At 39.9% G+C, this 60,948-nt stretch overlaps 2 protein-coding genes across 4 annotated transcripts in view; one reads left to right on the top strand and one right to left on the bottom strand.

Annotated features, from left to right (window-relative positions):
* Positions 1-295: 295 nt before the first annotated feature.
* MRPS35 (mitochondrial ribosomal protein S35) lies at positions 296-26,336 on the bottom strand. Its single transcript, XM_063355623.1, has 8 exons — positions 26,104-26,336; positions 24,055-24,089; positions 22,670-22,837; positions 22,205-22,265; positions 17,651-17,790; positions 13,946-14,055; positions 12,120-12,189; positions 296-787 (listed from the first exon to the last, which is right to left on the bottom strand). Exons 1-8 carry the CDS (start codon positions 26,246-26,248, stop codon positions 509-511), a joined length of 1,008 nt encoding a protein of 335 aa, XP_063211693.1. The 5' UTR covers positions 26,249-26,336; the 3' UTR covers positions 296-508.
* A 12,344-nt stretch (positions 26,337-38,680) lies between these two features.
* LOC134525097 (potassium voltage-gated channel subfamily KQT member 1-like) overlaps positions 38,681-60,948 on the top strand; it is a 516,763-nt gene continuing 494,495 nt past the window's right edge. For all 3 annotated transcript variants that reach the window (XM_063355594.1, XM_063355583.1, XM_063355574.1), the window contains exons 1-2: positions 38,681-38,790; positions 40,381-40,949. In XM_063355594.1, the coding sequence (XP_063211664.1) occupies positions 40,567-40,949 (383 nt within the window). In that variant the 5' untranslated portion in view covers positions 38,681-38,790; positions 40,381-40,566. The remainder of the gene's footprint in view (positions 38,791-40,380; positions 40,950-60,948) is intronic.

Below are 60,948 nucleotides of genomic sequence, written 5' to 3'. Positions count from 1 at the left end.
ACACCTCTCCAAAAGTTAAGCTACTCAGGCAACATTATCTTTATTTTACAGATAGGGAATACAGATAGAGAAAAATCTGAGTGATATTGGAAAAGCATTTAGAAAGTTTAGAGCTCTTAACTTTCAGACTCTTCATTAATACAACTCAGAGCATAAGTCATTTCATTATTTTTGACATTGCTGCTCTAAGTTATATGCCAAAAGAAGTTGTGTGAGGAGCCAGAATGGGATTAAGAGAACTGAACCAGGATCTCCCAGGCTAAGAAAGCAGAGAATAGAATGTTCAGGTCACCAATATGACTCAAAATACACTTTATTCAAAGAACAAGATTCATGGACAGGAAAATTACATTTACAAGAAAATCCAGCAGTAAAGAAAAATCTGATTACTATTTAAATTAATTCATCAAGTTTCATATTTTTGGTTAAGGTTGTGAATAATTATACATCCATATCAGAGAAATATTAACATAGTAGTTTAATATTTCTGTACCTGCAGAGTCTGCTCTCATGGTAATGCTTGTATATTCAGTAGTTTCTTCACGGATTCCTTATACTGAGACATGTTATATTCTGTTTCACCTTCATTTTTAAGTGCAATTACAGAGTTTCTGTAATTCTTAACTACTTCAGATGCAAGAAGTTCTTCCTTAGTTACATTACTAACATTCTCTGAGGCTTTTATTCGAAGTAGTGTATCCAGCATATTTTTCTGAGAGCGGCTATTTTCCCAGATATACTCTTCCATGTCTTCCTCACTCTTCTCACTCTCCCACATCTCAGTTTTCTGCAAGAAGATATATATAATCTTAAAAAACTACTCGAGACTGAAACAAAGCTACAATAATTTGAAGAAACTTCTATCTCATACCAATTACCTTTAAAAATTACTTTCCTCATGGAAGATATTTCCCCTCCTCTAAAACCCATGGCTTGTAACTTAAGCCTCAAACAGAGTTTAAAAGGTACCAGTATGCCGTACATTTTCTGTGTAGAATGCATTTCTTTCCTCCCACTTACCAAGTTCTTTATGTATCTGGCAGATATAACTAGATGAGTCAAAATGGGAAGAAAAGCTTATGTACTATACATAATGAATAACAAAAAACCTTGTCAAAATAGTAATTTTAAATAAACCTAAATGCTCAAGCTTTGGAAGTAGTCACCTAGCTATTATGTCCCTAGCATATGATTTTAGTGTGCTTACATTGGCTATAGGATGCAAAGTGAGACAGCTCACACCAAGTGACCTATGATGAGAGACAGCAATCCTCCACCATTTGGGAAATGTTTTAATTATGACTCATAAGGAAAAGGACAACCAATTAATCCGTTTCATTTTCCTGCAAAACAAATTGTTCCTCAAAAGATTCTCTATCCACAAGGTGTTAGTTTTTACCTAATTGCTGTTGCAAGATTAGACAGGATCAAAACTTGAACACAGACAGAAGACATCATCCCTGTGCATGTAAATACTTGGCTTGTGCAGTTTTCTTTATAAATTTTGTATTTGAATATTTCTCCAATTCAGCACACCTTCCTCTAGCTTCACAGACTGTTTAAGGGATATTTTGAATCTTACAACCTGCTATTTTTGTGTATTTAATTTTTATTGTACTTTTGTAAATCTATATGCTTTGTAGATATATTTGTATTTTTAGATAGAATTTATATTTATTTATATATTTATAATTATTTAGTACTTTACTGATGTAAACAATACATTGCATCCTTATATTATTTCAACTATATAAGAACACAATTTGAAGTATTTTTGGCTGTGATACTTTTCTCACAAGTGTTGTAGAAGTCTTGTCTAAATAAAACTTGTATTTCTCTGGGAGTAAGTTCAAAAAGACATTATAGTAAAGCATTTACATCATACGATTTTTATTTTTTTTTTTCCTAAATCCCTTGCCAGAAAGGGCTCTTCAGTAAACTTTTAGCTATGCTATGCAGAATCCAAATAAACCTGGCATTTATGAGAGGGTTAGGGGTTTTCTGGGGGTTGTTATTTTTGTGGGGGGCAGGGGGTAGTAATGGTGGTGGTGTGGTGTTGGTGTTTTCTGTTCGTTTATTTTACTGTATTCTGTCCACTAGGCAACAAGGTTGCTGCAGTCAAACTATAATATTTAATAACCTTTATTTAAGTCCCAAGATTCTCCCCCCAACTCTGTATGCTTAAGTTTCTCTATCTGAATTTAAAAATACTTTGACAAATGCTGCATCCTGCACCTGGTAAATGGAATCGCTTGTCTTTTAAATCTCTGAGTCCAAATGTTTAGTCAGAAACAGTGATTAACATTGCTAAAAGGCTCATATGACTGACATTAAAACCTGGGTACAATACAAACACAGAAGTAAAAGAACCTCATTCAATTTCTAGGGAGGGTGGAAAAAAAAAGGACATTCTGTAGCCCATATTGCTAAAACAGTAGCGGAACAGGTGGGTATAGTAAAGTATTCCTTGAATGTTTGAAAAATACTGCAATTCAATGTGGAGACTTACATAGTTTTAAATGAACAACACCATCCTGTTTTACAAATCCCTTGTTTATCTGCATAATGGCTATCCAAGACATTTTTTTTCCTAAACTCCAAAAGAATTTTAAAGCAAAAGCTTCTCTCACAGGTATAAAGTTTCTCAAGAGTAAGGGAATATGGGTATCATTCCTGGTCACTCCCTGGACCAAACTCACGTTTGAAGTTCAAACAAAAGATCTCTGTGAGACTTTTAAACACCTTTAAGTTATAGCAGAAACAATAAGAACTAATTACAGTTATTACATTTATTTCTTCAGGAAAATCCTTCTCTGCGTTTAACAGGATTTCAGAGATGCACACTAATAAACAGATTAAGATTTCCCTATCTCTTTTGAGCTATACAGAGCAATAAGATTTTACAGGAGGCCAAAAAACTGTTAAGTATTTCTTTCTTGGAATCCTTCCCAGCAGAATAGTGTGTCAAAATGGATTTTAAAATAAAATCTGACTTCTGGGGGGGAGGGAGGCAGGAAGGGAGATCTGACAGTAGGGGGAGATTTCAAAATCCATTCCTCAGTCCTACTACAAGAAGCCAGTATACGTTGCTGCAATGTTGGTGGCCATGCCTCAAAATGAAAAGTTATCCTACTGTACACAGGTCCAGACATACATCACAAACAGGAAACTGAACAGAAACCAGATTTTTGCAAACTGACTATACCGAGTGAAACTTAAATACCTTTCCAGACAGATTTATTGCAAGAGAAAAAGTGAATCTGGAATTTTATTTTCATTTGAAAAAGCACCCTGGGTAGACAAGCACCCATGAACTCCGAATACTGGAAATGATACAAGTATCATAGCCTCAGTTTAAAGTGTTATAAAGAACACTAATGAGACAATGAATGAAACTTCAAAAATTAGGTCTTCATCACTCATAGGTTTTGTTAGCTGATTATTTTTGTCCCCTGCAAATTTAAAATGTTAGTAAACACTGCAGTAAGAGTCTTACAAACAAGAATAAAACTGTGAGAACTGGAATATGTGTGGCATTGTGTAACATTTTTTTAGAATCCCCACTTAGTGAACGAGGTTAAAAATCAAGAATGTTTGTTTCCTCAGTGAATTCACTGGAAATGACTGCTTCATTCTATCACACCTGAAACACAATCTCAGTAAGTACTAAGCAGCCTGGCTGAAGATGCACTCAGATGATAATTTCAACTGTTGCTCTTACCAAAACTTCCAAGAACCAAAAAGGAAAAGAATAAAAAAAAAAAAAAAAAAGAAAAAATCACCAGAAAGCAACTTTTCATAAAAAGTCAAAGCACATAAGCCAATTACTAAAGAGGCACAAAAGTGTGAGTGTTTTGTTACACCTCCCAATGCAAATATTTAGAATTATCTTTTTATTGCTATAAGCAGAATAAGGATTTGTTTCTAAACAAATCTTTTATGTGACTGTTTAAGCCAGTATTTTGGGAGGTTTATAAGCCTTTACAATGCTTGATCTGAAGTGCTGACACAGTATAAATACTAAAATAGTACTTTGGCCAGTGAAATTGCTTTTTACATACAAGTCATTAACAAAAAGCTTCAATTTATATTGTACCCTTAAAAAAGGTATATATTCAATATATATTGTACCCAGAAAAAAAGAAAGCATTTCACCAGCATGTTTCTTTGATTTTTTTTCCAGTTTAACCTTCATAATTTTGCTGTCACAGCCAGAATTAGAATTGTCATTTGTCTGGTGTTTCTTTTAGGGAAGACATTTTAACTAAAATTTGTAAGTGGCACACAAAAGTCTTCAAGGTAACTAAAAACATGAATCATGTTAGTCAATTTTCTTGTCAATGGTTTGAACAGTCAAAAAATTTATTGCTGTTTAGCAAAGACCAAGTATTTTAGTGGGAGTTTTTTGGAGGGGAAGGAAAGTTTCCTAAATTGTGAGTCAAATTTCAAACTCTGCATAGCTTAGAATAAGTACATTTATATCATAGTATTGCACTGAAATAAAAAATACCCTGTGTGGTACAACAATCACAGATTTTCAGGTAATAAATGACAGCTATGCTAGCATGTTCCAAATTATCGCGTACCTTCAAGACAAAGAGGAGCTGCCAAAACAATTACTTACTCATCTCTTTGGATATATTACACCTTTGAACTGTACTATTTAATTAGCAACTTAAAAAGAAATATCAATATCAATTGAGAAATAGAAAAACATATTTGTATCTGATGAGATTGGATATAAAAAATTTTAATTGCTTAGTGATGCAGAATAGGTTAAAATACATTCTTCTGAATAAGCAGAACATTATTTTCTAGGACACAGCAATGGCACAGGGCAGATAAGACCACTAGAGCACAAAGGAAAGTCAAGAGAAAGACTGTGAGGACTACACATTACACTAAGGTACAGATGTAAGACAGTAAAGAACAAGCAGAGAAGAAAGAACAGAACTTTGTCTCAAAAAATAATATAGATGTAAGAGATACTCTCATAATTGATACTCACAGGCTTAATCTCTGGTTCTGTCACTAACTTAAGAGTCCTCAGCAGTCACCATCATCTAGATCACCTCTTTAAAAATGAGGACACCACCTAATTTCTGTGGGCTGATGTGGCTGCATTTATTTTCTGGAAAATCCAGGCTTCTGAAAGGGTCATTTGAAAAGTATTTATCTAACTCTGTTTTCTGAATGCCGATCAGGTAAGATTCTGACTTCATCAAAGATCATTGATATTGAGGGTCCTAATCTTTTATGAATTTCTGTTCATTGTGTTAATATCTATGCCCCATAAGATTTCAGTTCACTCCAACATTTAGACCGAAAAAATAAACAGCTGTAATAATTATATTTATGCATTAAAAAGGAGCCTTGCTTCTCCAGCAACTAGAAATGTAGGGCTTAAACACATAGGGCTAAAACACAAGGTATTGCAAAAAGCCTACTACAGTCTGAAATAGCACAAAACCAATTTTTAATTCAACCTTTTGCCTGAGCGTTCATCCTTTGTGGTTCCAAGCACAAGGTACAAAAAAGCTTAACTTCAGAGAAAGTTTATTAGATTTAATATCTACCATGCCACTTAGCTTTATCTTTTCTGAATCACCTTAATAACGATAGGTCTTTCAGGTTGTTAGATTTTGAGCACAGCTGAGTGCACAATGAAATGTAATACATACTTCAAAACAAAGTATATATTACAACATTTAGAGACCACCCTTACTTCAGCCTCAGTTTGCGTTACTTAAACCATATATAATGACATACTGAGAAAGAACACTATTGTAGGAAGGGCACAATTACATCACACTTAGTTATTCTAAGATCTCAAAGTCAGGAGATTTTCACTAAGCAGTCTTCAGTTATACTAAATGGTGCCCGGAGCTCTAAGTCTGTATCTCCCAGGTACATGTTCTAATCACAAGTCTATGGCCATCCTTTTCAGGTCATTCACTCTTGAATTTTCTTCTGCCCAGGGAGAGAGCTTCAGCAAGACTTAGGAGTGTCTCCCTCCACCTCCCATTTTAATCCTACAGCCCATGGGTCATAACATCCTGAGTGTTCAGAACATGAAGTTAAAGCATACTTTTGAGAACATGAAGTTAAACCATACTTTTGAAATCCAAGTTGCCAGACACCTCCTCAAGTTTCAAAAGTGGACTCATATCTTTTCACGTATTTTAGGCTAAATTACAAGGTAAATTCCTACTATGAAAACTGCAAAATTCCACTAAGTTCTACTGGCATGACCTGAAGTGATAAAAATTACACCTACTTGCAATTACTTAAAGTGACTGTAGATGAGAAAAAGTCAATATAATTGAAGTGCTAACTGAAGTTTAGAGAAAAGCTATACAATGTATTTTAGGATTATCACCAATGGTTATGTAAAAATATTTATTCAGCTGCATGCATACACAGAATCTCCACCCCACCAGTGCCTTGCAGTTGGATGCTCTACTGAAAAATTCATATAAAAGCAATGAGAGACACTTTCCTCACATTCAAACTACACAGCTTTGGTGTTCATAGATAAATTTTAGCTAAGCCTCTAGTTTCACAGTGTCTATTCTGCAGGTTTTTTCCTTCACTCGCCTTTCTGCTTCAACTTCCCTGTACTTTCATTTCAAGTATCATTAACTTCTACAATCCAAGCACATTGCAAACAGATGCACCCAGAAGACCCTTTGGCTATTGCTGTATATATTCAGTAGTCACTTTTCATTTATCTCTAATTCTATATTCCTCCTTCCTTACTGCTCTTTTTAAGCCTCGATCTATTTTATCAGACTCCTGCAACCACACTACATGAAAAAGCAAAACAGTTTTCAAAAGTGCATACAGCATTACTTTATTGTTATTCTTAGTATATCAGACTAGACCGTATACTGCAAGAAATACACTGCAGAATAGAAAATGCAAGGGCAACTTTTCACTAATCATATTTCAAGATCTCAGCTGTGTAATGCAGAATGATATCCACCGCTGTCCATCATCTTGCATTTGTGTATGTTGAAAATCACAGAGAATTGGACCAAGCAAAATTGCTGCACATTTTGTAGTCCTGACTACTTTAAAATAACTGGGAGTTATTTCCTCCTCATTCTATCTTTTTCAGATTCCCCTCCTTCACAATGACTATGAAAGTCTTGCCTTACTGGAAAATTAACTTCCTGCTCCACTTGTTTCTCCTTCCTGCTTTCAACTCATAACAGAACTTTACTTTTTAGTGATAAACGATTAATTCAAACCGAGTGTGAAGAAAGTAGTTTATGATCTTTTTAACCACGTGAGGGCAGCAAACACTCTTTAAAAACCACTTAATACCATAAAAATACATTCAGTTTTTAGAGCTGCTGTTACATGATAGTGCTTCTTGAACGCTGTAAAGGTAGCAGAAATACAACTGACTAAGCTGCTGTTTAACAAATACCTAATTTTTCTCACCCTTTCATTGATTAATTCAATCCTGGTGCAATCCTAGGGGGTAATTTGAAAGGAATCACAGAAAAAGGCCAAAGAAGGTAAGTTCAGTTCTCGCCAAAGGTGGTGCAAGTCAGATATCTACTGAATGCATTCTGAAAGCTAATAAAACACAGATATTTTATTAATAAAACCTGAAAAATACTAGAAATGAAGCAAAAGATCTCCAAGTGTTTCAAAATAATAAAATAAATTAACATCCTTAAGTTTTAAAATCTTAATGTTTTAAAGATAACTGAATTCACGTGCCTGACATCTATCTGCATTTATCAAAACTAAGCTGCCAAATGCATCAGTCTGGGATCTCAAGGTACACTTCTTGCTTCTTATGCATCTCTAAGTAGCAGACTACAACTAAATAGAGCTCTTATTACGTTTAGGCACACCCTAATTAATACCACTCCCACCATTCAGACCCATCTCAAGAAACAGCACAGTCTTCCTGAGCAACTACTATCAATCCACCAATATGCTGCCAATATTCTGAACAGCTTCCCATTGTTGTTGTGCTTTACCATGTATTTCATTTGAACTTGTGATAACAGGGTGGATCAAGAATCAAAAGATGAATTCACATTTTTCCTCTCTCTTCCTTCACTTCCTCTATTCAAACAAACAAGCAAGATTTTTTTTTTTTGCCAGAAAATAACAAGCACTATATATTCCCTTTGTCAAAATGAAGGGTAGCATTATCCACATGGGAATGCATTCTAGAAGAGGAAAGAAAATCATCACATTTGTTTCTTCAAAATTAAGGAGGTTTCTTTAAATACAGATCAAATATCAACTGGTAATACTACAGTGTGTTTTGGTAAATTCTAACACAATCCTGAAAATGGCCTGAGCGCCCTCAGCTTTTGGAGGATTTTGCATGGTCAAGTCCATTGATGGCATTTCTGTGTGAACATGAGAAGACAGGAAAGAGAGGACAATTTCAGATGCAATACTATTGTTAACTACCAATCAATGTACCCCAGGTTATGTAGCCCAAAAGGCTTCTCAGTAGTATCCAAGTAGTAGTATCCCACTTCTACAAGTAATCAAATAGCTTTAGCTACTCTCTCCATTCCAAAGCCACCTTCGTCAGCTTCTTCATCTTTACTCTTTATTCTGACCATCTGTCAACAATCTGGTGATTCTTTTCCTCTGTCCTTCCCCCAGCATGGAAACTCTGTTTCTTCTGCTAACACTCACAAAACTAAAACAAAACAGATACTCATTTAGTCCTTACACACACACACACACAAAAAAAATCAGGTAAAATTGCTTCTTCCTTTCAATTCCTTCGCTTTTTCTTATTTCCCCATGCTTTCAAAAAAGGGAGCTCTCTCACACATGTGATTACAAAAACCACTTCTCGGAAAGCTTTTCTACACCAGGTTCAATCCTCCAACATATCTTCAAAGCCTCCCACAATTTGGCTAGCCTGTCTTCTTGCATCATCTATTGAGTGCTAGCAGGTCAGAGAAGACAAAAGTGCTAGTTTCAGTGCACTAACCCATCAGTATGCTTCCCTCACTTTGGCTGCGGTACCTCTCAGAAACCAGTTTGCCAGATTTGATTTGGATAACTTTTTATTAATTTATTTAAATGCAAACAAGTTCTCTTCCCCACATCACAATCCAAGAAAAATAAAAAAAATCTATTCTTAAAAATATACTTGAGGCAGAGGAATACCTGTATCAGTTGCTGGTAATCTTCCCCTCTATTTTATCTGCCCAATTGTTGCATATTTCAACTGTAACTCCATTGCAACAAGGATTCTTGCAAACTAATTCCACCTGAGCCCTCTAATTGCAAGAGCAATAGAATTACCAAGCTGTGGATGCCCTGAGTTTTTATTGAAGCCAGGACTGGAAGAGCATACAAGAAAATTTGTAACATAGATACTACTGTTGACGTAGTGATAAATTCTGTCTTCTAAGCATGTATACAGAGACAGATGAGCCAGAAGTGAACTCTCTGTGCTCATTACCTTAAGAATAACTTTCTGCTGGAAATGCATCTCTACACAATGGAGCTTCCTAGCACATATTCAATAAAAACACAAAGAACAGTCATTCTTTTAAAAAGCTTTCAGATTCCTAAGCTATTTGGATGCTCCAGTTCACAACTGTAATAAAAGAATTATGCATCACTGGCAATTAAAATATAATTACACTTCAAATTACATTTCCTGATTTATATCTGCATACAGTTTTTCATCTTATATATTCACAGGCTTGCTGGTACACTAAATTCAGTAACACAGTTATTAACATAAGTTATAGAGTTATGCCATGTTTAGAGAGATAGTAGGCAAAAACGCTGAGGGCAAAATTTATATGCAGCCGGCTTTCCCTTCACTTAGAACGAATGGAACGCTGCCCTCATCTTTGTATTGAATTCCATCACACACACACGAAAACACAGTATGGCACTACTCTGCTGGAAAAGTCATCAAATCTTGCAATTAGTTCTGTAAACAGGATTGATGCTACTGTCTATGTGAAAGGCCAGTCCCCATCCATCCCCCTCCAACTTCGTACAAATTGAAGTAATCCATGCGTTGTTTCCTTATGGTTTACAAAACTTATCCAAACTATCTTTCAGCGAGTTATTAAAAGGCATTACCACTGATCATGGAAAAAAAAAAAAAAAAACACAAAACAAAACATGTCACACAAAATAAAAAACCATGTCTCAGGAGACCATTAATTTTTCATGGAAATCAAAGACAATTACAAGTGACTGATGAACTCATCAAATATTAACATGGAAGCTGAAAGGTAATAAAAGGGCAAGGGACTTGTGCATATTCAATACACACTGAAGACTCACGTAGCAATATCGTATAACCCTGCCTTCCATCACTAAGTAATGCTAGAGCAAAGGACAGATGTGGTGTTTGACTGGAATTAATAAAGTGAACAGTGTCTAGCTCTCTTGTCATTGCTTAATACTGGAAACCGATCTGTCATTAATTTAAGATTTGTAATGCAATGTCATGCTGTTGGGAAGAAAAATATCTGTGTGTACAAAGCACTTGAAATCTAAAGAAAATCTAAAGAAATGTAAGGTAAATGTCAGTATAATCTAAATTTAATTTGATGCACTCTACAACTACAAAATTTACCCTTCAAGGTAACTTCCAGTGAAAGGGAAATACAGGTCATCATCGTTGTTATGTCTTTTTATACCATCACTGCAATGATCAAAATCAAGAGCACTGAAATTCATAAAAATGCTAAATATGGAGATTTAATTTAATACTATAGAACAACTGAAAACAGTAAGTGTGAATTTTGGTAGCTAACCAACTACAACTTATTTAAAAGAGGACATCTATGGAAGTATAGTGATGATGATGCTTTCACCATCTGTCTCAATGTGACTAATAACATTGAACAAAGTTATTCAAAACATAACTATGGGTTTTCAACAATAATTTAATTTCAGACTGCTAGCTCATTTTCTGTAAAAAACAGCTATAAAATTGTTGAAGGCAATACTTATAACCAGTATGATTAAACACAAAAATACAGGAGACAAGGCTGAAGAATTCTCTCTAAAAGAAAGATCCGTGGTCTAAAGATACCTTATGATATTTAGAGGACTACTTAAGAACTGTAGTAAATTATCAATAAATTGGAATAGTATCTTTCATACATTTACACTGGATATTTCACATGTATAAGAAACTGGGAAGAATTCCAAATACGCCATATCCTGAACAATTACAAAGAAGTTTACATTATACTTGCTTTGGTAGAAATATTTATCCAAGGAGTTACAATAATTTTATATATTTCTCAGGACACTAACTCTGATGTAATGAAATCCTAAAACTAACAGAAAGTGGGGAGGATGTCCCTTTCCTTAACAAAAGCAGCCTAAGTCCTCACTTCTTCCAGATTGAGGCAAGATGTGCGAGAAAGCATTTAAGAAGCAGGATACTTCCAAATTACAGACATGGTTTACCACAGCCCAGGAAGAGCCCAAGAGAAGACAGATTCTAAGTAACAGATAAGAGTTTGGAATCAGGCAAAATGTAGATACTGTGCTGTATGTTAGTTTTCATAGCTTTATAGCCAGTAACACACCCCTCTGCTGTTTTGGAATAGACTTGCTTTCATCTTTCAACATGGTCACTGTTAAAAATGCATAGATAACAGGTGATAATCACAGTGTACACCATTTCTCTGGATGCACACAATTCATATTTGAATACTGTGCATAGGCAACCCAGCATGCCAGCATGCTGCCAAACTAAAAGTACATTTAGGAATCCCGAGAATTAAGGTGTTTTCTGCTAGGATCAGGGTCAATTTTAGGCTCATCACTGTGCGAAACAAAGTATTGGCAAAGAATCTCTTATGAAGGTCAAAAACTAGAGAACTTCTGAAAAGAGGCAAACTACGTATACAAACAGACTAGCACTTGTGAAGTTAAAAAAATGCACTCAAAGTTGACTGAGGAATAGGATTCAAACATAAGCAACTTACCTTGGCTGAATTTGAAGAAAAGTGAGGTAGAAGAGGGAAAGAATCTAAGATGATTTATTTTAAGCTGCGCACAGTCATGGAACTTTATATAAGTTACGAGACAGCACATTAGCACGTGTGTGTTAGCATAAGTTATTCACAGTTGCTTACCCAAGATTCATGGTACAAAACTGTGAGGAGGTGTATCCCATAATCGTAGTTCTGTCTTCTCAGCGGACACCTGAAAATTCAGAAACAAAGTTAGTCTTTTTGAAATCAAGCCACTGTAATATTCGTTTGAATAAGATGTTAAACTTACCATCAAAATTTCTAATGTAGGGAATCTTATGCAAATGTGCATTTGATTTACACAATCAAGAATAACATCACAAAAGCATGAGTACTAAGAACATGGAAGAATGGGCATCTGCAAGCCAGTAGGAAAGGGTACATAAGGCAAGAATTTACAGATCTTCATGAAACATGAAAAACTTCTTTGCCCTCTGTGCCAAAGTGGAATCCAAGATAATTTAGTCTGAACTCGCTTAAAACCTTATTTTTTTTCCCCAGACTTGAAGAGAGGAGGATGACTGGTAAAAACAGCCATGAAATACAGTGCAGAAAAGATGACGTAGCCAACAATTTAACATGAAAAGTTTACATCAATATAGCTCTAAGTCAAAACATGATCACCAGTAAAATTTGTTGGGATAAGACACAGTCCTGCAGAAACAGAGCATTTCTTAAAACTAGTCATCAAAACCTTCTGCTGAGAATTTAATGACATTAATCTCTTTCTCATGCTATCACCCATAACCTCTTTCTGACACCTCTTTCTCAAGCTTGCCTCTTCCTGCAGGCTCCTTCACCCCCCTTTTTGATGCAGAACGGATTGAATCATGTGAGACTACATCTAAGACACCCTAAAAGCACTCATTTGAATTACTATGGACTATGACTATTCTAGCAAATAAACTTTAAAAACAACTCAAGCTTTTGACTTGTATTTCTTTCACAGTGAAAGAGCCTTAGTTTAAAACTAATCTAAATACCAGCCTGGAAAACCCTGTATTAAGGAAATGGGTATCGCTCAGAGCTTAGGCCTTAGAATTTACTAAAAATAAAGCGAAATATCAACAGACACATTAAGAGTTTCTTCTAGAGCACAGCATGAGACAATTCACAAATGCTCTAGAGGGTAAACTCCTTTCAGCTGTCCTAACGTTTTAGCCACCAAATAAGTCTTGCTAGGAAAATGAAAACTGTTAGTAGCACAAGTGGTCCCAGTAAAGTACTCAGATTTCCAAGCCTAGTTGAAAAAGATACACACAATTTCATCCATTTTTTTATTTATTTTACATAGAAATAAAAAAGTATTTCCTACTGAAGGACAGGAAATTTAAGAGGGGAAAATGAATTCTAATAAAAACATGCAAACAGAAAAGACTATCAATAATGTTTTTCCTACTACTGAAAGCAGCTGTGAATTAAAGCATATTGTGAATTTTTGAATACATACGTATTCTCTTTAACTTTTCAGAATTCAACACGGAAAACATGTTTCTCCCATGCAGCCTTCTGAACATAACTGTAAAAAAACTACAGTGATCTGTATCTACAACATCAAAACATTGAGAAATGTCTGGACACCTATGTCCCCACTTTTCGTGCCTGAAACTCTTGAAGTCATTGTTAAAACTAACAGAACCCATTTGGGAAACGTGACAGCTACTTCAAAATACCAACTGAGACTTCTAAATACAGAGCTTCAATATCTAGCAATATTTAACAAGTATTAGGTTTGACGTTATGCGATTTGTCCATTACAGTTTTAATAGTTAATAACAGGAGTACTTGTATGTTTATCTTAAGTAATATTTTAGCCTTAAAAATACAATAATTTACTTAGACAATAATTGATGCTACTTGAAGACACCCAGCCATTTCTATACTGTTACCATTGATACAGATGGTTTTTTTCCTTCTTGTAACCGTACCTGTCCGTTGTAATGGTGAGCATATCTGTATCCTTACAGTACCGCTCACCTACAAGTTTAATGAGCTTCTTCTTTGCATGGTCATCCAAATTCAGGTTGGAAAGTTTAACCTTCAAGTACAAGAGAAAACACCTTTAATTACTTGGATAAATCCAATCTCTGCACCCTGAAAATATTTTGAGATAGTTAGGCATATCTTTTAATCAAGAATTAAAAGGATAGCTATTAAGTACGCATTTGCAGAATTTCTCCTGACTGTCTCACATGTCAGAAGTCTTAACGCAGGCAAGTATAATCTGAATATTCAAACAATAAATTTCTTTTCATCCAAATACCAGAGGGGCCAGAGGAGACTATTTCTACTCAAATTTTTTTCAGAAGAAAAATGAGTTGTCAGTTTAGATTGAGGCTGTATTTCATATTCACGTGTACTTCATATGCAAAACCGAATACTATTTTAGATTATTTTTTTTAAATACAGATCAGTAAGTTTAATACAGAGATATATCAAAGATATTTATGACAAGCATCCAAAAGAGGAGGAAAGACATCAGTTCAAGAGATACCAAACCAGAATTCTCAGTCATCACTGGGAGACTAATAGAACTGTGCAAAGATGCACACAGATAACAATATAATGGACCAGAACCGTCTGACCTCACATAATTGATCAAACAATAGTGTGAATGGCTTGTCTTCTGTTCCAATACCAGAAAAACCACAAACATAAGATATACAACAAATAACTAGTATTTACTTAAAAAAACAACAGTAAGAAGTTAGTCTAAGGCTAGTTTCTGTACGCAATAACAAGTATGAAAAGTAAAGCAAGCTGATTTTAGCTATCTGTTTACACAATGGCTGTGAACCTTAGCAGTCTAAAGATATATGGTGTTAAAAACATAAGTTCCTATTAAGCGAGAGTTGCTGAGGAATATTAAAAACATGAAGACATAATAGTAGTCTCCAACTAATTTGTCCATCGTTTTTTTCCTCTATATTCTTTCTACTGTGTCATTGCTGTACTAAAGAACCGTTAAAAAAAACAAACCAAGAAACCCCCATCATAAGAACTAACAAAAGTTGAAGGACTAAAAGAAATTAGAAGTTCCAGTAAATACCATGAAAAAAAAATGCTACCTGAAAAGAAACCTTACTACTAAAAATAGAAAACTGAAGTACTAAACCTAGATATGACAAGGGAGGAGACAACAGGGTTTCAATACTGAAACTTTTAATTTTGAAAAAAACCTTTAACATTCACTACTCCAGAGATTATATGAAAAATGTTTCCTGTTTAAGGAATTACATGCTTACTTATACTCATGCGTGTAATACTGGTGAACAGGAGCTCACCTAGCTTTGTTCCCTAGCTCACATGTCGCCAAGTCTAATTCTAACAGACCTACTAGGTGCATCCACTCTTTAAGGTAATGGTCAAGCTGCAAGAAAAGAGCTCTATTTTTAGCGGGGCCTAAACCCACCATGAACAATCACTTTTGAAGGCACTATACGTCCAAGGTCCCTACGCACACAGCAACCCCTTCTAAGGGTCTGTCAGCTTGCGTTCAGGGCTACCTTGCATACAGTGCCCTTCCATACATTGCAGTCACATAGCCCTGAATCAGTGGTGACAAGAAAAGAACCTACGAGAAGGTGGGTGTACCCCAGCTTTACTGAGAGGCTGCATCTAAGCTGAGGCACTCAGCCTCAGTCTCTGCCTCAGCCACAGCGCAGCGATGCCAGAGCCCAGCCATGGCCCACACTGACCCACATCCTTGGCTTCACCCACTGCATCACTATGGCTTGGCTTGACAATCACCAGACCATTGATGATCTTAGTTACTGTCACCAGACCTAACCCTGATCCACTGACTTGTCTTCCCCCTTCGACCTCAACCTTGCCTTATCATTATAAACTTGTCAGGTGATTAACGACTGTTGAATGGGCAAGGTTACTGTTACCACACCTGCCCTGCTCACTTTGCTCAGGTAGTAGCTGCACCCTTTTTGGGGAGGTCACTGCCCCTGCCTGCCTTACTGCCCCTGGATCATCTGCCCTGACAGAACAGCCTACCCTCACCACTGCCTGGCAACGCTCACCCAAATTGATGAGAAACACCTTTTTGCAAAACACACTTTCTTAACATTGTCTTTCTCTAACATTCACAGAAAAAAAGAACACTCCGAACTCTAAAAGATTTCAGACACAACCCACTGGCAAGCATACAGCTGCTACTGCAGGTAAGCACTTTATGACCATGACTATCTAAAACTTAATGGGATACTCCAGGCCAGATGTCCAGCATTAGCTTGCTTTAACTAACAATGCAAACCAACTTCATTGAGTAGTACTTTTTGCTCTGTCTTAAAAGGATGGCATTATCGTAGTTGTATCACGCTGCCTTCATACAGTGTGATCAAATGAAACTTACTGTTAAAAGAGCTATGATTTTACTCCACAACTTGCTTTTCTTATAAAAACTGAAAAGCTATCTAGTCTGCTGCCTATATTACCGGATCACAAAAAAATATGTTGTTCTTATTGATCCAAAGCCACTTTGAAGTGACAAATGGCTACTTGCTTCAAAATGGGACAGCAATCAAACCACTTATAATTCTTAGCTGGAACGCTGCAAACTATTTTAAGTTGAATTTTAGAAAAGTTAGAGCTCCAAAAAGAACAGCAGTCGATTTAAAAAAAAAAGTCTCATTTTACATCCTATAGTACTATGTTGTCTGGCACAGTGTGGACAATTCCACTTGGGAAAAGACTAGGATAAATTTAATGACCAGAAATACTGGCATTAGGCTACAAGGGATTAAAAATTACTATCTCCAGTACAATACCTGGTAGAAAAAAAGGCATATTTTTTTCATTAAGATTTAAAAGGTTTAACTTTTATACAATATTTAAAAATGGAAATCTTATCATGAAGATCCACCAGAGAGTTTTATCACAGCCTGTAACATAGCACACAGCGAGGAGATTCAAGGCTTTTTGTCTGAGCAGCTGAGGTCTTCCCTCTGCCTGTGACACCATGCCCAGCACTGACTTGCAAATGTCAGTATTACTCCATCCAAGACAACTAAATATAGGAGGCAAGAGGGAGCCCAATGCGCGCGTCCTCCACGCACATTCACAACCCAGCATGAAGTCAGGGGCTTCTATTCTCACAGATACACTCCATTTCCTTTCATTTCTAATGCATACAAATTTGTGTAAACCTGCTCTGGACCATGGATCTGGATTAGGAAACAAAAGACTAAACTTTAGTATGCAATGACTACAAGGGGGTGGCGAAGTTACTGCTAACGGTGGTGTGAACTGGCTTCTTAATAGCACTGCAGTCATATGACCTATCTTTCAATACTTGTGCATTTCTAGGGTCTATAAATTAGCAATGAGAGTCTAACCAAGACACTGAGTACAAAGGCACTTACAGCCTTTTCTATAAGTAGATTCTTCAGAAGGTATACTATTTTGTTTGTATCAGAGCTTAGTTTTCATTTATAAATACATACCTGTAACCTTACAACCTCAGTTTTAACATGCTGTGATATACTTAAAGAAATCCACTGCTTTTTATTCAGACATTCAGTAAACCATTTCCTTACAACACATCATACTTGCACACATTTTGTAACGAAAGCCAAGCATTTGGGTTTTTGAAACAAAGACTGTTTACCAAAAATACTACTTACTTTTAAAGTCACCACTCTCGCTTTGGGATTACGAATAGATGTCCCTGAAGAAACATAATCTACTGTTTCAATTTCAATAGGAAAATGCTGTTCACATTTCTCATCACTGTCCAAAGCACTTGGCCATTCAGTGCAGAAATCTGTATAATAAAGAGAAAGCACTCCAAGTAATATCTGGTGGTTTGTGTTTTGGGTTGTTTTTTGTTGTTTTGGTTTTTTTTCCAAATTTATTGCAATGTATCTTTCTATACAACCTAAGTACTATTTATAGAAACCATATTCATTTAGGTAATGGCAGGGTCTCTGCTAGCCTTGCTCCATATTTCAATGTCTTTTTTGTATTGGGTTCCCCAAAACAGGATACAGTACTCCAGATGCAGCCTCACAATTGCCAAACAGAATCACAGAATGGTCTGGGCTGGAAGGGTCCTTCAAACTTAGCCCAACCACCTTGCCACGGGCATAGCCATCTTTCATTAGGTCACACTGCTCAAAGCACCATCTAACCTCATCTTGAATACATTCAATGATGGGGTACCCACAACTTCTCTGGGCAAGCTCTTCCAGTGTTTCACCACCCTCATCATAAAAAATGTCTTCCTTACGTCCAATCTAAATATCTACCCTTTTCCAGTTTAAAATCGCTGCCCCCTGTCCTGTCACTACAGGCCTTGGTAAAAAGTCTCTCCCTGACTTTCTTATAAGCCCCCTTTACATACTGAAAGGTGACAGTAAGGTCCCCCTGGAGCCTTCTCTTCTCCAGGCTGAACAACCCCAACTTTACCAGCCTTTCCTCACAGGAGAGGCGTTCCAGCCCTCTGGTCAGTTGTGTGGTCCTCCTCTAACAGGTCCATGTCTTTCTTAAACTGGGGACCCCAGAACTGGATGCAATACTCAATAGGAGGAAAGTAATTCTTTTCCTGAATGTGGCAACCACACTCTTAATACAACCCGGTATGCAGTTAGCTTTCCTGGCCACAAGGGCACACTGCTGACTCACATTCAACTTTCAAATACCCACCTGGCTCCACACGGCCTTTTCTGCAAAGCTCCTTTCTAGCTGTTTGCCCCTCCGACCCCATGCTTGCAGTACTGCACGGGTTATTCCACCCCAGACAAAGGACTTTGCAGTTGCCTTTGTTTAACTTCATGAGGGTCCTTGCAGTGGATTTTTTTTCCTGCCTGTTGACACCCCTCTGAATGGCAGCTCTGCTCCCCAGTATATCACTTGTTCCCCCACAATTCATTATTACCTGAAGACCTGCTGAGGTTGTGATCTCTACCATTATCCAGGTTGTTATATAGCATGTTTTTGTGTGCTTGGAAATGGCTTCCAGAAAGTTTTGCTTCATAATCTTCCAGGGAATGCGGTGAGGCTAACTGACGTGCAGTTCCCTGCATCTTCTTTCTTACCCTTCTTAAAGATGGTCAGGCAAAAATCTCCTCCTACTCCCAGGCACTCTTTAGCTGCTTCCACTTTCTGCATACTTCCTTTTTGCATCTGAGGACACTCAGGAGTTCCCTGAGCATCCATGCTGTCCTTCTGACACACCTGCTCAACATTCTGCACAATGGAGTGCACCACTCTTGCTCTTTTAAGAAGGCTGAACTTAAACATCCACCAGCTGTCACGGGCCACCTTGCTCCCCAGGATAGTCTCCCATGACTTCTGCCAAGCAGATTCCTCAATAAATCAAAATCACTCTCCTGAAGTCCAGACTGTAGTTCCACTGTCTGTCTTGCTCACTTCTCTCAGGATTTTAAACACCAGTTTCACGATCACTTACCAAGGATGCCCCTAACCTTCACATTCTTGACCGGTTCTTCCTTGTTTCTGAACAATGAATCCAACAGAGCATGTCTCCTAGTCAACTCATTGATCACCTGCGTCAAGAAATTGCCTTTGATACACTACTTTGTCTTCCTCACTTCTCTGAAGATCTCAAACTCCACGATCTTCTTTTCGCAGCCAAGGCTGCCAGCAACCTTGACCTCTCCAAACAGTTCTTCCATACTTGCAAGTAGCACGTGCAACACAGCACCTTCCATAGACAGTCTGTCATAGAATCACAGAATCTTCATGGTTGGAAAGGACCTTTGAGATCATCAAGTCCAACCAAACAACCTACAATCTCTGCCACTAGAGCATGCCCTGAAGTGCCAAATCTAGACGTTTCTTAAATACCTCTAGGGATGGTGACTCAACCAGCTCCCTGGGCAGGCTGTTCCAGTGCCTGACCACTCTTTCAGTAAAGTAATTCTTCCTAACATCTAATCTAAACCTCCCCTGCCACAACTTCAGACCATTTCCTCTGGTCCTGTCATTATTCACCTGGGAGAAAAGGCCAACCCCCACCTCTCTACAACCTCCTTTCAGGTAGTTGTAGAGGGCAATGAGGTCTCCCCTCAGCCTCCTCTTCTCCAAGCTAAACATGCCCAGCTCCCTCAGCTTCTCCTCATATGGCTTGGTCTCCAGACCCCTCACCAGCCTGGTAGCTCTCCTCTGGAACCGCTCCAGCACTTCAACGTCCCTCTTGTACAGAGGGACCCAGAACTAAACACAGCACTCGAGGTGAGGCCTCACCAGTGCCGAGTACAGAGGCACAATCGCCTCCCTACTCCTCCTGGCCACGTTGTTCCTGATACAAGCCAGAAGGCTGTTGGCCACCTTGGCCACCTGGGCACACTGCTGGCTCATGTTAAGGTGGCCGTCCACCAGTACCCCCAGGTCCTTTTCTGCTGGGCAGCTTTTCTAGCCACTCTTCCCCAAGCCTGTAGTATTGCTTGGGGTTGTTGTGACCGCAGTGACCTGGCACTTGGCCTTATTAAACCTCATACAGTTGGCCTTGGCCCATCGATCCAGCCTGTGCAGGTCCCTCTCTAGAGCCTTCCTACCCTCAAGCAGATCAACACTCCCACCTAGCTTGGTGTCATCTGCAAACTTACTGAGGGTGCACTCTATCCCCTCATCCAGATCATTGATAAAGATATTAAACAAAACCGGCCCCAAAACTGAGCCCTGAGGGACACCACTGATGACCGGCCGCCAAGAGGATTTCACCCCATTAATCACAACTCTCTGGGCACGGCCATCCCCAGCCAGTTTTTAACCCAGCGAAGAGTACACTTGTCTATGCCATGATTTGCCAGCTTCTCCAGGAGAGCGCTGTGGGGGACGGTGTCAAAGGCCTTACCACAGTCCAGATAGACAACGTCCATAGCCCTCCCCGCATTCAGAAGGTGGGTCACATGGTCATAGAAAGAGATCAGGCTGGTGAAGCAGGACTTCCCTTTCCTAAACCCAAGCCGGCTGGCCCTGATCCCTTGGCTGCCCTGCACTTGCCGTGAGAGCTCACTCAAGATGATCCTCTCCGTGACCCTTCCTGGTACCGAGGTCAGGCTGACAGGCCTGCAGCTTCCCAGATCCCCCTTCCGACCCTTCTTGTAGATGGGCATCACATTAGCCACCCTCCAGTCATCTGGTACCTCCCCTGTTGACCAAGACTGTCGATAAATGATGGAGAGAGGCTTGGTGAGCTCTCCCGCCAGCTCCCTGAGTACTCTTGGGCGAATCCCATCCGGTCCGATAGACTTATGTATGTCTAGGTGCAGAAGCAGATCACTGACTACTTCCTCCTGGATTATGGGTGGGTTGTTCTGCTCTCCATTCTTATCTTCCAGCTCAGGAGACTGAACACCCTGGGGATAGCTGGTCTGACTATTGAAGACAGAGGCAAAGAAGGCATTAAGTATCTCAGCCTTCTCCTCATCATTAGTTGCAACTTTCCCCCCTGCATCCAGTAAGGGATGGAGATTCTTCCTGGCTCTCTTTTTGTTGATGTATTTATAGAAACTTTTTTTGTTGTCCTTAATGTTAGTGGCCAAGTTGAGCTCCAGCTGGGCTTTTGCCATCCTGATTTTCTCTCTGTATAAGCTAACAAGATCTCTGTACTCCTCCTGAGCTGCCTGTCCCTTCTTCCAAAGGTGGTAAACCCTCCTTTTATTCCTAACTCCCATCAGAAGTTCCTTATTCATCCAGACTGGCCATCTTCCCCGCCCTTTAGACTTGCGACACTTGGTCTTCATTAGACACTGTTTCTCCCCAGCAGACCTTGCTCTCAGATGGTTTAATTAATTAATAGCATTTTTTTGAAAAAAATCATGCAGAAATGGCTACTGATGGAACCCTGGTTTGATCACAGATAATCTTCTGAGAACTGAGTCACATTCATCACTCATCTTTCTTAAGACACTAAACTATGAATTCTCCAGTACAAGCAGGGCCTAATGGAAAGGTAAAATTAGAGTCTTACCAGTGTGCTGAAAACCTCCTAAGGCGTATCTCCCTACCACCCGTATGACTCAATGCAGCAACAAGAAAGCATACAATAATAGCCAAGGCCTGAAAAATAACCAGATTCAGAGGTGGACTGTGTCTCACTTCCTACTTCATCACACATAGTTACATTTTGCATTACCTTAAACTCCAAGAGAGATGGTTTTTAAAAACAACAAAAAAGAAAAAACAAACCCAAAAAACAAAACCCCCCTCACCTTTAAGAGCTGCACAGTGTTTCTTGATTGCAGGAGGAGTAAGATGCAAAAAATTGGGAATCTGAAACAGACATATTAAGAGTTACCAAAATAATAGCTTTTTGTCTGTTCATAAATAAAGTGGCATTACTGAAATCTGATTACACTTTTAACATGTTACGGTAGTACAATATGCTTAATAAAATATTCAGATAAGAAGACTCTTCTCAAGTCTGATTCAGCAAAAGACTTAAGTTAGTCCCATTACAAAAGTCATAGGCAAGATAATCCTAAAAATAGTCTCCTGATTTTGTTTATTTGCTACTAACATAGGTATTTGTTACCACTTGATTTAGAAATTAAATAGAGTATTATCCTATTCAATAACAGAAAACAGTACCCAATATAAATATTCCAATCAAAGCAGTGCACTCTTAGTGAATAATAATTTTAAAAGGTACCACAAACCCACAGCATGTGTCTTACCTTCATAAGTTCTAAGTTGCCTTCTTTTGGTGGAGGTACCCCTCTCTTCACTGGGTAACCCATTCGAATTGGGAGAGGCACAGAGGCAGGTTTAAACACAGCTGCTGTGGGATAAACACTGCTCCAGTCCTGATCAACAGCCATCCTCTCAGTTCTGGGAGGTGCATGCTAATAAATTGAAAATTGTAAAAGTTTAATGGGAGATACGCTGTTTTGCAAGACAAAGCTGGAGCAACACACAAAACAAGTTATTTCAGGAATAAATTTCCACAGCTAGAAATTTCAAGACGCTTTTACATCAAAAGTTAGTGCTCATTTACAAAGGAATTTTTAAAAGATAGCCTTTCAAAGCTTGAGTAGCAGGCCTTTCCTAATCTTCAATTGCATTTGGTTTCAGAAATACTTAGAAAGAAGAACTTACCACCTTCTTGTGTTGTGATAAATCAGCATGGGGAGTAAGGGGAATCAAAGCAGTAATTAATTGCAATCTATTTCCTAAAGTGCCTAAGCATTTGGTGGGGGGCAAGAAAATGAGTTTTAAAATTCTGGAATTCTGAAAGTCTGGACAAGTTCATATTAAAAGAAATAGACATTAATAATTCTGAAATTATTTGCTATATAAATTCCAGTATAAGATGTATTACTATATTGCAGAAATAGCATACATCCTCCAATAACTAACCAAGGTTTCAGTCAAATGCTCTTAAATAAAAGCCCCAAACCAACAACTCACTGTTTCTTTCCCCAAAACCTTAATTTTTAATTTAGAAGGGTAAAAGGCAAATGGATATACGCAGTCAGCTGGTCTGGCTGCTTTGGTGTATCATTAAATCTGCTCTTAGAAGTTAAACAAAAATTTAATACATGCCAGGTTCACTATTACTATTTGCCTTTAAAAATCATAACATACAATACACTACTTTTGAAATTTGCATGTAGAACAAAGAAAAATTTCAGTGATTAAATGGTTAGATACCAGTTTTCATTCTGCTGTGCCAAGAACAATTTCACTTACGCACAACATCAGATTTTTTTAATTACACCAGAAAGCAACCACTACAAATCCTGTAAAGGCATAGTGAAAACATTAAAATGCCTGGTTTTATTTTAAAAGCGACTTTAAGTTACTTTTAAGACCTGCAGTACATAGTGTGAATATCAGCTTGCTGTTAGCTTGCTATTGCTAATGTTTTTGTCTTTATGAGAATACAGACCGAAAACAGCTGGGACATTAAAGAAGCTAGATGCTGGTTTGGGAATAGTCACAGTGGATTGTTTCACCAGGTTTTGTCTGCAGAAGGGGTTCCTCTACAAACTGTTAAGACATATAGCTTAGAAAACTTTTTCAAACACCTGTGAGTTAATCAAATAGTTTCAGTACTTACAAACTGTGGTGTCCTCCCTCTTCTCCTTGTTGAAGCTGAAAGAAAAAGAAATATTTTCAATACAAACTATTAAGTGGTTTTGTGGAAAAAAAACAATGCAGCATAATCCTGTAGGCTTTTTTTCCTTTTACAAAGACAATATTAAACTAGTACTTCCCAGTCTTTATGTGGAAGAAGGGGAAGGTCAGATACTCACACTGCAGACTGCTCATTTATTTTTTGAGACTTAAGACAAAAAAAAGCTTGGAAGCCATTTCACCTATGTCTAACCTAGAAACATGTTAACAATAATTTAGTCGTTACATGCCTAAATGCATTTTTCTAGCATCATTTAGTCCTGATGAGGGGGGGGGAAGAGATGAGCAAAAGTAGACTTTTGCCTTTGTTACTGTGCTCCTTTTCTCTTTCCCACATGGCTATTAAATCACAAATCACTCTCCACCAGCAGTACAAGACAGCTAAAGTTAACAATTCACTATTACCAAAAGAAGAATCCCATGGCTCCATACCTTCCTTCTGACAGCACATCTTCAACACCCTGTTCTGTGCCACTCTCAAGCTCATCCAAACTCTGTATTCAAAGTTAGCACATCAAACTGTTTTCCACCTTGAGCTGGGGAAACAAACTGATGGGTTTGCTATTTTACCATGTTTATCTCGCAGTCCCAGAGAAGATACAACAGAAAGTGAAAGCTTTTACTCCCTTTTAGCATGCCTGAGACAGCATCTGGCTCAATATTTTAGTCCACTGACTTCAGTTGGAAGTGTGGTGAGGAACTCGTAGGCATGCATGAAGATACCAAATACCACTAGATTTTCAATCTAAATGGAGATCTGCACTTTCTTGTCTTTGTTTCCTTGCTCTCCTCAAACTCTAATTTAATCACTTTCACAACCCACCCCCCAAAAAAAAACAACCCAAAAACAATGTGGCCTTTGAATTGTCAGACATAGGAAAGTGAATCTGATGACATCTGTTTTCAAGTGTCTGTTTGAGCTTGGGGGGGGGGGGGGGGGGGCGCGAGTTGTTTGTTTGTTTTTTAATTGTTGCCACACTATGATGAAGTACGCATATAGCAGAAAACACTGAATGGAATTTAGGAGTGGATGTTTGGGTTCTATTTGCCTCATTCATTTGTTTTACAAACCTACCCTCCATAAAACTTGAAAAAACTTTTGAATTTCACAGTTCCTTTGTTTTCCTTATCTTTTATGGATCCAATTCTGTTCTTCCTCCTCTTGCTATGTAAAAATTTAAACCGAAGAATATGTATCAGGCTCTGCAACAGCATTCTTTCATCCCTCGATCTGCCATTTTTGTGGTACTTTCAAAAACGCATCTGTACTTTCAAAAACAAATATCTGTAATTTCAGGTCAGGACACCTTTTACTCCTGCCACGGGAGGAGTAAAATCTGCTGCAATATCAGACATCACTTGAAGTCCCTTTCAGCAACCTAGCCCGTTCCTGAACCCGTAGATGAGAAATGCCCACCCAGCCTTCGGAATAACATTGGTCCAAGCCCGACCAACAGTTTCTGTTTGCACTTGGAACTGCCTGAACAGCTCAGCTTGAGGCCAGGCACAACATAAAATGTTTAATATGAGTGCATGACATCAAATGTTTAACATGAGCGCAGAGCCCTTCGGAAATGACAAAATTTTCATTTGGAATACCTAAAACCAGGCAATGCATGTCAAGTCTGCTGTACCACGGTAAACCTGAGCTGAAAATCTCTCTAGCAAACACCAATTTGCTCGCTTCTTTACTACTCACAGTATTTACAATGCTAAAATCTGTATCCTCCACCGTAAAGACTGACTTTATTATTATTACCAAAAGCTCTGCAGCAAACAGCCACAAAACAAAACGTTTTTCAGAGCCGCTTGCAGCCGGGAAGGGAGAACGTACATGGGCCTGAGCTCCTGTCCGCCCCCAGGGCCCCGCCAGCCGGGAGGCAGGGGCAGCCCGAGCCCTGAGCCCCCCTGCCCCCGGGCGGCTGCACGCCTGCCCCCGCCACCACCGCAGAGCGGGCCAGGCCTCTCTCACCTTCCCTCTGCTGGCCTTCCACCGCAGGCACGGAGGAGTAAGCCGCGGCCCCGAAGAAAGGCGCCACCACCACCCTGCCGCAGCACCGGGAGAGCACGGCCCAGTAACCCGCACCGGCCAGCGCCACCCCGCCGCCAGGCGCCATCTTCCCAGCCCGCCCGCGCGCGCGTAGCCTCCCCCCCTCACACAGCCTCCCGGCGGGACGGCAGCCGGCTCGGGCCAAGCCAGTTGGAAAGGCGAAGGGTCGCGACTCCCCGCCCACAAGCGAGAGGGGAGGTGCGGGGCCGACGGAGGGGCCCAGGGCGGGACAAAACCCCGGCGGTGATCTTACCGCCCCCGGGGAGAGGGGCGGAGCAGAGAGCGGCGAGCGACGCAGGGTCGTGCCTCAGAAAGTGCCTTGCGGCTGCGCCCTGGTGCCGCCATTTTAGCGTCTGTGGCTCTTGTGTGAGCTTTGGGAGCGCAGCCGGGCTCCGGGACTGGCCGGGGCCTGAGGGGCGGGGTGGGGTCGGGATTTCTGCCGGTGGCCTCTTCCCGAAGTCAGTTTCTTCCTCTCACAAGTGAAAAATACAACTTCTTGGTCCCTGCATGCTCTTCGTATCCCCAAAACGGGGACAGCAACCCCTGTAAGCAAAGCTCCGAGGAGTTCTTCAGGAAAACGCAAATGGGTTCAGGCCTGTCATATGGAAACAAAATGGTCATGCTGTCATGTCTGTAAATCTGGACGAGATAGTCTTGCTTTTCTTAATTTTTTTCTGCTTCTCAGAACCTGTTAGGTGCAGGTATTAGGGATTTCATAGCAACATACTTGTATGTCTTGCCACGCTCAAGAGTTCCTGGCTTTTACAGAATCACAGAACAGTAGGCGTTGGAAGGGACCTTCAGAGATCACCCAGTCCAGACCCCTGCTAAAGCAGGTTTACCCAGAGAAGGTTGGACAGGAACACATCCATGAAGGTTTTGAACATCTCCAGAGAAGGAGACGCCACAACCTCTCTGGGCAGCCTGTTCCAGTGCTCTGCCACCCTCAAAGTAAAGAAGCTTTTCCTTATGTTGAGATGGAATTTCCAGTGTTCCAGTTGGTGCCCGTTGCCCCTTGACCTGTTGTTGGACACCACTGAAAAGAGTCTGGCCACATCCTCTTGACACTTGCCCTTTCATTGTTGAGGTGCCCTCTCAGTCTTCTCTTCTCCAGGCTAAGCAGACCCAGGTCTCTCAGCCTTTCTTCATAAGGGAGGTGCTCCAGTCCCTTGATCATCTTCATAGACCTCCGCTGGACTCTCCCCAGTAGTTCCTTGTCTTTCTTGAACTGAGGACCCCAGAACTGGACACAGTACTCCACATATGGCCTCACTAGAAGGACTAGCATAGCCTCCCTCGACCTGCTGGCCACATTCTTTTCATGCACCCCAGGAGACCATTGGCCTTCTTGGCCACAAGAGTACATTGCTGTCTCATGGTCATCCTGTTGTCCACCAGGACTCCCAAGTCCCTCTCTGCAGAGATGCTTTCCAGCAGGTCAGCCCCCAACCTGTATTGGTGTATGGGGTTATTCCTCCCCAGGTGCAGGACCCTATACTTGCCCTTGTCGAAGCTCATTAGGTTCCTCTCCGCCCAACTCTCCAGCCTTTCCAGCTCTCACTGAAAGGCAAGCACAGCCTTCTGGTGTGTCAGCCACCCCTCTCAGTTCTGTGTCATCAGCAAACTTGCTGAGGGTATGCTCTGTCCCCTCGTCCAGGTCATTGATGAATATAGTGAACAAGACCAGACCCAGTACTGACCTCTAGGGAATACTGCTAGCTGTAGGTCTCCAACTGGACCCTGCACCACTGATCACAACCCTCTGAGCTCTGCCATTTAGGCAGTTCTCAATCTATCTCACTGTCTACTCATCTGACTCACACTTCCTAAGCTTACCTATGAAGATGTTATGGGTGATAGTGTCAAAAGCCTTGCTGAAGTCAAGGTAGATGACATCCACTGCTCTCCCCTCATCTACCCAGACAGTCATGCTGTCATAGAAGGCTATCAAATTGGTAAAGCATGATTTCCCTTTGGTGAATCCATGTTGACCATTCCCAATAACCTTCTTTTCCTCCACAAGCTTAGAGATGACACCCAGAATGAGCTGTTCCATCACCTGTACAGGGATGGAGGTGAGGCTGACAGGCCTGTAGTTTCCAGGGTCCTTCTTGCCCTTTCTGAAGACTGAAGTGACACTGGGTTTCCTCCTGTCTTCAGGCACCTCTCCTGTTCTCCATGACCTTTTAAAGTTAATGGAGAGTGGTTTCGCAATAACATCTGCCAGCTCCCTCATCACTCGTGGGTGCAACCCATCAGGGCCCATGGAATTGTGTGTGTTGAGTTTGCTTATAGGATCTCTAACCCAATCCTCCTTGATCAAGGGAGAGTCTTCCTTTCTCCAGACTTTTTCGCTTATGTCTAGGGTCTGTGATTCCTGAGGACCGGCCTCAGCAGTAAAGACTGAAGCAAAGAAGGCATTGGGTAACTTCACTTTCTCTGCATCCTCCATCACCAGGGCACCCACCTCATTCAGCAGCGGGCCCACATTTTCCGTAGTCTTCCTTTTGCTACTGATGTACTTGAAGCCCTTCTTACTGTCCTTAACATCCCTTGCCAGGTTTAATTCCAAGTGGGCCTTAGCCTTCCTTGTTGTATCCCTGCATACTCCACCAATGTTCCTATATTCCTCCCAAGTGGTCAGTCCCTTTTTCTCACGTTCTGTAAACTTCTTGTTTCTATTTGAGTTTTCCAGAAGCTCCTTGCTCTTCCATGCAGGTCTCCTGCCTCTTTTGCTTGATTTCTTACTCATAGAAAGTTATGCACCAATCTTGAGCTTTGAGGAAGTGGTCCTTGAATATCTTGGACTCCCCTACCTTCTAGAGTCCTAACCCATGAGATTTCTCCAAGTAGGTCTTTGAAGAGGCCAAAGTCAGCTCTCCTGATGTCCAGGGTTGTAATCCTACTTTTTGCCCTGCTTCTTCCATGCAGGATCCTGAACTCCACTCCATGGTTACTGCAGCCAAGCTACCCGCAACCTTCAAATCCCCAACTAGTCCTTCTTTTTTTGTTAGTGCAAGGTCCAGCAGCACAGCTATCCTCATTGGCTCCTCCACCACCTGTGTCAAAAAGTTATCATCAATGTGCTGCAGAAACCTCCTGGACTGTGTGTGCCTGGCTGTGTTGCCTTTCCAGCAAATATCAGTGTGACTGAAGTCCCCCGTGAGAACCAGGGTTTGTGGTCATGGGGCTATTTCCAGCTGTCTGTTGAAGGCCTCATTGACTTCCTCATCCTGCTCTGGTGGTCTGTAGTAAACCCCCACAACAGTGTCACCCATATTAGCCTGCCCCTTAATTCTTACCCATAAGCTCTCAACATGTTCTTCATCCAGCCCTAGGCAGAGCTCAAAGACATTTCAACTGCTCTCTCACATAGACAGCAACTCCACCACCTCACCCTGCTGGCCTGTCTTTCCTAAAAAGTACATAGCCATCCATGACAGCATTCCAGTCATGCAAGCTATGCCACCATGTCTCTGTAATTGCAATGAGATCATGGCCCTGGGACTGCGCACAGATCTCTAGTTCTTCTTGGTTATTCCCCATGCTGCGTGCTTTGGTGTACAGGCATTTCAGAGAGGTAATCGAGAATGCGGGTTTCCGTGGAGGGGTGCAAGAGAATCCACCGCAGCCATTCACACCCTTGAGGTATCTGTCCCTCTGGTTCTCATCTTGGGAGTCACCTAAGGAACATTTGTTGCTGCTCTGATTGGCCTGGCTTATTCCCCCAGTGGATATGATGTGATGTGATGGCGTGAGCATTGTCATTTTGGACCCCACCTCCCAAGTCCTTCAGTTTAAAGCCCACCTCACCAAGTTGGCCAGGCTGCTTCCAAAGATTCCCTTGCCTCCTCTGGACAGGCGGAGGCAAGGCTTTTTTCTATTTTTTTTTAAATTACAACATACCTGCAATGTATTTTACCCTTTCATTATTAATACACCATCTCACAATGGCTTCATCCGCTTTAACACAATTATTGGTTGGAATGCGTTCTTACGAATGATGAATAATGCTTAATTACTAGTGCTAATTACAATATAAACATTTCAATTACAGATTTCCACAAGATTTTTGTTAATTTTACAAATTTTGAATTATGGAATATCCATCCCATTGTTAACAGTGGGTGGAAAGAGGACAAAACAAAATGTGCCGAAATTCTTAATAGCAGTATCTGATAATTGCTCCAAACTAAGATTAATTAACTGAATTCTATGTCTATATCATCTATATCTATATTCTCATGTCGGAAACCTTGCAAGTCAGCTTATGCACATGAAGATGAAATGGAGAATGCTGTTAACATGTAAAGTTTGATAAATCTTTGGTTTATATTACTGCTTAATATCTTTAGTGTATTTTACAAATACTAAGCCTTACTGACTTTCTGATGTACACTATCACTACAACATTCTTACTTAGAAGCCACTCTGAATTTTATCTTATTTTTCACATTAGGGTAACATGAGACCTTTTGTTGTTGAAAGCATATAGTGCCAGTACCTGATCAAGATCCAGCTGCAGGTGTTTTGTGTTAGTGAGGAGTTCCTGTTTCATGACTTCAGCATGAGTCATTTGCACATGTTTGGTTGCAGTATCAGAAATTATTAATTTATTTTAAAATCCTCTCCAAATTTTTCATGCTTTTCCTAAAAAAGAATCTAGTTAGTCATAAGTATTCTTTAAATGTCAGCTTTCTGAAGAATGGTCCCAGTTCAACACACTGGTACTTATGTAAGATTTTACTCAAGAAAGTGAACATCAAATGGTCTGTTTCAGAAGGGTTTTTAAAAGAAACATTTATGGGATATTCTAGTTGCTAGAATAAACAGTTTTCAAGTATTCCAGCTTCCTCCAGAATACTTAGTGTCAAGGCAGCCTCTTTTCTACAGCTACTTTTAAACAGATCAAATTGTGTCTTATCACAGATTTCTTTGTTTAGATTTCCTTGACTCAGCCAAGCTAAACACAGTCCCAGATTTCCAAGAGGTGGACAAAACTGGACTGAAGTTTCTCAGATCCGGAGTGTCTTTGCTGAACTCATCATGTTCAGCTAATTCATCACCATCTGTTATCACTTGTTTGTATTAGTGATACTGTAAAAACTGCTGATGTTTCAGTAATTGAGAATTATATGAATAGTCTAGGAAGTGCACTAGAATAAGAAGGATCTCTACAGCCACTGAGGTTTGCTCAAAATCTTCTGTCAGGACTCCTTCCTAGTATCTAATCTAAATCTCCCCTCTTTCAGTTTAAAACCATTACTCCTTGTCCTATCATTACACTCCCTGATAAAGAGTCCCTCCCTGTCTTTCCTGTAGGCCCCTTTTAGGTACTGGAAGGCTGCTATAAGGTCTCCCTGGAGCCCTCTCTTCTCCAGGCTGAACACACCCAACTTTTTCAGCTGGTCTTCACAGGAGAGGTGCTCCAGCCCTCTGATCATCTTCATGGCCCTCCTCTGGACTTGCTTTAACAGGTCCTTGTTCCTTCTTATGTTGGGGGCCCCAGAGATGGATGCAGTAGTCCAGGTGGGGTCTCACAAGAGTGGAGTAGAGGGGCAGAATCACCTCCCTCGGCCTGCTGGCCACGCTGGCTGCCATTGAGCTTCACATTCCACACTAACCGCTCCTTGTTGATGAGAAAAAGGTCCAGCACAGCACCTCTCCTCATTGACTCCTCTGTCACTTGGAGAAGGAAGAACAGACATGTTATTTAGAAACTCAGAGTTGGAGATGTAAGATACGTAGGTGTTTACTGTATATAGTTTAATGATAGATTATGTTACTAGTATTTTCCTTCCTCTTTCCATTTTTGTGATTTCCCATCCACGACTAGCCTGACTGTAGTGAAAAAGCCAACATTTACAAGGGCTCTGTCATCCATTAATTGTGGCTAAGATATTATGGTTCCTCTTTCATTTTCCCAGTCAAATTCAATTTCACATTGATCACTCAGAAAGCAAAAATTTACTGGTGAATGATGGAATTTGCTTCTATGATTGAATCCCACCCCTGGTTAACATTCTGAGTGCACAGAGCAGTGTCACAGTAATTACCGAGTAGCTATATACCCTTCTGCCTGTACTAAATCTAAGTCAACCTGGGTTAATTTGATTGCTTGGAACACAGTGGGAAGGCGCTTGGCCAGTCTGCCTGTGATTGTGCTCTTCAGATCTGTGCAGAATAGATTACGAATACTGAAGCCTGACTTTCTGGTCATGTTGCACATGTGCACTGCATGCTACATACTCTAGAAGCAGTATAGAATTTAGAACTACCAAAGAGAGTAATAGACACTTGTATTAAAAAAATTACAGGAGATGGAAGTAAGAAATAGGAGATTTGTCACTGAGGATATTCTCTGTTTTGGGAATGAGGTGTATAATTTCAGAAGAATTACTGCCTCAGACTCCAGATTAGTACAGAAGGAGAAGGTAACGTGGATCTGTTACATTATGAGCTTCAAGTCTAGTTTACATCTCTTTAATATCAGCTGTAGTGATCACATTACTAATTTACACCGCAGTTTCCTTAAGAAGATTACTGGGGCCTTGATAATCAATTACAGGTTGTATAAAAGAGCCTACAGCCTGCAGAAAAAAAGCTTTATGGAAATCTTTAACTAAAATTAATAAAATGTCTTAATTGGCTTTTTAAACTCATACATGTAAATGTAAAAATGTTCAACTGTACTTATCCTTAAAGGATCACTGTCATCTTTCCAAACTCTCTCTTCAGTTAAAACGCACAGCTTCTGTGCAAAAAGTCTCTCCTGAAGCAATAGTTATATTTTGATCAGTCTGTTCAAATATACTTGTAATAAGCATCCACTTTTAATGGCATTCTGTACCGATAACAGTATCCTTCTCCTCCAATGCATCACTAATGATTTAAACTAACCCAATAAAACAATGCTAGGACACTCAATATAATTGAAGTTAGGAATCAAGTAACAGTTGAGGTTCACTGTACAAGAATTTATATTGTCTCTTATTATTTGAAGGCTCTCCATGACTGATAACTGATACCTCTTCATCAATTAGAACAGGTACAATATTTCAAGCACTAATTTTGTCTTCCTTTGATGCAACATAAGCATATCAACAGTTTGCCCTATGTGGTAGTGGGGTTTTTTTGTTCATACAATTTATTTAGTGTTTTTATTCTTATTTATCCGGGTATTAAAAATACTATGGGTTTCTATGAAGATATAGTATCATTATAATTAGTATTAGAATTCTGCTGACCTAGTAAAGAGCACTAAACTTAAAGACCAAGCACACTTTAAACTGCACACCAAACTGTTCTCTATTGTCCAGGTAGAATAACATGAGATCAGCAGAATTTGGCTTCAGCATTGTATGGAATGCATTATAATTATTGCTTGATTTACAATAGTGCTTAATATGGCAAACAGCATCAGGACCCTATGATGTTGGCTTCCAATAAACAAAATTTTCTTAATCAGCATATAATGACAAGTTAGAAAATGCACTTTCATGAAATAAACTTCTCCTTATTGTCAATATTTCAATTTAACAATTCCACTCTTTCCAAAAGCCTGCTGAAATGACAGTATAATTAGCAAGGTTGCATAATTTGTCCCCTTTGTTTTGTCACAGTGCGTGACTAGTGGTGTGCTCAGTGGGGTCTAGAACAATGATGCCTGAAGCCGTGACATCCCAGAATTATTTCCTTTCTGCTATGGATCTCTTGAACTCTTGAATATCAGATCTCGTTTTACTGGGCCCAGCATTTTCTTTACCATACAACTGTTAACCAAAGAGATCATTGCTCTGTGCAGGTGAGAGTGGCGTATGCTTCCATAGCACGTACAGCCTACAATGGCATTGGCACAGCATCTGATATAAATTTTTGCACTTGAAACTTGACTGAATTATGGTGCAAAAGTCATGGAAATGAATACTTTTGACGGTTCCTTCCTACAGAGGAAAACATACTCCTTTATCAACTCTTTCCCCTGATTCTCCAGCTTTTGTCTCCTCCCTCCTTGTAGTGGGAGACAATATAAAGTACCAACAGGATACCAAATGGAGAGGCAGAGGCACACAATATATGGGGGGCAGGTGGCAAACTGTCTGATACGGAAGGATGATACTCTTCCCATAGTGACAGTCAATATCCCACAGAGGCACTCAACTGTATGAGGACACACTAGCCCATAACTCTTGATTTAAGGGTAAATAGAAATAAGGACAGGAGCTCACAAGTGTTAGTGCAGTTGCTGGCCCAGTTTCCCAAGCAACCTAATTTGAAGGACCATTTTGAAAACAAGAATTCCCTTCTTTTACTGGGACTAACTGAAGAAAACTTTATATGTGGACCTTGCTCGCTTGTGGGGGACATGATCTGGGAGCTCTTCTGCACGTCAAATGCCTTGTACGTTTCTGTGGGAGTTTAACACGATTAAGGTTCCCTCTTAGTTAAGAGGTGGTGGGTGTATGTATGTAGTTTTCGGAGGGTGCTGGGGGTGGGGAGGGGAGGTGGGGGCTCGGCTGGGCGGGATCCCTTGGCTCTCTCCAGGGTGCTGAATCTCCTCCGCGCCATCGAGCGTGCTCTGGAAGGGAATGAATCCAAGCGTGCTTTTAACATAAAAGCCATTGTGCTTTCCTCTTCTTGTCATTCCTGTTGGCCGAGGACAGCCACAGGAACTGCATTTGTGGGCAATACCATTGGGTGTATACAGTGGTCTTACTATTTCCAGACTGAAAACCGAATCCTTCAAATGAAGGCACTCTTTTCGTCAACAGATACATTGCATTGGTATCCTTCTCACCCTTCCCTTTGGGTTGCATCTTCACCACATTGCCCAGTGCTTTAGCATGAAACATTTCATAGCATGATTGTACCTGCCACTGCAACCAGCACTTCTTCCCTTTTCATTGCACGAAACAGAAGAGTTTGCCTGGATACAGTGGATGATTGGAGTAACAGAAAAGGTAAGTGAAACAGAATAAGCAAAAGATGAAATATTATGTAGTTGGTTTCAGTTTGGGATTGCTATATGTCTGTTGCCAGTGTTTTTTATTTTAAAAGAGTTAGCTATTTTTCCTGTCTTTGTGGTCAAAGGTTGCTGAACAGCTTTTTAACCAGTCAAAACCAGAATAAGACAGAAATTCCCAAAAGAAAATTTCAGTCCTTATGCTTGCAATTTTGATTAAATTTCAAAAAATGAAAAGGATGAGTTTGGTGGGGACAGACAAACTGATCTGGATGTTGGTACTAGTTCTCCCTATAATGATCATGTGAATTAATTAATTAATATTTCCACCAGATGGATAGAATTTGTTTCATTAGAGTCAGTGTAACAACCATGTTTTAAAGTATAAGATCTAGCTTAGTTTATAGGAGACCAACATTTTCTTCACATGACAGCTGCTACTAATGTCAGGTATTTTTTGAAGAACTTGCATTTTATGTCCAGTAACTTTTTTTTTTGGGGGGGGGGTTTGAATGGATAAAACAATCTGCATAACTGGAGGAATCAATCTTACTTTCTTACAGCAATTCAGTATGGAATTGAGAGATTTACAGAATTGTTAGATACTACTCTGGGTCAAATAGTCAGGCTTGTAGACTATCTATATTGATAATAATGGAGCAGTGCCTACATGCATAAAAGGCTATTTAGCACTGCAGCTCATCCCCCATGTAATGAAATGCTACAATATATTTTACTTGTCAAGCTTTTGGGAGTGAAACAGTGTCACAATCTGCTATCCAATTTCACAGTACACAAGTGTGAATAGTCTTAATTCATCTTCACCATATCCTTGTGAAAAAGAATAATGGTATTCATGGTACACATTACACGGATTGCAAAATGCTCTACAGACAAGTGAACTATCTAAAATATTTGCAAGAAAGGTATCACATCTTCAATCTGCAGTCCAGCATTGAAAAGTGAGAGAGTACTGTTCTGTGAACTTGGGGCGTTAGCCTATACCCCATTCCAAGATCCCTGGTTACCCACAGTAGGCTTTGGTTTACAGTCCTCTGTAAGACTGTTGGCTCACCAGGCTGGGAAGCTCAAGCAGAAAGCAGGAACTGGCATTTTGCCCCTTATAGGCAGCCTGGCACAACCAGTTCAAGCCACACAACACGGTGAATTTGTGTGTCAGCATGTTCATTGCTAGAAAAATGTTCTATAGTTAAACCAGAATGGTACATGGCACTCAGCAGTGTCTAACTTTTAGGCAAGCAGTACTGGAAGTGGATTCACAAATGTTTAAGAGCATTGTATGCAGAAAATATAGGTCCTGAGAATGGAATTTGAAATGAACAGAGGAGTGTGGGAATGTTTCTCAAATCTCATCTATTGTTTACCATTCAAAATATTTTCTAGCATTTGGGTTCCATATTATTCTTTTATGTTTCTTGCATGACTGATTAACACTTTTCTTCTAAAAGACAACTCCTGGAGGAGACAGTGATGGTGATACCAATGGAAAATGTCTTTGGTCTTGTGTTTAGGATGGTTTCTTGAGAAGTGTCACCTTGTCAAAAAGGGATTCAAATCTGCATCTCAAAAACAGACATTTCTCTGTGCCTCCCCATCCTGGCCTTTTGGTTATAAGTTATCATGCTTGCTGGGCCTAGGGCTAAATACAGTGCTGTCAATGTTGGGTAGATATGCTCTGAGCATGTGGGCTGCATCAGGCACATCAAGATTAAATGTGAGCTATGTGAGGCCAGCCATAAATAAAAGCCACACTTTTGTATACATGCAGTTGCAGGGCATTGTATTGCTTATATAATTTTACTGGTGAAAACTTCAGCAGTTAGGCATTCCTGAAATCGTGCGTTTCCACTTCACATAAGTCATAAATTAGTTAGGTGACTAATTGCCTTTTGAGAGTTTGACCCAAAGATGTGATATACTGTATTTGGGGGGTGGGGTGGGTGAAGGAATGAGTTCATGTCTTCCACAGTTCAGTGTGAAAAAATCTGAACACAAAAAAACTTTAGCACTTTTCCTTGATGAAGAAATAGGAGTCAGATGCTCTGGGTTATATTTCTGCAGTGGTTTCAGACCCGCTGCTATTATATTGCGCTTCCGTGTTTGCAGTGAATCTGGGTACTACTTTTCTCTCAACGTAAACTGATTTTAAAACCTAAAATACCCAAGATAATTATATTTTTTTTGTAAATGCTTTTTTCCTATATGTTTTGGCTAGTTATTTAGAGCTTGAATGGTTATGTTCAGGAGAGGTCATAGGTGAGAACAGACAACAATATTTGCATTTAGGAAATTACTATGTGGAAATTTAATACAGCAAAGAAAGTATTAATTGATGCAGAAGGCCTTTCAAGGAAGAAGCATGAGCAAAAACCTGGAGAATGAGTTCTATGTCTCTAATCAGGTATTAGTCCTCCTCAATGGCTCACCTACAGTACTGTCTGGAATACTGTATTCAGTTCTGTGCACAGTGTCAACTGAGAGGCACACAGCATCCAAGGATAATGTTCTGGAGGGTTTGATTTTTAGAGAAGTAAAAAGGTAAGACTGATCAGACTGTAAGAAAAAGAAAGGAAGAACATTTATATTTTTTTTTAATGTCATGGAAATATTACTGGGAAACTAAGAAAGTAACTTTCTGGGATAATCTTTCCAAGGAATGAGAGGCCTCAGCTCCATGAACAATTATGATAAAAGTTGAAGACCATGTAATGGTCTTCATGTGTGATGCCATGTAATGCCATGTAAATGGCAACATTTCCCCCACTGCCAAAGCAAAAGATGAGATGGTTACCTCTGTTTCATTCTTGGCTGTGTGACTGTGGAAGAGAGGGAAGCAAGTCATATTCAGAATGCTGGCCTTTTGGACAATAGTCTATTTTCTGTAACGAAAGGGAAAAAAGAGACAAATAGTAGTATTCACTTTCTCCTTCCTGATTAGAAAGTTCAACAATAAAATGAGGAATTTGATGCTGGAATGGTTATGTTTGGGATTCTCTTCCTCCCCAAATTAGTTCAAAAAAAAAAAAAATAGAGCTGTAGTTCAGAAAGGCAACAACAATAGAGAACTCTGATTTTCCGTTACTTAATGTAACATAATGAAGTGCTGCTTTTGGTTTTGCCAAAACTTAGATGGAAAAAAACAAACAACTGAAGATGCCTGTTTAGACTTACCCAATATGAAAGCCTGCTGCAGAGCCGCCAGCTAGCTACAAGCAACACCTAATTCAGATTTTTAAAAGATGTGAAGTAAGGAAATGCCACTCTTAACCCATTGCAATTAAGCGTATGCAGATAAGAAAAGGACTGGGAGGGAAAGGAGGACGATCGTCAGCAAAATTAAGCTGTTGCTTGTGATTGCTGGTTTTGACAGCAGGAAGAAGCAGAAGTAACTTGTCTCTGAAATTGTCAAAACTGTTCCCCAGTTCTTTCTCTGCCTTTCCCCAGGGCAGCCATATAAGGCAGATAGAAGGGAGGGACCCTGCCTTACACAGGGTGGGACTTGATAAGCTGGGAGCAGAGTCAGGATACAGCTCCTCTCCCTGCACCTATCCAGGGAGGCTGCTGTGCAGAGCTGGAGGAGCAGCAGCAAAGAGAGGAGTAGAAGGGCACACGACGAGAGAAAGAAGGTACTGTTTGCCAGCTGGTTTCAGGTTTTTCTGTGCTTTATGTCTTACTGGGGGGATCCCCTGTTTTGATTAAACAGGCTAGCAAATGTGGTTTAGGTAGCTTTGTTGGCAACTGCTAGGTAGCCAGCCTTTGCTACAAGCACTTGTCTAGGTAGCCTCAGCACCCTGACGTGAAAGATATGGAGGGATTGTACTTCTTGTAGGTGTTTCTTATCTTCTTGTTGTAGATTGACTGGGATGAAGGGCTTTGTGTTTTAACTTTAATGTTTGGTCCCTCCAGCTTTTCATTGTTAAGAGAACTGATGAGGCAGCGGTCCTGTCTAAGACTAATGTAGAAATGCATCAGCCCACCTTACCATGACCAGCGTTAAGAAACAAGGACATTGCAACAAGTCCACTACTTGTAAATATTTTGTGGAGTAACTTAGAGGGCTCTGTTCAGATGTACTGCAGTGGAAGTTCGTTTACTACACATGAGGATCTCTAAGCAGCAACAAAAAATAAGCTCCATTTAAAAAGAAGGGGTGAAGGCTGTCTCTCTAAATGACTCTATTCTGCTGAGGCTAAAGTAACTCAAAATGTGGGTGTGAGTCTCTTCTGACAGAGGAGCAGTCAGCTGCAACTCCTAGGCATGTGGGATTTATATTGCGATATGTTACAGTGCATTACAATATGACATTACAGACATAATTTTAACATTAACATCAGCAGTGCTTTGAAGTTGAAGCCACCTCTTATGATACTTTTAGTATTCTCGTATTTTCATTTTACCTGATTATTTTAAATAAGGAAGCTTTTCATGGTAGTGTGTAAGAAATGAGGCAGTACAAAAAATGACACTTCAGAAAGCCAGCTGCACTCAGTCTTACAAAATTATTATTATTGCTGCTAAGTATCTGTGTATTAGCAGCGATTTAGGTCTGTACCATGAAATATATATTGATCTATAAGAGCCTTATTTTCAATTCTGTTTTCTCTAGGTACTTGCTTGAGAGTAGAAAAGTTAGCAGCAAACATTAAATGCTTTAGAAAAAGTCAAGAATCAGTCCTGAAGTCTTTGATCTTTTCCCTTTTAACAATATTAACCTCCCAGTGACAGTTATCATTAATGGCATCCTCCATTTTACACTTGAGAAAAATTGTTCCTGAGTACCATGGACTGCAAGATCAGATCCCATGAGCTGACTAAAAAAATTTATTCAAGTCTTAAAATATTTCTGGAACATTGGCACTCTAGATAAGATCTCTTGAGGCGTAGGTGTGGAAGTTCAAAACCTCAACCTAGTGTGTTTCAGGCAACAGCAAGTTTATAAATTGCAGGAGATTTTCACAGTTCCATCTCTAATCCGGAAACTTCAAGAACTGCTCAGCTTAAAATAATATTATAGGATCAGCTCTCAAGATAACTGCTACTGTACTAGTGTCGCACTATGCAAATAGTTTTAAGCTTCCTTCTTAATAAATGTAACTTTGAATCTTAATTTTCTTTATTCCTCCAGAAGTCATAGCCTTTTTCCTTTCCCAGCCTTCTGTTACTTCTGGTGTCTAGCATGTGTTGTTGGCTAATATGTTTTCCTGATTTAATTTCAGAGGCTGTGAGTGACAGCAGGTGACAGGCTGACAGCTCACACTCCTGTCACAGAGAAGCTCCGTGATAGCACCAGAAAGTCATCCTATCAGCTGCTGGAGAACACCATGGGCAGGGAAGATATACAATACCTTCTTTATAATTTTAAATATTGATCAGGTTTACTAATACCTGTGCATTGTTACAGAATGTCCTGCAGTAGTGGAGAAACTGTTGGGCACCCGATGCATAACCTCTGTGGACAGGTTCAAGGCACCACTTCCCAGCTTAGCAGTCTGAATGGAAATAGGAAATCTGCAGCGTTGCTGGAAGTCAGGGGGAATTTAAGCAGTATGCAGTATTCTTCCGTGGCGCTGGATCCCGATACCCCAGTGAACAATGGATCCGGGATTCCCCGCAACTCTGAGGAAGGCACAAAGGCTGCAGCCTTGACAGAAAGTGACATCCACAAGGCCTGTACAACAAAGTGTTTCCATAGCCGTTATTTAACTAAAACTAGCACGCAGGGAGATGTCTACAACTTCCTGGAGAGGCCCAGTGGATGGAAGTGTTTTATCTATCATTTTACTGTGTAAGTACCTATGTTTTCACATGATCTTTGGTGTAAGAAAAATCTGAAACTGTCCACTCAATCAGCCATAAATTATAGTACTTGAGCTCTCAGGCTGAAAACCTGTTGCATGGATAATCCCATTGAAAGCAATGGAAAAGCTGGTTTCTCAAAGGATCAGCTGCTGTATCCATTAACATTTCCAGAGGACGGCTTTTTATTCTTCACTTTATATTTGCCTTCAAAGATGTACCCTGTATATTTGATATTTCTGAGGGGAATTCCTATGCGCTTATGGTTTTTTTTATTGCTGCCTTAGCTGCTTCACATTGTTCTAGCTTCAGACACTGTTGTTTTTAGCATGAGATGCGGAAGTGTTAGCTTTTATCAGACAAGTCACATTTTTATAAGTCCATTTTGCTCATGCTGAAGTGCCAGAACAATTAATTTGTTGGAATAACATTTAATCATGACGTTACTAATTTGAATTAATTTACAGTTGTGAACACATAATGAGTACAAATTTAGCAAGAAGGTTTTCATTATACAGTGCATATAGTACATACAAGGAGGAAATTAAGACTTCCATTTACTCTTCTAAAACAGTGGTTAATATATTAATACAGCTGTTACTCTTTTCTTTTAGCTGCTTATAGTATCTGTCAAGTTCAGCAAGACTTCAGTTGCTATTTTGAATGCTTTTAACAGAATGATAATTTGTCAGCTGTAGAAAGGGTCCAATTGTGCTCTCACTGAGGCAAGAGGAAGTTTTACTGGCTATAGTGAATGCAAACTGAGCCAAAAGTCCTTGCTTTTATTGTAAAATTAGCATATGTCCTAAAGAAACGCAGAGTGTTGAAATTACTCTCTTTGTCTCAGCTGAACTTTTCTATGGCTTGACTGAATTTTGGAAAAACCATTATCAGTTACTGCAGTCAGGGACTGCCCAGAGAAATATATGGTAATTATAAGAACAAATCGTAATGCTTTTATTTGGCATAAAATAGACGGTCTTACTAATACTTGCATCCTTTCACCTCTCAAAATCATATATGGGTTTTTTAAAAGGATTTTTTGATTAATGAAATTTTGTCAAGTGAAAGGATAGGGCCTCTTTCAAAGACTATGCTTATAGTATATAATAATTCCTAAGGCTTAAACAGTTGTAATTTGTGTAGATTTAAATATGTGAATAGTCATGATTTAAGCCTATTTGAGGTTAGGATTTATTAATCTTGCTAAAATGCATTTGTTTCATCATCTGTGTTGCTTTTATCTGAAGGCTGGCCTTTAATATGTACTTATATTCTGCAATGGGTATTAAAATAATAATAAAAAAAATATCTACACACCCCCCACTAGAAAATTGGAGAAAATATTGGTATTATTAACAGAAAACTCTTATTTTTAACAGTACTAGGATTCCTAATGTAAATGAGAGAATATGTAAATTTACCTCTTCTAAAAGTTTTTTCTTTGAAATTTCTTGAAAGGAAACTTTTTAAACGTAGCTTTTAGACAGCATTTGTCTTAAGAATATATGTCCTAATAATTATCCCAATAACTACATGGCGTGTTCATTTATATAACAAGTTTATGTTTTGGAAAGAACATGCTATAGAACATTAAATATCATTAAATGTTGTTAAATTGATAAAGTGCTAATCTAAAATACAATTAATTTTAAAATGAGAACAATCTATAATTGATTTTTTTTAAAAAAGTTTCCCATGCTCTATCTGTGGTTTTGGGGTAATTTATGTAGAGTTCATCTGATGATGACTATTTTCATAACAAATCCAGTCTTCCAAGTATGTAGCTGATATTTGTGTAGCCGATATTTGTGTAGCCTGGAGGAGCTGGATGTGCAGCATCCCTTCATTGTCCTTTTGTCCTTCGTATGCCACAAAGATCACATAACTCATGTACAAACTTGTGGGAAGTTTCTATCCAAGAGGGACCGGATTCTGTTCTGATCTGGAGCCAGTTCTGCTAGAAAGAACCTAACAGACAAGTAGAGGGAACAGCAAGTGCTCCAGGAGATGACCTTCTCTTGCATTCTGGAATTAGCAAAATAACCTCATCTCGTGTGGCATTTGTTGCGTGCCTGATACTTCAAGTTTCTTTTAAGGGAGTAAACTCAGGCTTCTTAACTTCTTAAGGAACTTCATAATATATCTTAGAAACGTGAATTATTTTTGCCCAATTAAATCTGGAATTTGTGTTATTTTAGTGAATTTATTCCAGGCTAAAATTGTGGTTTCAAAACAAAATGCTTGAAGAGGTGAGTGGGTTTGCTTGAGAATTCTCCTTCCCAGTCCTGAAAAACCTTCTCACTTAGGTAATTTTCAGCTTCAGTGGAAGTACTGTGAAATACTTAACTCCCAAGAACGGGTTAGAGGACAAGCTAGAATGAGGTGATGGCTTGAGAAACAGCTGTGACATGCAATAGCCATACATTGATCCTAACCAACTGCTTCTTGTGGCCTCAAGGTACTTGATATCAATATATGTTAGAGTCCAGCTGTTTGCCACATGGTCCTCAGTCCAGAAAAAGAAGTGCGTGCCTGGTTTGAATTTGATTTCTAAACTCAGACATGCACTTGCTTAATTCATATCTGCATGTTAAGATATTACGGTATAATCCACATATTTTATCCTTTGAATGAAAAGTACAATATGTATTGGTGATGAGTTACGTATGGTGATGAGTTACGTATGGTAATGAAGTTACTTGGCAAATCCACACATTTAAATCATTTAATTGTAAGTGGAGCCTTACTCATTTGATGAGTTTACATTTCTGAAACATATATAGATTTAATTACAAGTAGGATGGCTCAATTATAGTCTAGAATAGTGTATTCATTTGGATAAAATATCATGTTCGCATACATGTGAACAGAGTGGGGAGGTGTAAAGCCAGATAGTTTTCCTGATAATAAGATTATTGACCCCCATTTAGATGCCAGATAGCAATGATCATAAATCAAAATCTGAATCCAAGGTGTGTGCTCAAAATGCTAGAACGTGGTTGTGGTGGAGAATGCTGCACTGCCAAGTCTTTGCGGGCCGCCTTGGTCATAGGCAAAGGGTGGAGGTGGTCCAGCTTTTCTGCCACATTTGTAGAGGCACAGACCCAGAAGTAGGAAGGTGCAACTCAAGCCTATTGAAAGAAAAGGATCGCTATATGTGCCCCCATGTGGACTCACGCATGTAAGTAGTGACTGATAAGAGAACAGTATGGTTTCACTTGTGTTCAGGGAGACCAGGTAACTGCTTGCTGTTGTACATTAATTTGTTTTGAGTGTCCGTGATAGAGGCCACCTTCTGTCAGCCTAAGGCTGTGTCTGCATTACAGTGGAGCCCTGTACTGCACAGCTCCATCGGCTCAGGTCCCAGCGAGAAAACAACTGAGTTTGCACAAATTTGCATTGAGGCTAACTGGCCATATATCTCAGCAAGCAAGGTGGATCCATAGTACTTTTTCCCCTCAGATACGCCCTGTTGTTTTTTTACTCACTGCAGTCCAACCACCTTGTCCTGTCTTTTCCATTTCTCTGGAACACCCAGCAACTTCTAATTTTTGTCTTTTCAGCTGATGTTGGCTGCGTAGCTGAATTTTTTAGTTAAAGGCCTGAAACTTGTAGGGAACCTGGGTGGGCAGCACTTGGACTGAGAAGTGATGAAGCAGAAAAAATGGCTACACTGAGTTTGGTGAAACAGGGACAGAGGAGAACCTGGGACCAAGAGACAGAAGGCTAGACTGTAGTGTCGTAGAAACTGAGACTGGTGCCAGTGATGCTGAAACTGGAGAAAAAGTGATACAAGAGCAGGCTAGCTCAAGAACAAAGAGAAGTAGACTTAAGCAGGAAGGACAAAGAAACAAGGACTAGCAGCTTTTGGAGACTAGAAGGATGGATAGGCACAAGGAGCTGGAACTGCGGGACAGCTGAAAATGGTCAAGAAGCTCAGAGAGCACCACTGGGAGGAAGAAGGGGTAGGAGATGACAGCTGGAAGCTAGGGGAAAGAGGGAGCGTGGAATTCATGACAGGAGAAGGAACCTTTCACCCATAGGCAACTGGTTTGAATCTCATCCAAGTTAATAGTAAAGAAGTAGTAATGACTGTGGGGAGATACAAAAGGAGCTGTTGGTCTCAGTCCAGTTCTTAGTGAACGGATGTCAGCATCACCGCTGGAGTTAGCACAGCTGGAAGGCTTGCTGGCAGTCATTAGAGAAACCACAGGCTGGTTGAAAAGGGAGGCAAGTCTAAGGCAAGAGGGAGGCCCATGAGAGGGCCTCTTAGATTGTGTTCTCAGACCTGCCACTTTCTTGTCGTGTAACACTGCGAAAGTTTGAGAACTTGCAGCTGTTCCAGGTTACTTTGTGCTGGTTTGGCCATTTGTTGAATAAGTGTTGGGCCTTGTTCTCATTTAAAAGTTAGACCAATCTTTACAGTCCATAACTTCCTGTGGGATGGGGTGAGCTGATCTAACAGCCCGTTGCTAACAGACCACCTCCAGCTCTGCTCCCCTTATCCACCTTATCCATTCAGCTTGCTCCTGCCAACTTTAGTTGTCCTTGGGTATCCTTGGATCACTGAGCCAGTTCAATTTAGCCCAGCAGGGAAAAGTGGATGGTCTTCTGTCAGGTTAGTAATACACATTCAGCATCTTGAAGTACTGTCCAGTGTTGTTCTCTTACTGCTCCTAGTGGATCATAATCACCTGTTAATTGTCATATAAAATTGTATGGAATAATTGCAAAGTAACACTGCAAATAATCTGGCAAGTACTGCAGACCACCTGGTTTGACTGCAAAACATTTCACAAATGCAGAGTTTGCCTAGCAACAAAGTCTGCTCTCCAGGCTCCCTTATAATTTATGGGGAAACAACTCCTCCAAATGGTGACTCAGAGAGAATAAGAGCTTTTGCTCTGAATCCTTCCTAGGGGATGCTGTCTGTCTCTCTGTGGACTGCATGGGAAAGATAAGGAGAATGTCCTCCTTAGAGTGTGGTTTCACAAGAGCTGTCATAATGGATTACCAGTACCAAAAGGGGAAGGTTCCCTCTCTCACCTTCCTGTTTTCTCTCCTGGCCACACGTTTCTCCTGCATAATGTGTGCTACTTCTGGCATTCGCTATAGCCCTCCTAAGCTAAGTCAACTCATTGTAATGGCAGAAATCTAGCCCAGCAAGAAAGTGAGTAGCTTTTGATACCTTAAGGAGTAAGGTGTCAAAAGCTGGAACCAGTAGTAGCCAGTTGGCCAAGACTGGAATGGGATGAGCGAGAGCTCTCCCTTTTGCCACCAGAGAACTGTGGTGATGGCTCAGTTGCGTATGAGAACATGCCCTAATTACCCACCCCCTCCTTCATACGGACTCCGACAGCTTCTTCATAGGGAGGCACACACACATACACGTTCCTGGCAACTTGTTGAAAACAACTCATCTAAGGAATTACTGTTGAGTAATTTAAAAGTGCATGATCCTTACAAAAATATGAACAATATCATTAATATCACTAACTTATAACTTTGGGAGGAAAGTACAGAAGATGAAGAACATGTTTGGAAAATGGGGGCTGGCCAGCTAAGGGTTTTTTCCTTTAGAAAAGATTCTACGTACAGAAGTCTATGTCACCATGAGTAATACAAAAAGAAGAGTTCAGATTATTGGGACAAATTAAAAATTGCAATTTTCTTTTATTGTTCCACTGCAAACTTTGCTTTCTCATTTTTTTTCACTTCCCTCAACTTCATGTAAGAAATGCTGTAGTCGTGTTCTGTTAATGCAATTGAAGAAATTAAGAGTAACCATTCTGGCTGATATTCCATTTTTGTTTGGCATACAGCTGCTGCTGATGCAAAGAACATTAAAAGGCAAAAATATAAGGTTCTAGTGGTTGCTTTTAATGACTGTGGGGCACTTGCCTGCATATCTTTTGGTTCTTTGACTGTAGCAGCTCTCAGTGAAACTAATATATATAGCAAGTAAGCTAGCATAGTGTTCTCCTGCTTCTGGTTTTGTCTGTAAATGGAGCCTATAGCCCATTATTTATAACTGTTTATCTCAAAGGGATCGTCAAATTCCCATTTCTATTCCTTCCCACAATTATCTCTAGAATGCAAGCAGATATTTTGCTTTTTCCAATGATGTGATTGTAATATGATCAACATGAGCAGCAAGTAAAGTTCAGAGTAATTATAAGCATATGACTGCTTTCGAGATTCTGGTTTTGACCTTGATGTCACAGCTTAGGTCTGGACATGATGTGCTTTCATAAGGGTAAGTTAGGGCTTTTTAAAATTGTTTTTGTTGGATTCAGGGTGTTCCTTGCCAGCATAACAATTACTTATTTGGACATTTTATACAGAAATTAAACTGATGAGTTTTACAATTTAGAACTGCAGTAGTTACTTTTCATCTATATACAAGCTACTAAGTTGATGTATTGTCTATGATGATAAACTTTGGGTACCAAAAGATGAGCAGTATTAAAGGGAAGAAATTCAAGAACTATTAGTTTTATTAAAGTGGAATGTCCTTTTTACTGCTGAGGCTTGCATGTTCAACTGGATAATATGATGGAACAGCTTAAGTTGCTAATGGAGGTGCACTAATATTAAACAGAATTATCTTTAGGATTTGGTGAACTCCCAAGATTGGGCTGTTCTAAAAATACATGGGGACAGTTATTAATTTTTAGCCTCTTTTCCTAAGGAAATGAGGTTTATGCAACCACACTGTCTGAGTGCGTCTGTCTGAAAGCGCCTTACCAACAACTTTTCAGCCAATTGGCAAGTTTCAGCTAATATTGACAGAGGATGAGACATGTCAGAGATATTAAGTTTCTTCACATTTTGTTAAAATAAGCATTTGGATAGAGGAGAGATAAATTAATAACCCCAAAGATGAAAACAATTCACTTTGAGCTCAATTAGATTGTTTGGCACCAAAGAGTCTTTTCAGGAGAAAGATGTTACGAAAGTTCCTAAGGAAGAACTTTCATCTGAGCATACTTCACTTTAGGCAAAGAATAACCTAACCACAGGGCCCAGAGCCACAGGCTACGTAAGTTTTATTTTCATTTTTTTGAAATTATTGATGACTTTTTCCATCATTTATGAAAGAAATTCAATCCATCTTATTCTAGAAGCTCAACTTTGTAATAGACTGTGCAATGAATATGCATTAATGTCCCCACAGGCTAATGTTGTTTCTATAGTGAAACCATTTGTTTCTATAGTGAAAACAAATACTGTAGTGTGGTGTTGATATGCTGCTATTGATGGAATTTGGTTATGCTTTTGTGGAAAAACCCTCTGTTCTTACAGAAACCAGCAAAATGAAAAGATGTTCCTTGATGTTAACATTACAATTGCTCATTAATTTGTGGTAAGAAATTCAAGAAGAAAAATGTTTCAGATGTCTTCATAATAACCAAGCTGGCATTAACTTCTTAGTGAATGTATTTGCACAGCATCGTTATATGCATTTATTCTTTCCCTTTTTTGATACTGAACCTAAGAAACAATAACTAATGTGAGCATTACAAAAGTTGGTGTTATTTTGTAAGTGGTGGTAGTAATTTCCTGTCCCTGTGGAGAAGAGTCATAGATCACATGCCTAAACCTACTGATATTTTTGTCTCACAGTCAAGGTCGATGATAAATGTATCAGAATCATAAACACTGATGGTGAAGTCATGATGATGAACTGTTTCTGTCAATGTTTAAAGAACTGATTAGGTCCCTTCTAGAAGGTCTTAGTGATACAGAATCAAAATGTAGGCTTGATTCCTGTGTCCAGGAAAGGAGAGGACATCCAGACATTCTGGTAACAAGACATATGGAGAGAAAAGCAAAAAAGACAAGCGCAGCAGGAGAGACGTTAGTGGAATATACGGGCACGGGGGCTTAAATCCTAGGAATGGCAGGGCGCTGAAAAAAGGTTTCTGTAAGATCAGAGCTTCCGGCGATTGGAATGGATGCATGAATGTAATTTGTCAGTTCTGGACTACTGCCAGCTAAACTTGGAGAAAAGGCAAAATCCAAATCTTAGTGCTCTTTAAAGAGCAACAAATATGTTAGGCTGTTAAATGCTTTTAAAATGTGAAGTACTTATTACTAATAAGAGCTGTGGTTGTTTTAAAAATAACAAATCTTTGGGCAGTTGATTCAGAAAGTTGGTTTGAAGTGGGAGATCTTTTTGTATGATGTGTGGCTCATGCTGTGATTTGAACAGCATTGGTATTTGCTGTTGATTCAAACTAGTTTGTGATAATATATACATATGCAGGTGAAAGGTCGCAAGAAAAATATTGAATAGTAGTGTGTATTTGTAAATTACTTTTTACATTTTCTAGGTCTTGTAGAAATATTAACTCGTTACTTCTGATTGGAGCCAGCTGGACAACTTCACGTTATGTGCAATTGGGCTATCAGGCATTTCTGGGTGCAACCTAGAAAGAGCTGAAGAAAAAGCTGAAAACAGATATCCTCAGTATGCCCATGTTATAGGTGGAATTTTCCTTTGGTTGAGCACCTCAGATCCCTGAAAATATTTTATTCTGAGGCAAAACAGAAAGTCAGATATGCCCAAACTGCCTGCCAGGCAGGCTGCCTGTTAGTAGAGTCCAAAGCTAAGCAAGCTTCCATTAAAACCTGTTTGGTCTCCTTCTCCAGTTCTGTTGAAATGAACACGTTCCCAGACTACTTTCTAATTTTAATATATTGGTATTTTCAATAGAAAAGTTGTTCCTTTACCAAAATTTCCAACCAACTTTAATTTATGTATGGTCACATATGTATAAGCACAAGACATTTCGACAAAACATCAAGCCTCAGGAGCCTGGAAACAGATCTATGAGAGAACTGAAGGACATCAGACCTTGCCTACAAAGGCACATGGACAACCTCCTCTTTATGAATTAGTCAGAAACTCCTTTGGACAATAAAAACATGAAAGCACCAGGAATGAGGTTTTCTTCAGACTAGAGGAATGTTTTATAGACGCACATTCAGCATAAGACAGTATATTCCCATTTAGAAGACAGTGAAGTGCTTCATGCACTCAGGAATGAGAATATTTTGCACTTTTATCGCATGAAATAATGGAAATGCTGTCCTTAATTTTCCTGCCACAAAATAACCACTTAAAATAAAAAGCAGCCCATGCCTCTGGAGCCCCTCAGAGAACTTTCTGTTGATGAAACTCATTTATTCTCCCTAACAACAGGCTGTCTTAAAGGTATTGATCTCTGTTGGACAGCTCTGTAGTCTATCATCAAGAAAAAAGCTGAAGCTCCAATGGGTGTAGTTGCACACGGATTTAGCCTCAATCCAAGCATCTCTCTTTCTTGTAATTTAACTCCAGCTGAAGCAACTGGATTTCTTCTGTCCTAGTGTGTTAGTAGAGCAGAACATTTTGGCTTCGCGTGTTGCTGGAGCAAACAGTAGATAGGATAAAAAAAAATTATGTAAGAAATTTTTTAAAAATATGTTTTGGATATAATTTGAACTAGAGACTTATATAAGCCATCTGTGATGAAGGGCTTTCATATAGTGAAGTCGGTCATAGCAGCTTATTTTTGATGAAGGAGCACAGCGGAGGAAAAACATATCTGGTTGTGTTAAAAACATCAGTGACCCATGATCAAGGCATGTAAATACTACAGATGTAGTCTTCAGGTTTCAGTAGCTTTTCTATAATTATTTTTGTTGATTTTCTTCTACTATAGTGCTTGCATTTTTCTAAAAATGTTTTCCTCTCTAAACACAAGTTTGCAGAGTCAATTAAGTTTGGCAAGACCAAAAGGCCACAAAGCTACTATTTTGTATTTGGTTGCCAAGGAGTATATCTCTGTCTACCAGTTTATAGGTTTGTCCCCTCCTCACCCATCCCTTTTTTGTTGTTCAAGAGATAACGTTCCTACAAGCATCTCGTATATCAACACTTCAAGTACGCTTATCTGCAGTAGATAAACACAAAAAACACATGCACAGATAGTCTTTGCTAGAAATGGCATTATTTGATGCAAAACTTAAAAGGAGGAATGATTAATACTTCTCCTTTGAGAGCTTTCATTAGGCTTGTCTTCCATGGAAAATGAGATTGTTATAGCACGACCTTGAAAGAGTTCACCCTCGATAAAGTACTTGACATCATTTTGCTCTCACTGTTGTAGCTAACCTACTAGTTCCAAGTGTTTGTAGGCTTCAGTAGAGCATGCTTATAGCCAATTAGTCTATTAAACAGAATTTGTCCCTAACAACAGAAACATGTTTACAGTTGCACTATCTACTCTCCAAAATGAAGCACTGTTTGGGAAAATTGGGACACAGAGAATCAATCATTTGTAATCTTTAACCCTACTTGATCAACTGTCCAATGCACCAGTGCTGCTTATTTAAATTTGTTAACGCATGAAACAGATTTAAGAATGATAGTTTAAAACTATTGATGAAAAAGCAGTTGTATTTTGTTGTATGCACGAGGCTTAAGGAATTTAGGAGAGATCAAGAAACACTGCAATTTAGTGTACATTAGCAAGACTTCTCTTGGGAAAACATAGCACTTCCATCTTCTGTTGGTGTGAACTGTGTTAAGTGAGAATCCAAAACCAAATGAGAAATTCTCAGATAATCCTCTTTCCTCTGATAAGTAAAACCTTTTTCTTTTTTTATTTTTCCTGTTCAAAGAGAGAGCAAGGAAAAGTCTGCAAATAGGTGCTGAGGGTGAGTTATTGTCTTCAGAAATGTAAAAAATTGAAGGAAAAGCAAGCCAGGTGTTTTGAGAGGAAATACTTCTCTTCTTAGCAACTATATGGTAGAAAAAGAAGACAGTATTTGCTGAAGTAATAGCTCAGACAATGGCTTGACATCCTCAGGAACCACAGAAAGACTCAAATAGGACTACAAAATACTGAAAAGCAGCTCCTCAGTTATTTTAAGATAGGAAAGAGTAGACAGCTCTACTAGTTGGTAATTATTTATGCCTTCTTATTAGCCCCTTCCCTTTAGGAACTGAACAACAACCACCAAGTGAGGTTGTTCTCTGTTGATGTAAATAACTACTTGCAAGCAAGTAAACAATCACAAGCTGTTTTCAGTCCCTTGCAGCACAGAGAACTGCCCATTGCAGGAGAGGGTATGGGTAGCAGGCAACCAGAGAAAGCCAAACTGGCAGCTGGTGGGGAAATTGCCACATGACAAGCTTTAGGTACTTTCATCCCAAGCCAACAATATTGAACTCACACCCATCCACTTATCCTTCCTCTAAGTATCCCAGAAATCTAATCAGAAATATTTAGGGAGAACCCTGGTCCTGGTAGTCACTTGATGACAAGTTAACTCTGGTAGACTTTGCTATTGCATTTTGAGGAGCAGTTTGTTTCTCAGACCAAAACATGAAATGAGACTTAAAGAAAAACCAGTGGTATTAGCAGTGAGTCTTGCTAAAGGTTTGTATGTGGTACCACATATTAAACTACTGTCCTGCTCTTTATAGGGGATTTGGCGCTCACCCAAGATTTTTTTCTGCAGTATGTTTGAAAAGGTCATTGGTTAGAGCTATGTTTAGCATCCCAGAGGCTGTTAGGAGCAATCCACAGGGAGATTTCCTGATTGTCTAAGAGGCAACAGAATTGTAGCTTGATGAATTCTGCAGATCAGTTGGCATTTAATTAAGCCATTTATCTTTATAGTTAGACTTTTCAAAACTGACCTGCATTCTGGTGCATAGCTCAGTGACAGAGATAGTAACCTTAATAAAATATGAAGGGAGTATGTGCTGACTGCTGGTTTAAAGAAATCAGAGTGAGAAGTAAATGCTGATCCACTGTATTAGAGAAAAAGGTGCAAAAGGATTATTTGTTTCTGTGGGAATGGATTTACTTGGGGAGCAGGGAGGACTTGACCTTTGTTTCCGCTACTTGTCTCCAGCACTTTTGTCAAAACACAGATACCACTTGCTCACCCATCTTAACCCCATGGCTTCTTTCCAACAGACTGTGATGTGCACTAAGAGTATAAACAGCTCCAACGCTGTGGCAGGGGTGTGGCCAGCAATGGCTAAAACCCGTCTCTGCTGCAATAAACCATGGGTCCTGAATGGCACGTCAGTGGTCTCAGTTTCAGCTCTTTCTGCTTCCCCCTCTAGAAACCACATAGCCAGTGAGAGGGGAGAGCAGTCCCAGCTGCTTCATGCTGAGGTTGTGCCCACCCATGAACCTGTGTTGAGTGAAAGGGAAATTATATACTGTAAGATCACTGCCTGGAGCAGCACCATTTTGGGGTTTGTATATGGTTTTATATCTACCTTAAAATGCTCCTGTTGCTTTTGCCATCTTCAGTCTATCTGACTCCGGCTGATAATACCAGAAACTATCCCTTATCTGTTTCAAGTTCAATGTTGAACACTTCAAATAAAGAATGGGAAGATCCACTTCATATTGGTTGTGAGGAGTAGTAATTAGGTACTTGCCATTTCCGCTCACTTCAGCAGGCTTTTCTGTCCTCGTGGAGATGACAGGCTGCAGCAGCCCACAGACTGTACAGCCTCAGGTCTAGGTCCTCTGTTTGGGATTACTTGGAAAAAAGGAAGAACAGATGTGTTGGAAATGTAAAGCGTCTCCAGTGGGGGAGGTTTCCAGCAATTTGGGGTGTTGTGATCAAAAACGAGCTCTTAGTATTGGGAAGGCCTTGGTCTGAGGCACCTCTTGCACTCAGAGGAACCTGTCCTCTGGGACTCAAAACTGCGTGGTGTAAGACTGTCACAGAGCTTGGAGGAAGCTGACAGAAAATTATCTTGTTAAGTGCATACCTGAGCAGTAGAACTGAGAGTCTTGGTTTATTCACTACTTTCAGCTGAAAGATAGTACTGGAAAGGCAGAGCTTTTTACTGAGATTATACACACTAGAAAGAAATATTTGTTTCTGTATTCTGGATCTTCAATATAATAACTAATGATGCGTATGCTCATTGAACATTTTCTTTCATGTTATTCATATAAAGGATGAAATGTAGAAAGTCTTGAACGGTGTTTCCCAGTGACACTTGGAGTGTAAGGGACAGTAAAATATAGTTTTTGTTAACACAAAGTGGTTTGTTCCGCCTACAAAGGACTATGGAACACAACGGCAAAAATGGCACCCTTGCTGAAACTTTTAATTTCCATACAATTAGGGATTATTTTTGTATGGTTCTGTGGGGTAGCACAGGGAACACAGAGTGCAAGACATGTGCTGGTCAGGTGGCGGTAGGGAAGATACAGAGCAGGATGCAGCTGCAGGCAGATAGGAGCAGAAGATGTGGAAGGAGATGCTAGGTGTAAAGAGAAACTTGAGAGCAGAAACGCTGCTGTTGGACTGCAGGTTTCCTGAGATTCTCCTTGAGGACTTGTTGCTCCAGGACACGACAGCATACATGCACTCACTTGAAACCAGTTAGACCAGATACTGCTACCACAGCAGACCAGAAAGCACACCTAGCATTTTAGGCAGCTAACCTGTGCTGAAATAGTCTGCCAACAGCCGTTCCCAGGCTAACCAGTTCAAAGCTAGCTCGGGTTCACCTGTTTCAGCTCCAGTAACATCTGTCTAGACATGCCCATGTCAGTGTACCAAAAGGCTGACCAGAGAAAACAGAGTATGTTGATGCACTCAGAGCCCTGAGAGCAACCCTCTTCCTATCAAAGTGTGTCCCTGGACTTTGCAAAGGTCTGATTTTGGAGGGGGACTTGTAAAAAGACTTTGTTTTAGCTTCATGCACATTGTCCACCATTTCCCAAGAATGTTAATCTGATCCATAGCTCTAACAGTTGATGAGGTACTGAAACTTTCCACAAAGTGGTCAAGTGTCATGGGTTTGGCCAAATTGGCCAATGGCGGGCAACAGATGTTCTTCCCCCTACCTCTCGCACACTGAGAGGAGGAGGAGAGATAGAGATTTACGAGTTTAGGAGAAACTAAGCTACTTTAATGAAAAGATATCAAAATATGTTAGTATTGGCAATAGTGAATTTAATAGTTTAGGAGAAATGACCATTTATGGTTATAACAGAAATTAAAGTGAGCTGCAGGTGTTACCTGCAAAGCAGGTTCCTGTTGTCTCCTGTTTGGCATCTAAAATGGTGTCCAGAATTCACTGTCTAAAAGTCAGGCATTTTAGTTGCAAAACTGTGGAAATGAGATGAGAAAACACACCATGAACAGAAAAGAATCTTTATCATCAGAACAAGACAACAGAACCACGAGAAAATAAATGCGCAAAACCCAATCGACCGCTTGAGGCACTCAGAGATTTTATTTTGCCATGGCCATTTTACACATTAGCTTCCCCCCTCATCATAGCCCTTTGCCAGAGTTTGTGGAGTTACTCTCCCTTCATATAGAGGAAAATATAGCATTCCAGACCTTTGACCAAGCGTATATTGCATGCATCAAATAGCACTTCCGAATGGAAATTCTTGTATATAGGAAGAACATCTTGAACAGGTTACAAAGATTAAAACTGGCATATCTCTTCTTTTCCTTTTTGCCTTTTTTCTCATCATAATGAACAAACTGAGATCTGAGCAGTCCCCAGCTGCTTTCTTCAGTCTGAGCCCCACTCTTAATTTCTTAAGAATCTTAAAGCGGGCTTGATTTCTAACATATTTGTTTGTCTCACACTCCCCAAAATATTCTCATTTTGAATGATAGTCACATGCTAGCAGTCATTCAGTACTGGCAAAACTGGGTCAGATCATGGGATTTGTGCTTTCTCTCACTAATACATCAGGAAGCAAAATGATCTTTAGCAGTCTGGGTGATCTGCTGGTAATATGTCCCCTAATTCTGCTCAAGAGGTAGATGTGCTGCAGTCACTAAGTTAGGTTTTGCGTGTGAAGGAGAGCACATTCCTGCTGTGGGCTACAACCTATTTTTGAAATGCCTGAATCCAGTGGTAGATAAAGCAGCAGGATTTTTATAAAGGCTTTCATAAGATTATTGTGTAATTTTGATAACCTTTTTATTTGTAGGAATTTTCTCTCCTGTGTGTGCATATTGATTTCTATTTTTTTTTTTTATTAGAAAAGGTTGCATATACTCCTCAGATGGTTTTTTTTTTTATTAAATACTAAATCCTTAGGTACCAGTACAGTTGATAGAGTCAACAGTTGAAACAGCTGTTCAGCAAGGAAAACCTTAGACTAACCTACACCATGGTAAAATCACAGCTGTGAAAAATGATTTGTATGTTCTGGTATCTAATAGTACAGATCCTACCAGGCAACCTAGGGAGAGGCTCCTCATTAATCCAAGAGATATTTTGGAACTGGGAGGACATGATCAACCCCAAGTCTTGCCTTGACTTTTGTAGCATTTTTTTGTTACTCACTTAGGAAAACTCAATTCATAGAATCATAGAATGGTTACAGTGGGAAGGGACCTTAAATATCACCTAGTTCCAACCCCCCTGCCATGGGCAGGGACACCTCCCACTAGACGAGGCTGCTCAAAGCCCCATCCAGCCTGGCCTTGAACACTTCCAGGGATGGGGCATCCACAGCTTCCCTGGGCAACCTGTTCCAGTGCCTCACCACCCTCACAGTAAAGAATTTCTTCCTCATATCTAATGTAAGTCAATGATCTTTCAGTTTAAAACCATTACCCCTTGTCCTATCACTACACTCCCTGATAAAGAGTCCCTCCACATCCCCTTTACACCGTTGGGGTAATAAATAGCAGCTGCAGCCTAAAAGAGCAGGTGGGCATTCCGTAAACACAGTTTCATATCTCACTGAAAGGCTTCAGTATAAGACAGTGGATTTAAAAACAATTCTGCAAAAGTGCCCATTTCAGTGCAATTTGAAAGCTTCACATGGAAGTGGTAACATAATGTTACAGTGCTGTGGCAGTGTGTCCCTGTGTCCTTTTCCCCACCCCCCCCAACCCCGCTTAAGCCATAACCACCAGTAAGGGTCGTGATGGCTGCGGGACTTTGGGGGATGGATGCCAGCATGGTAGCTGAAGGCTATTTGGTACAGGGACCCAGATCTCTTGCTGGTATGCAAATATAGGTCAATCATCTTACTTTATAAGTAGTGGAGAGCCCAGGGCCTGTTGAGCTCTCCTGCACGGCAGCGGGCTCCACACCAGGATCTCCCCTTGAGTAGGAGCACCTCTCAAGGTTACTCCTCGAGACTGAGAGATTCCTTGCCACAACAGATCCTCAGTAAGTGACTAATAGCATGCTAAACTCTGAAGCTTCACTAAGATTATATCTTAGATTGATTGTGCACATATAATCCTTTAGACATAAACCATTGACTAAATCTGGGACTAGGATTGGATCCAAGCACACCTAGACTCCTCTCTGAGAAGGGGTTTAGAAAGCAAGGGGGTTCATTCTGAACCTTGACTCAATGCAAGGGTCTCCCTGGCAGTTTTGTCTGACCCTGTCCTCTGTGCAGTAAATAGTACCTGAGTGTACCTTGCCATCGAATCTTGTTAAACCACTGTTGCATTTACCATTGAACTTTATTAACTCACTGTTTTATATCAATAAAGTATATTGCCGCTTCTCTCTTACGACTGAAGAGCATCGCTCCATCTGCGAGAAGTGCAGAAAGGAGATCAGTAAGATCAGTTAGTTGTCCCCTGCCTGGCCAGGGAAGCTTGGATGCTGGCGGTTCCCCAAGGACTGGAGACTGGGAGTGTGGGGGGCTCCCCAGCGCCAGCTGGGCAGGACCTTGCATCCAGACCCCATCACACCACATGAGCTAGGGATCAGGGAAAGACAGGGGGCAGCCAGGGCAGTGCCTGGATGCATTGGTCATCTCCCTGGGGACTGGGACGGACTGAGGTCAGGCCCTGACAAGGCCCTGACAATTGTCTGGGTAATTATAAGCAGTTTTAATGTCTATTAACGCGTTTATTCTCCCCATCTAAATTGCCTATCTGGAAAATAAATATGGGCTTCCCATAGGATAAAAGGGAAAAATCATTAAGATTGTTTTAGGATTTAGGACACTGGCTGATTTTATCTTTCAGCCAAGGTGGGATACGTAAGAAGAGAACTTTGTTTTTATAAAACACAGCTTTCTCTGGTGGCAAACTACTTGCAAGAATGCTGCCGTTGCAGTTTGCTGCTGAGCTGTGCAACAAACTGATACCTGCTCTCCCCTCCTACAGCACGTGTCCCTAATTCCATACAAATTATTGTATAGTGTTCTTTTCTAAACCTGTTGTCTCTGTGCTACATCTTTGCTGTGGTTAGAGATTACTGGAATAACATCTTTACTACCAGTTCATGGCATGCTGGTTGACTAGATGAACTGCTTTTGAAATAAGCTTTCTTTGGGTGTTTTTGTTTTGTTTTGGTTTGGTTTGGTTTTTTTTTTTTGTTGCTGTTCTTGCTATTGGTAATTGTAGATTTCCTTACTCACTGATTAATCTGTGGTTATCTTTGACTTTGTCCTCACTGCAACTTAGTCTGTGCCCACCTCATGTGAGCTGCCCTCATGCTTATGGTTCATTCGCTTCTGTCAATGCTTAGCATGGCTTTTTATCACTGGGACCAAGAAACCACCGATTTCCCCATCATGATGTTAGTTGCTAAAGTCTCCTGGTGCTTTCTGGCATTCAGGCTGAATATCAGGCATTCTGACATTACCTAGCTGTTTCTGTGCCAGGCTTGTCATTCTTCCAGGTTCCAATAAACAGGCTGTAATAATTTCTCATTTTTTGGAATCAGGGTCAAGAGTCTCAAGGCCATTCATCCCTACTTTGAGCTGTCTCAGAATAGCACAGTATGGTACTCTGGTACTGCTTAGAGCTGATACTGTCCTTGCCTGCCTTGCTCTGAATGCCGGTCTCAGGTGTGTCTTCACCAATAGCTTTAACTTTCATGTGCTGCGTGGGTATCATTGTGTTGTGTCATGCAGTTGGCAGAAGTGACAAACATGGTCACTAGATGTGGGCACTTCAGCGCTTGAAGTTGTTAATAGTGTAGCGTAGAAAGAGAAAAACTTTCTGCTTGATATTACCAGGAGGGTTCCAATCTGGATTTGGCAAAGGAGATTATTGAAACTGGAGTATATCCAGGCACTCTGAAGCAAACCCTTCCCCTCTTACAAAAAGCAAGTCTTAAATCTTTTATGAGCAAAAGTGATCAGCAGTAATTCTACATTTCAAATAAATGCATTTTATATGAGGACATGATATATCCGTAGAATATCCAGCCTATCCTGTGCTAGTAAAATGATGCCTTTGTTATTCACTGGGAAGGAGTGACACTCACTGGCCAGAATACATAGTGCCATAAATTAACTGAATTTAAGGGGTCCTATGAATGGTTTTAATGTGTGTATTGGAAATGGAAAACAGGGGAGAGGGGGAGAGACAGGGAGAGAGTCTCAACAAATAAATACAGGAGGGAAGCAACAATTAGGTGGAAATTACACAACTTGCAGGCTGTATTAGCAGTCTTTGGATAGTTATAGTTCCCTTAGTAAATAAATGGCACCGATTGTTCCTCCCTCATACATCCTTATGCACATACACGTTTGCTCTGTGTATCACCTTTTTCTCACTTTATCCCTTTTTTTTGAGGTTTACAAATCTGGTTACTTTTTCTGAGGCCTAATAGGAGATGTGGTTGAAGATGTAGTGATAATACCTGCAGGGTACATAAGAATATCCAGTTCTTCTCTTTGCATAACTTAGAATGGAAAAGAAGAAAAGGTGTAAAGTGCACTGTCATCCTCAGTAACTTGATAGACAATACTTAGAATGTGAATTACCCCTGGCTTTTTATTTATTGCTAGTGATGACAGTAAAAGAAGGCAAAGGGATTTTGAAAGGAAGTAACAGAAATGGCAGGGATCTGGAAGAAAGTAAAGGGCTGTACTCAGAGGACGCTTTCCGTATCTTTATACATGCATTTTGCCTAGAAATAAGATCTGTAACAATGGTAGGAGTGGAACAGCAGTCTCATAAGGAAGATGAGAACAAACAGACTGACTAGTTCCAAGAAGTGTTTGGTAAGTGTATGCTTGAGTGGTTTACGTGGTTATCTGTGGTTATTTCGGGGACGAGCCAAATTCCTGTGTTCCCGTGACTATTGACTGGACGATGGTCTGTGCTTTAAGAGATCCAAGTTCTATAGGCTTTTGACACTGTACTTATGGACAAGCCTGTTCACCTCTTTGTGTCTTTCTCCATTTATCCATCACTGGGATTGCTAATTGGAAGCAAAAGCTGTCAGGATGAAGAAACAGCCTGGTGGAGCACAGCATCTGATGGAGTGGGGTACTCAGTGCCAGTGAATGCTTCTGTGTGCTAAAGTACTCCTATCATATTAAATGTAATAAGAAAAGGAGAATCCTATAACCCTGTGTACCTTAATTTTATCTCTGTATTTTCGTTACATGGAAAGCAGTTCTGCTGTGTTTAGGAAAGGCTAAAGATTTGCATATCCCCATGCCTACACTCTTTTACTATTGTGAACTCCTTATCAGCTCGCTCTTTTCCATTTGACAAAGGCTGGCGTGGGTTTCAGAGTCTCTTGTTCTCAACACTTTGCTCTGGCTTTCTTTTTTGAGAGTGTCACTCTCCAGCAATAATGCCTACAGGAAGAAAGTGGGACTTTTGCCCCCTCTGCTGGCTGGTTTATCTTTGATCAGTGTAGTAGCTCATTAAAGCAGCATATCAGTTTTATTATGACTTGGACAGGTCTCTCTACCCCCTATAACGTTTTCGTATTCAGAGAGATAAACATTTGGGGCTGGAAATAAAACTGCTGAATAATATGCTCACAACATATGTATGTTGAAGTGAAAGAAGTAGAAGGATTGGGTGATGGTCATGAGACGATGGCTAAGATCTGTCCTGTGCTAAAAGCACTGATAGCCCTTACTAAGATGTGTTATCTAGATCTCTGTTCACTTTCACTTTTTTTTTTTTCCTAAAGGCATTTCAGCCCCAGGTATTTGCCAATAATGAAGAACTAGAAATCATTAAGATGCCCA

This window comes from Chroicocephalus ridibundus, chromosome 1 (assembly GCF_963924245.1).
Source record: "Chroicocephalus ridibundus chromosome 1, bChrRid1.1, whole genome shotgun sequence".
NCBI classification, from domain to species: domain Eukaryota; kingdom Metazoa; phylum Chordata; class Aves; order Charadriiformes; family Laridae; genus Chroicocephalus; species Chroicocephalus ridibundus.
This window is presented reverse-complemented; position numbering and strand designations above follow the sequence as displayed.

Bases quoted from the DNA above. Each gene is read 5' to 3' on its own strand.
- MRPS35 (XM_063355623.1), bottom strand. From the start codon at position 26,248: ATGGCGCCTGGCGGCGGGGTGGCGCTGGCCGGTGCGGGTTACTGGGCC. The intron at 12,190-13,945 runs GTACGGTTACAA...CTGAATTTTCAG, and splicing joins CTCACCATTACAACGGACAG to GTGTCCGCTGAGAAGACAGA. The intron at 788-12,119 runs GTAAGCAACTGT...ATCTTCTTGCAG, and splicing joins TTTTGTACCATGAATCTTGG to AAAACTGAGATGTGGGAGAG.